The sequence below is a fragment of the Thamnophis elegans genome, chromosome 5 (genome assembly GCF_009769535.1).
Source record: "Thamnophis elegans isolate rThaEle1 chromosome 5, rThaEle1.pri, whole genome shotgun sequence".
Lineage (NCBI taxonomy): Eukaryota > Metazoa > Chordata > Lepidosauria > Squamata > Colubridae > Thamnophis > Thamnophis elegans.
The window spans coordinates 16191772-16263860 of record NC_045545.1 but is presented as its reverse complement, the minus strand read 5'-3'; the positions used below and the strand labels follow the sequence as shown (position 1 = coordinate 16263860).

Below are 72089 nucleotides of genomic sequence, written 5' to 3'. Positions count from 1 at the left end.
CCTATACTCGAGTATATACGGTATTTTTATTCCTGCAATAGGCCCTTGTGTTCTACTTCTGCAAAACCTACGGAAGTGGATTTGTGAGCTGTTGACCTTTATTTCTGCAGTAGGCATTCTGAGTTCCACTTCTCCAAACCAATGTAAATGGCTGAGTTTCTTTGGGCCTATTTACCACGAGAAAGTCACTTTTATTCTTCCCGGAGAGAGGGAGCTGAGTTTGTCTTTACGAGAGAAACAGGTAGAGTCATGTTTTGCACTGCAATGTGGATGACAGGCGTTCTCAGCAACCTTGGCCAGTTCCCCAAGAACAGGTGAGTTGTACTTTTGAAATAAGCACAACATGTGGCTTTGTGATGTTGAACCTAATACAGAAAGGGAATTTTTATTCATGCAATAGGCATTTGTGTGTCTACTTCTGCAATACCCATGACAGTGGCTGAGTGAATTTGGATTGATCACCCCGAGAAAGCTGCTTTTTACTCCTGCAAGAGAGAAGAGAGGCCACTGAGTGATTTTAGCTGGAATACTAGGAAAAGGTAAGTTTTCCTCTTGCAATATTGATGACAGGTGTCTGAATGACCTTGGCACTTCTCCAGGAAAAGATTAATTCTACTCCTGCAGTATAAAGGGCAACCTGCCCATGGATATGCACCAATAATCAATACACGGTAACTTCTCTTTAATAGACTTCCTGTGGTCTATTCCTGCAGTCCCTATGATGTACCGATGAATTACTTTGGGAAGATAACCTGGAAAAGGTGAGTTTTCTTCCTGCGGTATGAAGGACAGGAAGCTTAGTGAGATTGGACCATTAAACAAGATACAGTAATTTCTATTCCTGCTCTAGGCATCATGAGATCTATTCCTGCAATTCTACGACAGGCTGCTGACTTGGTGTTGATCCTCTGGAAAAGGCGAATTCTCTTGCTGCAGTAGCGATGACGAGCTACTGAGTGACGTTGGTTAGACTACCAGGAAATCGTAAGTTCTACTCCACATGGCCTAATGACAGTGTACGAAAAACAAATGTGATTGTAACTTCCAGTTTTTCAATAGGCATGTTGAGTTTTACTTCTGCAATTCCTATTACAGGTATCTCTATCTGAGTGATGTCGAGAAGATCAGCTAGAAATGGTGAGTTCATCTCCTACAATACACGTAACGGGTGGCTTAGTGACATTGGGTGAGTAACTGAGATATGGTAACTTCTATTCCTGCAATAGGCATGGTCAGGTCTACTTCTGCAATACCCATGACAAGCGGCTCAAGTGATATTGGATAGATCATCAAGAAATGGTTAGTTTTACTCCTGCAATAAATATGACAAATGGCTTAGTGACATTGGACCAATAATCAATAGAGGGCAACTTTTATTCCTGTGGGAGGCATGTTGAGTTCTACTCTTGCAATTCCTATTATAGTCCCATTTGTGACTTTGGGAAGATTAGCTAGAAAGAGTTTTTCTCCTACAATACAGATGACAGGCGGCCTATTGACACTGTACTAATAACCAAGTGATGGTAACCTCAATTCCTGCTGTAGGCACGAATAGTTCTACTTCTGCAAAACATATTGCAGCTGTCACAGTGATTTTGAGGAAATTACAAGGTGAGTTGTAATCCTGCAATATGCACGACAGGCGATTGGGTGACTTTGGGCTAGTTACCAAGAGATGGTAACTTCTTTTCCTGCTATAGGAATGGTGAGTTCTACTCTGGCAATAACCATGGTAGGCGGTTGAGTGATTCGGACATAAAACTGGAAAACTAGGTAAAAGCTGGAACATGACCACCAAAGTAAAAACAAAGACAGAGAAAGCTTGAACAGCATCCTTCAAAATGAAAAAGGTCTTCTGCTGTCACAACATAAGCCTAAGATTGAAAATCAAACTTGTCAGATGCTACCTCTTTCCTATCCTGCTCTATGGAGTGGAGAGTTGGTCTCTGGACAGAAAGCCACTTGAAGAGACTAGAAGCATTTGAAATGTGGATTTACAGGCGGCGGTTACATATACGATAAGTTAGGTTGACAAAATCAGAAATGAGGAGGTGATAAGCCACCTGGGAAAGCCAAGGGAAATCATCAAAATCATAAAAAAGCAAAAGTTAGAATATTTTGGAACACCTGCAAGCAACACCTTGAAAAATATGGCATCCTCCACTTAATCCTCCAAGGAAAGATTGAAGGCAAAGTCCAGGCAGAAGAAGAACATCATGGCTTTAAAATCTAAGGAACTGGTTTGGTGAAAACTCAACAGCATTTTTGTGCGGCTGTCAATAAAAATAGGATCGCCAATGTCCAATGACGGATATGGCACAAGAAGAAGACTAGGTAAAAGTGAATTTTACTTCTGTAATATGCATGAGAGACGGATTAATTATTACTTTGTGCCAATGATTAGAAGATCCTACAATAATTATGACAGGAATCTGAATGACTTTGGGCAGATCACCAGTAGACAGTGTGTTTTACTCCTACAATACGTACAGTGGCTGGTTTAGTGACTTTGGGTCAATCACCAGGAGATGGTGAGTTCTAATCCTCCAATAGACATCGTGGGTTCTACTTCTGTAATACACACAGCAGGCGGCTGAATGAGTTTGGCCAGATCAATAGGAATAGGTCAGTTTATGCCAATCACCTGGAGACAATGACTTCTATTCCATCAAAAGGCATGCTGCGTTCCAGTCCTCCAATACCCATGTTTGGTGGTTAAGTGAGATTTGGTCAATCAACAGGAGACGGTGGGTTCATCTCTTACAATATGCACGACAGGTGGCCGAATGACTTTGAGCAAATCACAAGAAGACGGTGAGTTCTACTCCTTCAATTTGGATGGCAGCCAGCTGAGTGTATTTGGGCCAATCACTAGGAGATGGTGAGTTCAAATCCTGAAATATGTATGACAGGCGGCTTTTTGACTTTGGGCAGATCAGCAGTTGAGGTTGAGTTCTACTCCTGCAATACGCACAACAGTCTGCTGAGTGATTGGACCAATAACCAGGGAAGGGTGAGTTCTAATTCTCCATTATGCATCAAAGCCTGCCATCCTTCCTTCCTTCCTTCCTTCCTTCCTCCCTCCCTCCCTCCCTCCCTCCCTCCCTCCCTCCCTCCCTCCTCCCTCCTTCCTCCTTCCTTCCTTCCTTTTTCCCTTCCCTCCTTCCTTCATTTATTTCTCTCTTCATCTTTCTCCTTTCTTCCTCCCTCTGGCAGTTCAGTGATTTTAGTCCAATCTTTTTTTCAGCCCTCAGAAGGAGGCAATGGCAAATCACTTCTCAAAATCCTTGCCAAGAAACATGCACAGATTAGTTCAGACAGTCTCTGAGAATTGGACCCGATGGAACAGAATGGATGATGAAGACAGAAGAGACGCTCCTCAGCACATCGTGTCTTTGCTAAGACCAGAAGGAGACTCGGCAGAAGCTCTGTTGTCCCCCACGCAGACCAACATCCCCTTGTTGCATGATCTGAAGTCATTGACTGAAATGGGATCTAGGCCATTTCCCTGGACGATGGCTGAATGAGCCAGAACATTAATTAACCAACAAGTGTAGAGTCCTCACAAGCCATAAATTCAAACCAAATTAATCTGGGCAAACTGGCTGGGAATTTTGGGAGTTGAAGTCCCCACATCTCAAAGTTGCCAAGTTTGAGAAACACTGATTTAGAGTCTCCCCCAACTCCAGCTGGCTGCAGGCAGCTGATTTTCCCCAACGGAGCCTGATTTTCCCCAACGGAATAATGAAAATGAAAAAAAAAAAAAAAAACTGACTGTGAGCATCCAGGAGATCCTCAGAACACATAGTAATCTGTGAGGTCTTCTCCGCCAGCCTGCCCCAACACCTGGCACTGCACCCAGCTTTGCAACGATGTGACCAGCACACAGAAGAAATCCACCTGGACCTGTCTCCATTTGATTCATAATTTATTCTTAATAAATGTTGCAAGACAAGTCATGGTACCCAGTTACTCCCAAACCCCTTTGTTTCAGTTGTCAGCCATTCCACTTAGCACACCTCAAAGTCCTTTCTGTATTCAAGTTTCTGCTTGTGTCCTCTGCCCAGGCTGGGTCCAGCTGCTCGTTGTGAGCAATTTAATAATTGGTGATGCACAGTTTGTCCGAGGCCCACTTCTTCAAATTAAGGGGATTCCTCTCCTTTCCTGCCTTGGCCCTCGGGGTGCCCTGTTGATTGTGCACCTTGCTCAGTAAGTGCTTCATGCATACTAGCTGATGGGCATCTGAATGGAGGGCAGGGTTGGTGCCCAGTAGGCTGGACCCAAACTTGAGTTGGGCCAAGATGAGGACCTGAGGTTCGTAGCCAGATGATTAGTCCCCGTCTTCTTCTGAATAGGATGTCTGGGCCTCCTGTACCAATGAAGGAGAATCAGCAGAGTCCTGTCTTAATTAATTAACAGTTGTAATTTCTCAATTAATTAATGACCACTCTTAATTTATTCATTAATTAGTGATTGGTCATAGTTTCATTAATTAGTTACCAGTCATAATTAGTTCATTAATTAATCAATGACCAATTGTATTTACCACATTAATCAATGACCACTCATAATGTCTTAATTAATGATCAGTTATAGTTTCTTCATTGATATATTAAGAATTAGCCATCGTTGTTTCTTTAATTAATTAATGGCCATTTATGGATTCTTCTCTAATTAATGACCACTCATAAGTTCTTATTCGCATTCTGATTTATGGTATCCCCTTTCTGTTTACTTTTGTTCATGAATGGACCTCAAATTGCCAAAAAAGGCATTTGCACCCTATTAGAAACCCCCCCAAAAGCCCACCCCTCTTAGCTCACATGAACCAATTTTATTTATTAAATTTTGATGGTGGCCATCTCATTGATACAACGACTTTGGGCGGGTTACCATTAAATAAAAGGTTTTTTAAAAAGGTAATAATACAAAGGCAACTAAATGAAGATGGTGTCAGGTTCCAGGATATAAAAACACAACGCCAATGCTGGATTTAATCCTTGTTTATGTAACCGGTACTCACTGACCACCCACTGGGATTACAATGGAAAAAAATGTTGGAGCTAAAACTCTGTGCTCTCCACCACCTTATTAACATTTCCCCTGGCCCCACCCAGGCTCCTCGTATTAAACTCCTCCCCTAGCACCCAATTAGTATTCCACTCAATTACTAAACCGCAGGCCTTCTAATGTCCCTAGCAAACTCCCCCACCCCCTTAGTTCCTCCTTTACAGCCCTTACAACTAACTGTTGATAATTGCTTAGCAGAATCAGCTGGTGGGGGTCATAGGGGCTCCATCCCAGGTCCCTTGAAGGGAAACGTTGCTCAGTAAAGTCAGCCAGAGTGGTGTAATCAGGGACATCAGGTTTCAGAATGTTAGACACTGCAATCCTAATCTTCTCCCTCTCTTCAGCGTTAAACGGGGTGGCCATTAGCTGCTGAATATCCAGCCAAGTAGGATGGTGGGTGTCCACAATAGTTTTAACCAGATCTGCCACCTTGTTTGGCTTAGTACTATAGGGTCCATAGTGAAGTTTCCAGTTTAGCAGATCAGAGGTGGTAAAAGGGACATATTGAAACAGGGAGGCTGTGGAGTGTTGGGAGGGGTCGCTTGGATCCACCAGAAACTGATCCATTCTCCGAAGTGGGGCTATCAAAAAGGAGCAGTTTTGGCTCTGGTTCTAGCTGCCACCGGCTGGTCCTCACTTGGTTCTGGCTCTCCTCCCACAGCCCACAGCAACTGCTCTATCTCCTCTTCCTCCTTCTCCCAGTATTCTGGCCCCCGTGTCACAGCATCCAGTCCTCGCTCCATCCACCCCACAGACGATCGGCTTGTTGATGCCCTCGAGTCTCCTGAGCTACTAGGTGTGGCTCCCCTTAGGTATGGTCAGGGTGAGGGTCGTGGTGCTGATCCTCTTCCTCTTACTGCCACCCCTGGTGGGGGCATGTAGGGCGGTGATTGGGGCAACTCTTCTGGGGCACTAGCTAGGATTGGTGGTCTCTGCTTGGGACATTTGGGGCACGTAACCCGAACAGCCATAAGCATACACTGTTTGTCCTTGCATTTTTTCTAGCCAAGCTGGGGTCTCCTCAACAAATTGTACTACACATCAATATACGGGGCCTGATCTGGATGTCCTACATCGGGATCAAACACTAACCTATGGACATTTAAAGCTATGTTGGGATCAAAAGTGCCTTTGTCGGGCCACCCAAAACCAAAGGTGGGCCATTCAGATTCACAAAACTTTTTAAGCTCATGCCTGCTCCACTCAATGCCATAACCCTTCTTTAAAGTGATTTAACATACATTGTAAGGGGTCAGGGCAACACTGCTGCCACCACCCATGGTCCACCCAGGGTACCAGACAACAAAGATTTAGCAGTCACCCCACACAGGCTCTGACCCAGGGTACCGGATCGACACGGCCACCGTAGGGAAATGCAGTAGCCCCCCTCAATCACACAAACAACATACTCTAAACAATCCTCCCAAAACCTTCCACCTAGCAAGGGAGATCGGGCCTCGCCTCCGGCTCAACAAGGGGTCCGGGCCTAATGGAGTCCCCACAGTACTTGCCTCCTGTACTTGGCTTCCCTCCTGCGATGCTGGCCAGCCTTCAGGTGCCTGGTCTCTGGTCCTTCTCTGGTGGTTCTTGGAATCGCCAACCACTGCTGCCGGAGCCCTCTGTCGCTGGTCCCTCAGATCAAGGGTCCATTGGCGCCAGGGAGGTTCCCCTTGACAGGACGAGCCCCGACACCGGGGTGGATGCTCCAGAGGGTCCCAAGACCCCTCGACTCCTGCCTGGCTCGCCAGAAATGTAGCAGCAGATTGAGGTTTTGTTTAGCAATCTACTTACGAAAGACCAGGACTCGAGACCACGAAGGTACAAGAGAACAGCTTTAATGATGCATCGAGTTCAGCGTGTTGACACACCAAAATCTGAACTGCCTGGGCTCTGCCCAGGATGCTACTTTTATGCCGTGTTCCACACTGTGCATTCTCAAAGCGTTCCATACCCAAGACAAACATGACATTTCGAAAAGGAGAAGTTCATTTTGGAATGTTACGAACAGAGAAGTACATAGGAAAAATACAAAAAGAAAAGTTCTTATAATGTCTTAAGCTATCGGCCGTTTCACCTCTGTTCTATCTTACACCCACGCCTGGCTTACTGTGCCCCTCCTTCACAGCGTCTTGCCACACTGTTCCAGCAATATTTGTAAGACTTATGAGGAAGTCAGAAGTAAAAGTTAGAACTCAAGGGCACTAGAGTGAAATGTCAAGCTAATATAAATTTATAAGGTCCATTCTATTAAGGCCACCTAACCTGGCCAGCCACTGGTGGGTTTACCTGTGCACCCCCTCCTGCCTCACTTTTACTTCTCTTGTTATTCTTCCCAAAGCTGTTTACTACTCACCTCCCTTTTTAAACCTTTCTTTGGTCCCATATGCATAAGGTGTATGGGTCTACCTACAAATTGATCTGATAATTGTTACTGTATTAATGTGGAACCAGCTTCTCAATTATGCACACTGGCTGAAAAATACCAGTCCTGAGAGTGTCACATCAGTTATCTATGAACTATGAATTTAAAGTATTGCTATGAGCCTTCAAAACCACATGATGTACGGCCTACCTACTTAAGTGATTGTTTCTCCAATACAATACACTTTCTACATGAAGATTAACTGGTCTCCTAGAGCATTCGTGGTGGATTTGGCTCTCAATATAGAGGCCAAGAGTAAGGAATTCTTGGTGTCATCAGCCTAATAAGAACTTTCTCTCCCAAATGATGACCCCTAAACTATTTTTCTTGTTGGAAATGCTTGTTCAATTGGGAATTTATAGGCTTAAAAATGGCTCTAGGACCAGATAACTATCCTTTAGCTGAACCTGTTTTTTATTTTGCTTTTCTGCTTTGAAGATTTTGGCATGTGGCTATCCATGGCCAACTAAAGTAGGACGTAAAGTGAGATTTGGACATTAAGTGTGAAACCTACTGGGTCAGGCTGGACAGCCTCTCAGGGCCCCTTTACTTCTATACTAAAAAGCCACATAGGCAGAGTTGCAGCTTGCAAAAGAACAGGAAGCAAGTGCCTAACCACCAGATGTTCTAGCCAACGTCCCTATGTCAAAACCTATGTCAAAAGTCCAAACCACAAAGTTCAATTAAAGTTCGTTAATGACACGTCGTCCATACCTGTAACAAAAGGAGAAGTAAGACCCCATCTCCTTATAAGGCTTTCTCTCAAGGTAACCTCTAAGAAATGGGTTAAGTGTTTCCATGTTACGCTGCCTTTGAGAATGTATAAGAACGTGTGCTTCGATAATGAAGGTTGTTCAGAACTTGCGATGCTAAGCCATGGGCTAGCTTTCTGAACCTGGCTGCCAAATAAACTTTTCCTATATCCTGAGAAGTCTAAAGCCTGTCATTTTCTGCAACACCTAGAAATTAACCAGCATGATGATTAAATTAAGAAGCATCTAACCTAACCTGAGGCATAGTAACACTGTAATCTGTGCTTCTGATTGGGGGATTCTGGAGTTGAAGTCCTCACATCTTAAAGTGGCTGAGGCTGAGAAACAACGTTTTATAGTAACCTTGGTTGAGTTCACTCAGCACACAAAACCTGGTTGCTGAATTTATCCGTTTTCGATGGAACCAGAGATGGCTGAATTCCCCAAGCTCACAAAACACCAAACAACTGACTATGGTCCTGAATTGAATCAAATTGATTAAGACACACAAGGGATTTGTCTCCAGTGCAGAAGCGCTCAGTGTACATGGAAAGCAACAGAATAAAGATAATCATAATCATACCAATAAGAGGGGATTTGTTCAGAATATCCCACGTGTTTTTCTCCAAATTCATCGGTGGTTCTTTCACAACCAAGATGATGTCAATCCATACTACAAGACGTTTCTTATACAATTAAACCTATACCTGAGTGCAGATAAAACCCACAAAAATACAGAGACCCAGATGAAATATGAAGTGGAAGAGACAGGACAGGGTCTTTGCTTCACCAAAACAAATTTGAGAGAGAAACTGGCTATGAGGAGGGCTTTCTCCTCAAGCCTTTACTGTAGAAGTAACCACTATTTGTGTTGCTGATAAATGTCCACTCTTACAGAACTCTAAATAATCCCAGCTGTTTTGGAGTCAATGCTAATTTTTATGATGGGAACCTAGTACTAATCATCCAATCAGTATATGAATTAGCAAATCTCTTTGAGTGACTGTCCATTAATGAACACACTGTAAAATTGTTAGGAGGAAGGTTTTATTTTTGTTTCGCACTCTAATGTCGTGCCAGGCTTGAGTTCAACTCAGCAACTGAGGCTGAAGACCCTGACTCATTGAAAATCCAGGCCTTTTCAATTAACATCAGTTTACAAAAAGACCATTTGTTTTCATTTTCTTTCTATGCTGTTTCTTAAAACAGCCTTCTCTAACAGCCTCCTCCATGTGTAGTCCTAATACAATTCTCCCAAGTCTGCAGGAAAATGCTATACATCTCGGAAATACAGAAAATGTTTTGAGGCCTGGCATTTAGAATCAGATGGAGATTCTTCTATACCATATTATTCTTTATTTCCTGGGACCATATTAGAATGTCATTCTGCTGCCAGGTTTAGTCATGGTGAAAGCTGCAACGACCTCAGATGACTTTATATTCTACTCATAAAAACATCGCTATTCCTTAGGAGTATCAAAATAAACTTTACAATTAAATAATCTCAGAGCAGGGTAAGATTGATCTGAGATACTTTCATTTTAGCTGTTGTATACATAATAGAAAGTCAGAAATATGCAGAAATTGAAGTCCACGATTTATAAATCAAAACACGAATGTCAATTTATTACTCTACCCTCTAAAACAGTGGTTCTCAACCTGTGGGTCAGGACCCTTTGGAGATGAAATGACTCTTTCACAGGGGTCGCCTAAGACCATCGGAAAACACATATTTTCAAAAAAATATGGAAAACATAAAATAATTTTATGGTTGGGGGTCACCACAACATGAGGAAGTGTATTAAAGGGTCGCGACATTAGGAAGGTTGAGATCCATTGCTCTAAAAGAACCACCAAGTGATAGATAACAGAAGGGGGATATTCATATGGATACCAGTTATACTTGTGAAAATCTAGAATCTGCATTGAACTTCAAATCCAGAGAACAATTTCTCTGCCAAATCCTGGAAGTTGTAGAACACAACTTGCCTATTACTGTTTATGCCAACAAATGTCTTTCCAGTTACTATGATGGAGAAGCTGAGAAACCCTTGGTGATTGCCAAGAATTGTTCAGCATTCCATATATAATGAAATTACCTCTGAGACAATAAGTTAACATTTAAAAACAGAGAGATGTCAGATGTACACTGCTGGATCAGCTGAATGTATGAATACAGGCCTCATGGTGAAATGTTTTGTTTAATTTTTAATCTAGATACTTTAAAAAAGTCTGCAAAAAGCAAAAGATAGGTTGGGATGTACAGCAATTGAGAGGTTTGATTCTTGATTTGGAAGGGATCAGCAAATTAGTTATACTAGAGAAATTAGTTACCCTAACATGACTTCAATACAGTAGTATTTTGTTTGGGGGGGGGGGGAGTCAAATCAGTTCAGATGCTCCAGACAAGTAGTCTTAACACAGAATGCCTTCGCTCCCATAATTTGTTTTATTGTGTTTATAAAGAGTAAGTAATGCATTGTATTATATTTTTTTGAATTAAAAAAAAATTAATTGAACAAAAACAAACACAAAAAAAAATCATCCTTCATTACATCTTGCAGAAAGCGTGTCGATTGGTTACAGACAGGGATGTGCAGGCAGGGGAGGCAGGGGAGGCAGAGCCTCACCACTGTCATCATGAAAAGAAAAAAAATGTAAAAGAAAAAAGGCTGAGGTAGTTGCTGCCAGAGTCACAGTGGATGCCTGCTTAGTGCTTAACTGTTTAAAAAAGCCTTTAAAAAAGTGCCCTCTACAGGAGGAGGCAGGAGAACCACGTGCCTCATTTAGTCTGGTGTTTTAGGATCACTCGAGCAAAGTTAAGCAAGGGTTAAAAGCCAAAAAATTCCTGACGTAGATGAGGCACTTCGTCTTCTTTTTATCTCCTTTGTAAGGTTTTTATTGGCTTCTCTCCACACTTTGTTGCTTGAAGGGTCTCTCAGATAATCTCCTTGCCCACCAGTTGCTACTAAGTTAACTTGTCTTTGTTTGTAAATCTTGCTTCTGAAAAAATTTCTCTTCTTATGTCTATCATCATTAGTGTTTTTTCTCTTCTGTGTCCTGGAATCTGGGGTAGAGCTTCAATTCGTCGAATTCCTTTTCCACATTCCCTTTCCATTTTCACCCACATTTGCTCCATTAATAAATTCATCTATTGTCTTATCTTTATATTCTATATCTTCATTCTCCCCTTTAATTTGGGGGGCTCCACCCCCATCTTTTGCTGTGAGAAAGACTAGTCTTTCCAGCTTCTTCTCAATTCTCCCATATCCTTCCAATAGATTTTGAATTCCAGCCAAGGTATTTTGGAATTTTAAGGTTTGACCCATGTTTCCAAAACAGAAGAGAGAAAGAAAAAGAAAAGATAATAATAATGACTGCCAGTCTAGTCTTCCAGGCCTCTCTTAACTTTTTTTTAAGTTGGTTTAAATACAAGTTCTTTTATGCTCTTCAAAGGGGAAGGGTTCTGTTCCCTCCCCCTTTCTTTCTTTCTCTGCCAAAATAATTCTCAGAGGCACCTGAGAAAACAGTTCATGCTCTTGGTTTTTTATCAGTTTTTAAACAAGTTGCAAACCCTTCAGCTGCAAAGTTAGTGAAGTCAAATAAAGAAAGAGATACGTTGTTTCAAAAAACTCCGACTGGCAGTTAAATTTCACCTTCTTTAGGAAACAAAGTTCTTTAGATTGCTTTTAGTGTGATTTAATAACAAGTAGTAGGAAGAATTGTTAAAATAAAAAGGAAGGTTTTAATCCAGAAGTCAAAAAATAAAGCACAAGAAGCAGAAGGAAAAAAAATCAATCGGTTCACTTTAAGAGAATAAATGGAGAACGTGACAATTTCAATCCACAAAAAATAGTTACAATGACAAAGGGAAAGAAAAACTTTCCACAGTGATCCCATTGGGATTATTTTCACTGCTTAGTTCTTTTGTTTAAGGATCAATTTGGCTTTAAAGAAACATTTCTTTGGGCAGTCTTTAGCAAAATAGAAAAAATACCTCACCAGATGGACTCACTTTCTCTTTTCACTTCCTTCCTTCCAGAGCGTCCCGACTTCATCAGCCTAAGGGCTGCCTGTTCACCGCGGGCTTGAAGCACTTCTCTTGGGTCTATCAGGGATTTTGCAATATCCCTGTGACCAGCAAAGTTTTGTCTTCCTGATTACCCTCTCTACGGGTCTCAATGGACCCACCCCCCGGCAAAAGTGTCAAAGGCAGTCTCAGAGTATCGAGACCGCACGTTGTAACGTCGCTACATGGCTCCTCTTCATGCATTGTATTATTCGATTACAGTGGTATTTACCTAGTGTTGACCAATTTTGACATTCTGATTTTTGTTGTTGTGAGGGACACATAACTAGCAGAATACCAGCATCTAGTTTGAATTTGCAAAGATGAAGTCAGGAAAGCTAAGGCTCAGAATGAACTCTTGCAACAAATTTCAAAAATAGAAATAAAAAGTTTCTTTTAGCATGTAAAAAACAAGAAAAAAAGTCAAGGAAATGGTTAGGAGAACTACTTGATCCATTCTTTGTATTTCATTTCATACAAAAAGGAGAAAAATAGCCTGACCTATCAAAACAATATCATAAAAGAGATTAGGAATATAAATCAAAATAGTCAAGAAAATGGTAGGGCAAGATCTATCCACTCTAGACAAATGCAAATCACCAGGACCAGATGGATTACATCCCAGATGTTCTGAAGGAGCTGGCAGATGTGATCTCAGAGCAACTGAACCATATATTTCAAAGATCATGGACAACTGGGGAACTACTGAGGATTGGGAAAGAGCTGATGTGGTTCCCATCTTCAAAAAGAGTGGGGGGAAGAATCCTGGAAACTACAGAGCAATCAGCCTGACATCAATATCTTGGAAGATCCTGGAAAAGATAATCAGGCAACAGATCTGCAGACATTTAGAAATAACCAAAGTTCTTTCTAAAAGCCAACATGGATTTGTCAAAAACAGATGGCAGACAAACTTTATTGCATTCTTTGACAAAGTGACTAGATTAGTGGACCAGCAAAATGTTGTGGACATAGTATATTTGGGTTTCAGTAAGGCATTTGACAAACTAGATCACAACCTACTTCTTGATAAGAAAGAAAAATGTGAGACAGACAGAATCACTACCAGGTGGAATCATAAGTAGCTGACCAACAGGACGCAATGTGTACCGTAGTCCTCAATACAACAATGTATCTACATAGAGAGAAGCATGCAGTGGGGGCTCCAAGATTTTGTCTTAGTCCCAGTACTCTTCAACATCTTCATAAATTATTTAGATAAGAGGATAGAAGGGGAACTCATCAAATTTACAGACAACCAAGTTGGCGGCAACACTTTAGAAGGTACAGAAAGATCTTGACAAATTGAACAGTGGATCCTAGCCAACAAAATGCAAAAAAGCCAATGCAATCCTAGATTGCATCAACAGAGGGATAGTATCAAGATCAACAGAAGGATAGTATCAAGATTATGTGAAGGGTTAGTATCACTATATACTGCTTTGGTAAGACCACACTTGGAATACTTTGTCTAGTTTTTGTCTCCACAATTAAAAAAGATGTTGATATTCTAGAAAGAGTGAAGAAAAGAGCAACAAAGTTGATTAGGGAGCTGGAGACTAAAATAACAGTTGCAGGAATTGGGTATGTCTAGACAAATGAAGGAAAGGACAAGGGCAACATGATAGCAGTCTTGCAAATTTTGAGGAGCTATCACAGAGAAGAGGGGGTCAATCTATCTTCAAATGCACCTGAGGACAGGACAAGAAGTAATGGAGATTATCAAGGAGAGATGCAATCTAAAACTAGGAAGAAATTTCCTGACAGTGAGAACACGTAATCAGTGGGATGGCTTGGCTCCAGAAATTGTGGGTGCTCCAATACTGGAAGTTTTTAAGGAGAGATTGGATAGCCATTTGATTGGAGTGGTATAGGGTCTCCTGCGTGAGCAGGGGTTGAACTAGAAGACCTCCAAGGTCCCTTCCAACTCTGTTATTGTAGGTGTTGATCTGTAGCAAATAATTGGTGGTTTTCAAGATAACAGTGAAGAATAAGTAGATCTCCCATGTCTTAAGTAAGTCTAATTCAATTATATTCATCTCGTCTGTGTATATTAAAAAGGAGAGGATGGTTCACAGCTTAAAAACTGCAATTTACTGGTATTCATATTAATTCAGAAATCAAATTCATATTTGAAAATAAGGAAATAAACTCATTTGCCCCAAGTAAATAATTCTTCTTTTATTGTTTTCTTCATTAATATCTCAATATACTAAATTTGCTTTTAGGCAGTACCATCTCAGTCATTTAAACTCATCCTTTCTCCCCCATTAAACTGCATATCCTGACATATGTTGCTTAAAAGCAATGCAAATGCAAACCACTTTGCTTTCAGCAAAAATTGGTCTTAGATAATTAACTTTTCTAATGGACACTTCAAATAAGCAAATAATGATAGATTGCCCTGAGTCATCTCTATGGGGCGTGACATTTCTTGCTGAATTTGTTTTTTTTTTAATCATCATTTTTTAAACATATATGTCAAGTGAATGCATATTCTACTTTTCTCTAGAAGCTCCAGGCAAAATATAGTATTCTGTGTGCAATGACCCTGTGAGATAGACAGGGCTAAGCAATAGCAGTAAAGTTCTTTAGAGAGCATCTAATGGCCAAATATAGTTTTAGGAGCCTTAATGCGGAATTTACCCATTACATAATACTGTTTTATTATTTCCTTTTTACATTTACTTGTTTCCACTGGTGCTTCTAAATTTGCATCGCACTTGAGAAATCGGATGAAAATATAAAAGCACTGGAAACTGAGAAAGATGGTAACCTTGACTATTAAATAATTGGAAATGCCGTATTGAGTGGCATGCTGTATATGTAACAAAAGAGGGACAAATGAGAGTAGAAATGTATTAGAGGTGAGAATTCACCGTCGAGTAATACCATTAGACCACAACGTTGGAAAAACTTGAAAAGCTGATAGGAAATCCGTTATAACTACCTGCATGGAATTAGCAACCTAGTCTTATACTAGGTAAGGCGAGATGAGCTATGGGAGATGAAAATATGTAAAGAGCTTTATCTATTTTTGTATCTTGTATTTTGTAAATCTTGCCTTTTTTTATATAACTTTCAAATAAGGAAAAAAAAGGGAACCAGGTCATCCCCTGAAAAGGAGAATATGTAAACACAACAACGGATAGAGTGGATGGAGGGAGGAGTAGAAGGAAAGATAGGAAGGAGAGGAGAGGAATAGGAAAGGGAAAGGCAGAGGAAGAATGGGAGGGAATGTAAGAGTAGGAAAGAGGGGAGGAATGGGAAGAAGAGGGGAAGGGTAAAGGGGAGGAAGGGGAAGGAGAGAAGGGAAAGGAGAGGAGGAAGGAAGGAAGGAGAGAAGAAAGAGAAGAAAGGGGAGTAGGAAGGAGGGAGGGAAGGAGGGAGGGAAGCAAGGAGGGAAGGAAGGAGGGAAGGAAGGAGAGAAGGAGAGAAGAAAGGGGGAAGGAAGGAGAGAGAGAAGGAAGGGGGAAGGAAGGAGGAAAGGAAGGGGGAAAGGAAGGAGAGAAGAAAGGAGGGAAGGAAGGAAGGAAGGAGGGAAAGAGAAGGAGGGAAGGGGGAAGGAGGGAGGGAAGGAAGGAGGGAAGGAAGGAGAGCAGGAGAGAAGAAACGAGGGAAGGAAAGAGGGAGGGAGGGAAGAAGAAGTAGGACCGTTGTAAGATAAGATGGATCTATGGGATGGTAAGAAAGCAATCTTCAAGTATATTGTCAACTGTAGGGAAAAAATTGTTATAAATACATATTATTAATAACAGTTATGAGATCATATAATTGTGAATGTATATATGAAAGATAAAATAAAAATTTGTAAAGCTAAAAAAAAAAGTTGTTATAATTGTTTCCATGGTTATGAAAACATCAAGAGTCATTTATTGGCATATTATACATACAATAAATAACATGATTTGTTTGTTTTTAAATTGGCTGGAAGCATCCAACGTGCCAGGGTTATACGTTTCTCAGTGTTACTGGTCTCTCCTCCCAATTCACAAAGGAGCGAAATTACTCCCACAATACAGATTTTAAATCTGTTGTTGGTATCACATGACATTTCATAAAACACTGAATTCTCAGCAGAAACCCAGGAGCCACTTTTCATACATGCAAAATGCTAAAGTTTTAAATCAATAAAATAATGTCTGATTAAAGATTGGAGAACAAAGTGGAAAATACTACAGAGTGCAACCACTTGACAATATTAGTTGGACTGTCTGTAAAACAGACTGAAAGGCTGATATCTTTGGGGGATAAATGCAACAGTGGAAGCAATCAAGCAAAATACTACAGTTTTCTATTGCTATGAAAATGCAAGATAAATGATCAGCTATATCACACATGATCAATAATATATTATTGGAACCAAGAAATTGAAATTCCTATATCTAGAGATTTAACTGGTAAAACTCTTTTGGTTAATGTCTTGGAACTGAAGTTTTTCTTTCTTTCTTTGTCATTAGGTTAATCCAGCTCATTCATTATCTGCTTTCTGCATTTAATAAAATGCTTTTTAATAAAAACAGATGACTACTAAGGAGGAAAATATGAAAACATGGGACAGAACAGCTTACTACTGTACTTTATTAGGCCCCCACATTTTATATAGTCAATTCATTAGATTTAACATGAATGTGATGTAGCATGGCTTTAATTATCCAAAACCATGGGAATGACATCATCAGAATAATACAGTAACTTATCTTTTACAGCATATGTATAGTTTTAGGCTCCTTAAAACTTGGGACATATACAGTAAATTCTTGAATTATATTCTATGCCAAAGGTCTAATTTAAGAAAAGAGTCAGAAATATGTCCCAAAATTTGTTTATGTTCCACAATATTTAGAGCATGAGACTTGATTTTATTCTATGAATGCTGTCAGAAACAAGAACTGTATATTTCCGCAGATGTGGGAACTGTAGTTACCAGCTTATTATTATTTTTTCTAAATGAAATAGGTTCTGTTCCATCATATGTCTTTCTAAAGAATGGCCTAGGTATCTGCAACAAAATGTTACTGAACACTCTTAATATCAACTTATTAGCTGTACGCCAGCCAGAACATAGAAAAACTCAAAATAAATAGTTCAAGATTGGAAGATGTGGAGATATCTGGCCCATAGTCACCAAGAGTTGAGTCCAACTTGACTGAACTGATAACATCATTATCATTACTAGCTGTATCTGTGGGAGTTTTAGTTTTGGCAGCCTGTCCACAGAATCATAAAATTGTGGACTTGGAAAGCGTTAAAAGGATCATCTAGTCCAAGCTTTTGCAATGCCGGGAAACTAAACTATCCTCACAAGACAGCTCTCCAGCCCCTTCTTAAAAACCTTCAGAGACAACTGCAGGTAAAACACCTTTTCAGTAAGAATGTCATATGGAACCCCAAAAGTTTTGCTGAAATCAGAGTGAGATTATTTCCATAGCATTCCCCTCGTCCATTAAGATAGTTACCTATTTGTTTGAATATATACATTGTATTTGCTATAACAATTTTCCTTGGAATCATTTTCCTTGGAGTTAAGAGTTCATTCTTAGAGCTATCTCTAGTTGGACTGGGCGAATCCTTCATCCAGAGAAATTTGCTATGAAAGAATTTATTTACCTGTATTTAAGAAAGAATGATTAAATAGTCATAGCCAGTCGGATGCCCCTAGAGCAGGGCTGTCAAACTCCTGGCCCACCGGATCTGTATGCGTCACATCCTGGCCATGCCCACGCCTGATTTAGCGAAGGGGAAGACAGTCTCGATACGTCACATGATGCCACCGTGACAACATGAGTTTGACACCCCTGCCCTAGACTGCTTTGAAATTCAATTCCACAAGCCCATGCTGACTAGGGAGCACAGGATTTGAAGTTTTACACCAGTTGTTTTTAAATACCAATTATTTTTCAGTATTTGCTACAAATTTCTCTAGCAAATAGAGAAATATATATTATATAAATATTTAGGACCGAATAGAGTACATTTTATAACTTCAGATTTGTGTGTCTAGATGGCAAGCCCATTGTCTTTAGAGGTCTACAGTTTTAAATCCTAACATTTGATCTGCTCAGAATCTGTCTTGCAAATTTATATTTACATTTTACTCATTCAAATCAGTGTCACATGAGAGATTCAGTTCTAAGCTACAGTAATGTTTACAAGCATGAACAATCACAATAAACAAGCATGTAGAGTTCCACCTTAATTTTCATTTGGAAAATTAAACTTTTGTTTTTGTTTTGTTTCAGGCAAATTACACATCTTCCAGGTACAGCTGTAAGTTGATCTTCTCATCCGTTATGGATGGAAAACATTTGCTACCAAGCTGGTAGCAAACAATCTCAGCTGCTACATACAAGGAAAGCAAGTGTTTATATACCCATAGCACAAACTTTTTAATGCATGTAACACAGCATCCATGGTTCAGGGTTGTATCCAAAACAGTATAAGTGGTTTTTACACTTTGTTAAAGGCATTTTGGATATCATTTATTAACACTGGCAGTTTAACAAGAATCTGCTTTCTTTCTTTTTCTCCAACCAAACTTGCTCTTGTAAATGTTTAGCATGCTATTAATCTCTGTTGTGCAACCATTCCAAATATCCTCATGATATTGTCTATAAACAGAGTAATCCTCAAATACAGTCTTACCAGATGTTGGACTAATTTTTTAACAAACTTTTTTAAAGAAAGATTTTATGGAGGCTTCATTTTGTTTTTCCTCCGTATTATTAATTTAAAACTTAAAATATTCATTAAGTGGAATAAAACAGCTCCACTGTTTGCTTAAAACTGCAATCCCATACATTCTAACCAAGGAGGAAGTTTACCTGATCTGTTATTTCTTTCCAGGTAAACAACTATGGATTCATACTAGAACTGTGGTATGTGTCAATCTTCTCATCTCCGACACACTTCTGCCAAGTTTTCTTAGGGATTCTAATATGAAAAAGAAAATCCATTGAACAGTATGAATTACCTATATTATGTAACACACTCAAGGACTTTGTCAGTCAGTCAGTCAATCAATCAGTTCACCCAAGGGCTACTTTGTCTTTTCTATTATATCAATGACCCTTGAATCTTCTCTCCAAACTCAATTTAAGATACAATTTAAGTTACAGTTTTAAGATAAACTGTAGCACTGTAGGATTTTATTTATTAGATTTCTTGAGTGAGCATATCTTAAATTCCTTCCTCCTACTTTTTCCACAATAACCTTGTGAAGTGAGTTGGATTGAGAAGAATTGGCCCAAAGTCACCCAGCTGACTTGCGTGTCTAAAAGTGGGATTCAAATTCAGTCTCCTTGTTTTTAGGTTGGTGCTTTAATCAGTAGGCCAAATTGGCTCTTTTATTCAATAATGCAACACATTCTCAGCACTCATAACATTTTCTTTGTATATAATGAAGTGCAGATTAGAGTTTAAGGGAGACTGCTCACTGCTGACATAAAAAAATATAGTAGTAGGATTGAAGAGATTTTATGTTTCCCTGTCATCAAGTTTCCTTATTAATACATAAATCCCATATCTTAAAATGAACCAAATAATAGAACATAGCATTTCTACTATTCATTGGCTTGGAAATTTGAAGGTAATAGGGAGGAAAGAAGAATTTGAATTGTTAGTACAGGGAATTAAGGTTATTGAATGGTTCTGGTGACCATGTGGGAATATGAGAAAATGTCCCCAAATCATCCATAACAAATCATCAATGTAAATTAATACAAATTGAAAGTCTATGGGTGATGGTTTTCCTGAAGAACTGTCTTATAGGAATTAAGATCATACAATGTGTTCTTCTGTATTAGGTCAAAGGCTGTGTTAGTCAGATCAGTATAAACAAAGAATAGAGGACAATAAAGTCGGAGCTGATTTCAAAGCCATGCTTTGTGAATGCTATGAAGAAGGAATTGGTACTTGCTAGAACATGAATCAAATAAATTGTGGTAGCTCTGAACTAAAAAAAACCCCTCAACTCCTACGCTTAAAACAATCCTATAGAGCACTGCACAACAAAACAACTAGACTCAAGAAAAGTTTTTTCCTGAATGCCAGCACTCTGCTAAACAAATAATTCCCTCAACACTGTCGAACTATTCACTAAGGCTGCATTACTATTACTATTAATCTTCTCATCGTTCCTACCACCCATCTCCCCCCACTTATGACTCTATGACTGTAACTTTGTTGCTTGTATCCTTACGATTTATATTGATTGTTTCCTAATATGATTTGATTGCTTATTTGCACCCTATGACTATCATTATATGTTGTCCCTTATGACTGCATCTTTTCTTTTATGTACACTGAGAACATATGCACCAAAGACAAGTTCCTTGTGTGTCCAATCACACTTGGCCAAGAATTCTATTGTGTTCTAAAAATAAAAATCTTGGTGACATGGATTGAGTCAACGATTGCCTTAAGAGACCAAAAGCCTTGATCTAACCAAACATTGTCAAAAAAAAACCACATTAGATGTTTTCTTTTTCCTTCTTTTCTCCCCTTTCAAGGCAGTGATGCACAACAATAACAACAGAAGTAGGCACACAAATTCACGAAAAGGAGAATGATAAAGCAGATTCTTTGATCTAAAGAAGAAAAAACAGGTACTTGCAACTTCTCATAATGAAAATAAAAAATAATTCTATCTTTGGCAATAGCACACTCCCATCAAACCATGAAGGAAAGTAGGTATTAGATTGCATAAAAACTAACAGATAAAATGTTCAAAATTTACACTGATCTTCTTTAAATAGATTTAGAGTAACTGTTCTGATATTAACTTTGTCAAACAGTTCCACTGGAATGTAGATGCAAGTAATTTAAGCTGTTTTAAAATGTGGCATTACTCTGATATAAGCTCTGATGACAAGGAGTATGCATGAACTGACAATAAGACATTTTAATATTGTAAAATAAATGTTTTTAATATTGTAACATAAAAAGAATAGCAAGGATATCAGGTGAAAAGTATAGAAACTAGGTAACCAAGTAAGATGATTTTGGTGCTAAGAATAAAGCATTTGATAGGCAAATGTATTATTTGGTTACTTTAAAAGTCCAAAAAGCTTTGTTTGCTTAATACTGTACTGTATTGTTCATAATCCAATGTAGAAACAACAAAAGCAATTTGGAGATTTAATCTGAAGCATAGGGATCTACCAATTCATGAGACATCATACCTATGTTATTAAGAAACACAGAGCTAACTATAGAAATGCTGGAAAAAAGGCTTTTTTCTGAAAACTATGGGGATGTGTTGATTTCTTCTAACTCCAAGTACTTCCCCTGAGTTTCTCTCTGAAAAACCACAATTTCCTTAGCTGATATTAAATCATTTCCTCTGAAGACGGTCCTTTCTTAATTCCCCAGAAATTTCTCTACAATTTGATGTTGAGCCTAAAAGTAGCTGATTTTCCATTGAAATAATAAATATTTTACTTTAGGTTGAATACTTTAAAAAGTTAGGCATGTTGACATTGAGAATGTAGCAATGGTTAGAATTATATAAATGACCACACAAACTTGTGTGTGTATGTATATTTGTATAAAGAATTAAGGCCTTTGAAGTATGGTGCTGGAGAAAACTCCTGTGAGTCCCTTGGATTGCAGGGCAATCAAACCGGTCATTCCTAGAGGAGATCAACCCTGACTGCTCTTTGGGCGGCCAGATTCTGAAGATGAAACTTAAAATACTTTGGCCACCTAATGAGAAGGAAGGACTCACTGGAGAAGAGCCTAATGCTGGGAAAGATTGAAGGCAAAAGAAGGGGGCGACAGAGGTGGCTAGATGGAGTCACGGAAGCAGTAGGCGTGATCTTAAATGGACTCCAGAGGATGGTAGAGGCCTGGAGGAATGTTGTCCATGAGGTTGCGATGGGTTGGACATGACTTTGCAACTAACAAAAACATATATCTTTGTGTATGGAATTAATATACCTTTGACCACTCATTCTTTGATTTAGCTTCCGATATACCATTTAACATGATTTAATCACTTTAGTTATTATTAGAAGTCTATTCTTCATTAGAGATGCCTTTACATATTTTTATTGTTTTCTGGTGACTTATCTCCAATTTGTTTCTTATTCCAACACATTTTAAATTGTATCTAAAAGTCAATCGTGATTCATTGATCCCTCCACTTTTGCTCATGGAAACAGCAAAAGGTGATAAAATAAAGCAGCTTTCAGACTCATCTACTTAGGCACTTCAAGAGGCTTTTAAGAATGGACAGGAAATCAATAGCGTAACCTTCTTCCATCTCCGTAGTTCTGTGGCATTGATAGGCTGCTTGATATTCAGGAAGTAGCCTATAGTCATCAGACCATTAGCCATTAAATCTGGTTTTTCATTACTTTGTCTAACTCATCAAAATATATGACCATCACCACAATAGAGGACAGGAATTCCATAATTTCAATATGCACTGAATCCACCATTACAGATGAATACTGCCTGTATACAACCACATTTCCTGGAGCGGAAAAGTATTTAGAATTTTGTAAGTGTTCTTTAGTGTTAGCGAGCTTCAGTAAATGTCAGTGGAAATTCTGTGTACAATCTTGGCCACTTTCCTGATTTACAAACTGTTGTTGTGTTATTCATCTATATAAACTGCAGCTGCACAGAAAGCACCAGCTATTGATAGCATATGTTGACAACTGTCTTTTCAAAGTCTATGAAAAACCAGTAATAGTAATAGTAGTAGGTGATAGGTACCCTATTGGAAGATCTGAAGGACCAGTTTAGGGGAAAATCTTTATGGAGAAAATTTATCTACATCATTGTTGATAATCAACACCATCTTAGTGGTACGTAATGAATCAATTGGTAGTAGAGGTCACAACAACAGCTCAATATTAATATTACATGATGAGAGAGTCTCATTAGAAAACTTCTGGTCTCTTCTCCAATCCACCATATTCCTTCTATCCCTAAAATTTTCTTCCCTTGGGGTTGCTTTGACAAATACAGGAAAAGAGAAGCAAGTAAAAGAAAACATCCATAACAAAGAAGATATAATCTTCCTTTTCTCCCCACAAAGATCTGGCCAACTTCATTCACTGACTGGGATTTCTGATAATGGCATTATAATGGCAATTTCTTTTCTGCTATAAAAAACAGATATCCATTTCACCAATTATGTTGCAGGCATACATATTGGCCAGGCACAATTCTCATTTGGCCATGAATATGTAGTAGATGACGACAGTTAGCTCAAATTCTTTGATTGGTACTTCAACATGAACCATGACTAGTTAGGCTTCTCAAATAAACCTTCTTATCATATTGTCATAATTTGTGGAATAAGCTGTAGCTGTTATCAAATCCTATGCATTAGCATTTTATGCTTCAGTTTCCCTAGCACAAGAACGTCAAACTTTCATTGTCACAGCGGCGTCATGTGACATATCGCAACTCCCCCCCTTTGTTAATCTGGGTGTGGGTGTGGCCAGTGTGTGACATCTGGCCCGCAGGCTGCAGGTTTGACAGCCCTGCTTCAGCAGTTTGGCCAGCTGTTTACTCAAGAGCAAAGTTTCAGAAGCTCCTTTGAGTTTAAAGGCACACAGAACTGCAGGAAGTTACCGGGGCAAGCATGGAATGGAGACCCGAGAACCTTCTACTAAGCATTAAACCAGAAAACATGAGCAATTCAATATGGCATTTGAGCCTACATATAATTGTGGCCGCAAGAATAACTTATGCACAATTTTGGAAATCCACTACCATACCGTCGGAAGATGCTATAATTAAAAAGATCTATGAATGTGCAGAAATGGACAGAATGACGGGTTGGCTGAGGGACAAAGGAGAAACGGAACATTACCTTAGCTGGAACTTATGGTATATGTGGGTGACAAGGAGAACAGCAGGGACTTAAAATGGGGAAAGTTAAAAGTGAACATGGGTATTGTAATAGATCCCTGAATTTTGTAATGAGAAGATGTGGCTTAGAGACCTAACAATGAGGAAGGAAAGAAAAAAGTTGGGCTGTGAATGACTGTCACCGCGGGGGGTGGTGGTGGTTTGTATGTTTAAAATTGTATTTGTATTTGTATGTTTTACTCTTAAAAAATGTATAACTAATAAAGATTACTTAAAAAAAAAGAACTGCAGGATCAGATTTCAATGGCTAATGAAGGGAATTATGGGCATTCAAAACAAATAGAAACAGCACTGACTAATACTGAAGCTTTAGGAAGAAAAATGCTTGCATAATCAAATCAGCATTCAACATCTGGTAATTTTAAGTCAGCTTAATGGACCCCAAACTAGAACAATATATATAAACTGAGGGCTGCAGTTCTGAACAAATGAATTACGTTCTGAGAAAAAGCTCACAATACTCCATTGTAAATTTCTAACAGGCCAAAAAAGAACTACAACCAGAGCTATAACCACCAACAATTACAATATTGTATTCAAGAAACAGGTCTCATTTAAATATTTTAATATAAAAATATTTAGAAAGCAAGTTACAATTGAAAAGTGTGTAATCACTTTTCCTCTTTAAGATCAGCTATTGCAATCAAAACTGTTCATCCAACACTTTTATTACAAATTTTGAGCTTCCCACTGTTGATGGCAGAAAAACTGCTACTTCTTTTTCCTTAAGTTTTCCTTAAGTGGAAAAGGCTTGCACACACAGTGTTTCCAATAAATTCAAGATGGCCAGCTTTCCAGCAGTTTGTTGACAATTTGGGCCATGCCAACTATCTTTAATTAATAAGTAAAAAGTTATCATCACTTTTTCGCCTGTAGAAAGAAGAAATAGTTCATTATTTTAGATCAGCAAAGGAATAAAAAAATGTTGGAAGGAGGTATGAATGGACCAATCAAATATTAGCATTAGTGATTTCTAATTTCCATCCCTCTGCAAAATAATAACTGGCCTTTATATGCCCTTCCTTGCCAGCTTTATCCTCTTCTCGGCTGCATATTTCCAATGGTTGCCATTCTGTGCCTTAAAAATGTAATTTGAGAAGAAAAGCCCAAACTTTGTGATTTTATCTAAATTATTTAGAGAATAGAGCAGATAATGAAAGGCCTCTCCTAGGCCTTCAGTTGAAATAGCAGATATTCCATAATTTGCTTATCTTCACAGTAGATCATATCTATTCAAAATTAGGAGCCACTAACAAAATCACGGCTTAAGACTTTGGTCACAACACATCTGCCCAACTTTGACCTAAAAATAGTTGGCTAATTCAGATGCTATTTACCGTATTTATCGGCGTATAACACGCACCGGCGTATAACACGCCCCCCATTTTAACACAAAAATTTGAGTAAAAATTTTTTACAATACAAGTAATTAAATGAAGACTAAAATAAGTGTTTTGGCATATTGAGCTTTTTATTTCTTTCTAATATTTCTTCCTTAGTTGAGAACTTCCTCCTCAGCTTACTTACGCATTAACTGTTTGTTGCTTTTATGGTTTATTCATTCACTGCTCCATCTTCAGTTTTTTTCACAGGGGGAGGGCTTCCTTCCTTCCTTCCCTCCCTCCCTCCACTCCTTTGGGCACCAATTTTGATCCAATTCTCTCTCTCTCTCTCTCTCACACACACACACACACGTTCTTTGGGGGGGGTTGAATTACTCCGCTTCACTGCGCAAGTCGGCTCAGCATGTGTTCGGCCCACACTTACGCCGAATCAAATCCGCGGCCGGCGGGACCAAGGCAGGGGTTGCATTTCAAAGCCGCCTCAAAAGCACGGCAGAGGAGGAAGGGGGAGGGATAACGCGGGAGCCAGCTCAGGTGCTCCGCGTGGAGGGAGAGACGCCAAAGCCATGGGCCGGGAAGCCAGCGGGAGCTTTGCTGGTGAAGGAGAAGAAGCAAGAGGACGGGCGGCTCATCAAAACAAGTCTGGGGAGGTCCTTTGCGGGCGGCCAGTTCTAGCCGCCTGCAAAGGACTTCCCCACGTTTGCTTTGGTAGAAATCTCTGCGCGGCAGTTAGAAACCTCTGCGCGGGGATTTCTTTTTATGTGCGCGGCCGCGCAGGCGCGGAACAGTGATCATGGGCGCCGGTGAATCAGCTGGAGCAGGCGTATAACACGCAGTATCGGCGTATAACACGCAGGCAGGGTTTAAGCTTGCAATTTAGTTTTAAAACTGCGTGTTATACGCCGATAAATACGGTATTTATTTTATTTATTTATTTATTTGTCTTGTATGCCGCCCACTCCCGGAGGACTCCGGGTGGCTCACAAAAGACAAGGGAAAGGGGGGAACGAAACAAAGACAACATATAAAAACAAAACCAACATTCACAAAACTTGCTAAAACTTACATAAATTGAAATGATAAATATTATTGAATAGGAAACAGTTACTGACAAAAACTTTACAGGAATGTGGGGAGAGCGATCTGCCCTAGTTGTTTTAATGCTCCTAAGATCAGAATTCTTCCTCAAGAAAAATACTTATGATCCCTCATTTCCTAAATTTCAAGTCATTTGTCAATGATAAATACAAAAAGGGAAAGAGGGCTTAAAAGTTCTATTCATATTCTAGCTGTGTTTCATCAGAGAATCCATAACAAGGAAACTTAAGTATATAGGTACAGGAAAAATACATAATGAAATCAGTGGAACAAAATACTGACCTCATACAGCAACAGAGGTTCGTGGATGTCCGCTGTCCTAGACCATAATTTTCACTGTTAGATTCTTTTAAAAATTTATGAAGATCTGTAAGTGGCATCCCAGTTTGTTGGTATTTCTGAAATACGAGTGTACAAAATAATCTCTTAGGAAACAGTTTTACTCAAACCTACACTCTCTGGACTTCCCATTTCTTAATCTATTGTGAGAAGGAGGAATGATTTGTGAGAAGAGTTATTAATTGAGCAGAGATCTGCAGCCTCACATGTATTTGAAGGTTGAAAAATGTTATTTATGCTGCTCACTAAGAGAGAAAGTGATTTTTGATACTTCATCTTACCTAATTCTGTTAAGAGTACTTCATCTATTACTTAATGAAACCACAAATCCTTTCACTTTTGATAAGTATCGTTGAATTTGCTTTCTGAGTTAGATTATTGATCCTGAAAGTGGCATTACAGTGATACAGTTAACTTTCGTTGTATACGGATGACTACTTCTGCTTTTCCCAACGTCTTCCAGTTTACTCTTCTACCCACTCCAGAGAAGCTACTATAGATTTGGTAATAACTTCAAGATTAAAAAATAAGAAACTCTAAGAAAAGGTTTCTAGCTTTCTAGAATTTGATTAACAGGCACATACTGTATACGCTACTAAAACACCCTTTAAAACAGGGATCCTCGATTCCTAGTCCACAGCCGTGGCCAGTTGGGACCTGGCCTGCATTCAGTGGTGGATGAGCATGCATACAAAGCTACATTTTTGCCGTGACCCGTCAAAACCGCGGTCCACTAAAGCGCACCCGATTAAAGCGCGTACGTGACGTCATCAGCAGCGCGACAAATAAAATTAAAAATAAATTAAATTAAAATTAAAATTAAATTAAAGCAAGCCGATTCACATAAAGGTAAGGTTAGGTTTAGGTTTAGGGTTAGGTTAAGGGTTAGGGTTAGGTTTAGGGTTACGTTAAGCGTTAGGGTTATGGTTAGGGTTAGGTTAAGGGTTAGCGTTAGGTTTAGCGTTAGGTTAAGGGTTAGGTTTAGGGTTAGGTTAAGGGTTAGGCTTAGGCTTAGGGTTAGGGTTAGGTTTGTGGGGGTTAGGTTTAGATTTACGCGTTAATTTTTAATTTACCGCTCACAGCGTGCTGTTTTCGTCGCGCTGTGATGACGTCACGTACGCACTTTCGTCGAGCACGCTTTAGTCTACCGCGGTTTTGTGGTGGAACCCATTTTTGCAAGTGGTGCACATATGAAACAATGCCCTCTTCCTCCTATCAATGCTTGTCCACAGAGCCAGAAAGGTTGGAGACCGCTGCTTTAAAAAGCTACTGTATCCAACGAGTTTCTATGAATTTTCAAGCTTACACATAACATTTTGTCTGAATGTTTCTGTAAGTGAGCTCCAGACCACCTTCAAGAAATAGTACTTAGCCCAGTATATTTTACCTTGATGGTGTCATAGGCATCTGTAATGAGGGCAATAAAGAGACTGAGTATCATATATATGAAGAGGCTAATGAAGGAATACAGAATAATCGACTGAATAACCAGACTGTGGTACTCTTCTGCTGGATCTGAGCAAACGTAGCAAACATGTCATCGCCATTGACTAAAGAAAAGAGACATTCTGCTACCTTGTTCATATCTTCAAACTAGAAATAGAGAGCAGAGAACATAACCGACATCAGAAACAGGTATTGTGGCATTTCAGAGAAGTTTTAGTCCAATCTTCTTAAAACAAACAGGTTACAGCTCAAAACTCAACACATTACTAAACCTGGATTGAACAAAGACAACAAAATTTCTGCAGGGAAAAAATGTACTTTTTTTGTACATTTGAATGCAGGATTAACATCTGACATACAGCATGTTGTTCCAAATTGTGTAAATGTGCTACAGTGTTCTGCATAGGTTTATTTTAGCAAATTACAGACAAATCATAATTCTAAAAGCTGATTTCCATGCTAAGTGTCAATACAGTATATATTAATACTCTTTAGGTAATAGATTTCACTAAAAGCACCATTAAGGATTTTCAACCTTTTGGTGGATAGAGGTTCCATATGATATGCGAAGGAAATGAAGTTTGGGGCATAAAGTAAAATGGATAGGGCTGTCTTGTACTCAGTGAATAGCATATTCCAGTGTGTGCTAAAAGTTGTGAATTTGTTATACTGAATTTTCAATATTTCTGCCTAAATATGACATAAAATATGCTCTGTTCTTCAGAAGTCCAAAAGCTAAAACAAAAACAAAAACCCGATCAGCAGTCAAAATATTATTATTTTCATTTATTTATTGAGGAAATGAGCCAAAGATACAGATTTATGTGTGGCAAAAGTATCTGAACCTGTAGGTTTATTAAATGTTTATAGAGATTCTCAATAATCCAGGTCATGATTTCTCACTTAACAACATATATTTGGGGCTCAATTGTGGTCGTACGTTGAGGACTACTTGTACTTCAGGATTTACCCTGCCAATTTGTTTGCAAGTTCAATTGAATTTTTTTCTAGGGCCTTGAACTAGAAAGACAGGAACTAAGATCTTTAATATATTTTATTAGTTTAGGGAAGAAGCGATGTCTCTTTTAAGCTAACTAACATTAGACAATGCTGCCCTCTAGCAATAAAGTTGTGCAAGAGAAATCACAATGAATACATTTACCAACTTTCAAAAACCCACAAATAAAGTCAATAGTTGCTTTTAATTCCTTCACTAATGAAGACTGGAGTACCATACACAATCTTTCAGACAAAAGATCCTTTAGCAATTAGAACTATGAGTTGAACTATGAATAATTCAACTAATGTTTGCAGAGGGCCTCTAAATTTACGTTTGTGTGCAAGTCTTTCATAATATTCCTCAATGCTCATAAAGAATAAATTCCAGATCACCTACATACCTTGTCATGATATGGTCCTAGAACAATCCATCCACAGAAAGTGTACCCAAGGTATATCATCCCAGCACAACAACAGAATCTGAGGACTTTGGGTAAAGATGCTTGCATTGTTAAAATGAGTACCTAGGAAATTGTGAGAAAGTCCATCAGATACCATGTGTGTGTGTGGGTGGGGGGACCCACTTGGTTTCTGGCACGTTATTTGAGCTTACATTGTAGGTTTGGAAGTAGCCCAAATATCGAATGACTCCAACCCAAACAAATAGAGTGGACGTCCCAAGAAAAATGCTGCAGACATCATAGCTTGTAAGATTCTGAAAAAAGAAGAAAAAAGTTAACCACTGTAAGAGGAAGAGCTGATTCCTCTTCGAATCTCAACCAAGGTTTTAGAGCAGTGTTCTCAACCTTGGCCACTTGAAGATGTCCGGACTTCAACTCCCAGAATTCTGGGAGTTGAAGTCCGGACATCTTCAAGTGGCCAAGGTTGAGAAACACTGTTTTAGAGGTTAGAATTCTTTCAGCTATCACAACCCAAAGTAACTGAAACTTTAAGGATTACCTTTGCTTTTATTTCCATCTTCATTATAGAGCCAACGATAGTCATTATGTCACTGATAATCACCAGAACATACCATCCATTTATAAACTCTAAACGATCTGCACTGCATACATGACGTTTATACTTCTCCAGGAAAAAATTCACAAATCTCTGGTTTAAAGATTAACATAAGAAGAAAAAACTGCTTCAGAACAAGAATGATTTACTAATTAACATCACACCATTGCTATGTTAATGCCACCATGTGATCATTATAGGAACTGCATTAAGATAAGGAACCTGTATTTTATCTATTGCTGAACTACAATCCCAGTATCACTTACCACTGAATATCTTACAAGAACTATATTTTAGAAACTACTTCACCCATCTCTAGTGTATACAGACACTATAGAAGAGAGTTATGACCAACTTTTAAGATCTCGTTCTTTTTAAAATTTTGCTTATTCCTGCTATCGTGACCCGACAAAAGGGCGAACGACAAAACCGCGCCCGACTAAACCACGTCGCTGACGTCATCAACACGGCGACAACAGCCAGCGGGAGAAAGAAGGGTGCTTTAAATAGCGCTTCGAAAGAAAGCCGATTTAACTTAAGGTAAGGGTTAGGTTTAGGGTTAGCGTTAGGGTTAGCTTTAGGGTTAGGTTAAGGGTTAGGGTTAGGTTAAGGGCTAGGTTTAGGGTTAGGTTAAGGGTTAGGTTTAGGGTTAGGTTTAGGGTGGGTTAAGGGTAGGTTTAGGGTTAGGTTTAGGGTTAGGTTTAGGGTTGGGTTAAGTTTAGGGTTAGGGTTTACAGCGTGCTTCTTTCTCCGCGCTGTTGTCGCCCTGTTGATGACGTCAGCGACGCAGTTTAGTCGGGCGCGGTTTTGTCATTCGCCCTTTTGGTCGTTGAACCTCCTGCTATGCATTGCCAACATTCAGTCTCTGGGGAGAAATTAAGCTATTTTATACCATTCATTTCTGTGTTCAATAATTTACACAGTTTGCCTCATTCCAAATGTGAAATTTTAATTACAGTTTGTTGAACCAGCGATGGTTTATAAATATCTCTCAACCATTAATGGCTGGTATGCATCATACAATCAAAATAATCATATTTGTCCAGTTTTCTTAATCCATTGAGTAGGATCACACAGTGTAGAGAGAAAAAAAGACCAATATTTAAAAATCCCAAAATGTAATGCTATATCAACATGAGATTTCTAATTAATTAATAATACTTAATTATCCATTAGGCCATACCAAACTATAAAAATACGTTACAAATAGCATAAAAGACAAGAATAAAAGAAAATGAGAATTATATTATGTGTCAAGCCTATAATTTACCCCTTTCAGATTCACATATGCAATTCTCAATCCTACTGTGTTCAGATGGCTATATTATATATAATTTGGATTTTGATGCATGGAATTTACTATTTTAATTTAAAGAATTTTGTCTAATTTGTTTTGGCAACATTTGTCTAATGTGCCAAGATATGTCGGTTTCTTATGCAGTTGAAAATTAAATATGTTCTATGTCCTCTATCTCTGGGATTCTACCTTGTGATTAATTAAACTGACTTAAATCACACAAATGAAAATAACATGCCTGAATATAGTTGGAAGCTCTAATAATCAGTAACTGTTAATTGCAAGCAATTTAGAATATGAATTTCCCATCTTCAAAAACATATCCCACTATTACAGTTTCACTCTTAAATAGGACTTCTGATCAAATTATATGACATATATATTAAGAACAATTCCTACTTTCTGTTATCTTGGAAAATGAAATGCATGCATAGAAATGAGGCATACTTACCTTTTGCAATTTTAGAGCAAGATAATAGATCGTGTGCAGAGAATTAGAGAAGCAAAACAGCTCACTATAACAAGCCCATCAAAACCAAGATATACTGTGTATTCTTCTGAACTACTAAAAGGGATAGGAAAACAAATAACTTAAAGACTTTAAAAATGTAGATATTTCCAAGTCAATCACTACAGAGGTGATAAATTACCCGTATTTTTCAGAGTATAAATCGCACCAAGATTTTGAAGAGGTAAATGTAAAAAAAAAGTTTTTATACTCTGCAGACCTCCCAAACCCTATGCACGTGTATTTTTTGTGAAAAAACAGGGCATGCAGAGAGTTTGAGAGGCCTGCAAAGTGCTCCTGGGGGCTGGGGAGGGACAAAAATGAGCAAAAAACAGCCCCCCTTTTTTTTTTGCAAAAACGGCCTTTGTTTTTGCCAAAAAAAGGGCATGCATAGCCTTTAGGAGGCTTGTAAAGTGTTTCTGGGGGAGGGGCAAAACGAGCAAAAAAATGGCCTGTTTTTTGCTTGTTGTTGCCCTGTCCAGCTCCCAGGAGCACTTTGCAGGCCTCCCAAACTCTCTGCGTCCATTTTTGTGAAGGGGGCAGGGTTTCGGGAATGCTTATTCAGTGTATAAGACGCACCCCGATTTTCACCCTCTTTTTTTGGGGGGAGGTGTGTCTTATACTCCAAAAAATACGGTAATTGCAGTAGGTCCTTTAAGTGTAGTACATCTGAACTGAAGCATGAAGAAACAGAAGAAAAAACCCCATTGATCTACAGACTCTTTCAAAACGTAATTCTCTAGCCACAGTACTTGTAAAGAATGATTACACAATAATTGCCCATGTATACATTTTCCATGTTAAATTGCAATATTAGCTTAGCTGAGTTGTTATTGTTTGAGCTTCTTTGTTCAGTATTTTATTACATCTTAATGTGAAAGGAAAATCTTGATGGTTATTTTCAACATCCATTTCTCTTAGCTGAATTTTTTTAAAAAAAATTAAATCCAAGGTAGTTTTCCATTTCAGAATAATGACATGAAAAGTAAATACAGCTCCTCCACAAACTATATATAAGTGTATACCTATTTGCTCAAGAAATATGACCCAGTCAAATTATCTGCATTGTTGACAATGTTTAAGCATCAATGACACAGTCTCTAGACCAGTGTTTCTCAACCTTGGCCAACTTGAAGTCCTGTGGACTTCAACTCCCAGAATCCCCCAGCCAGAATTCTGGGAGTTGAAGTCCACCAGACTTCAAGTTGGCCAAGGTGAGAAACACTGCTCTAGACAAAATGGTGCTATACATTAAAAAGGAGGCTTCCATTTCTTATTCACATATCATGTTACTTACAAGAGCCGGATATATTCCAGTCTTTACATTCCTGAATGTCAGCATCAGTATCAAATATATTTTTATTTTACCACTGGAGCCATATTGTTAAAAGTAATCTGTCAAGAAAAAAAGTTTTTTTAAAATATCTATATATATATATATATATAATAATTATATTATATATATATACATACATACATACACACACACACCACCACAACACACAACACACACACACACCCTAGAATGGATATGTAATTTAGATCATATGGAACACTTTTTGGGTGTGCATGCTTTTTGAGTCATTTTTGACTCCTGGTAATTGCCTGGAGAATTCCAGTTTTTTGAATGATTATCTTGGCGACATTTCAAAATTGGGTTGGAATGGTGCTATACTTCCCAGGGTTGAGACAGTGATTGAATCAAGATCACTCACCGGCTTTGTGCCTAAGACAGGACTAGAACATAGTTTCCCAGCTTCTAGGGTGCCTTAACCACTACACCAAACTGGCTTTGTATAACATCCTATATAAGTTTTTTTTAAAGCTCCAAATCTCTAAATGTATTCATTGGTATCAAAGCAGATTTCTCCAGAAAGTAACTTGACAATGTAGTTTATGCATTTTGTTAATTTCACTAAAAGATAGCAATTTACCAAGATTGCCTCAACCATTTAATTTATTTCAATTTCACCCAAAGACTAAACATCCAGCAGCTTACTTGTTTCAATCCACTGAAGAACAAAGCTGTGTGTGCCTTATAGAGAATTGAACAACCTAGTATTGGAAGTTGTTTAAACAATAATCACTGCTAATTTTCCTATTAAAAATATCTAGAAATATTACACACAGATTGCATTATATATATAAAAAAACTTTGGCTGGTAAACTAAGTTTCTTCATAGGTCAGTGTATTGCCCACTACAGTATATTACGCTAATGTACAAGAGATACATGGTAAGGTAGTCCTCAAGTTACGACGGTAATGGAGTCTGTCCATCGGTTATAATTCATGATGGTTGTAAAAAGATCAGTCATGATTCACCTGATTTTATGAACTTTTTTACGGTGGTTGGTGAGCAAAAAAAATGGTTGGCCATGGGTGTGGTTTTGCCAAAAACTGAAAGTAAATGCCCATTTTCAGCAAAAATGTCATAAAATGCAGTCATGGGTCACGGGGTGCTTCAAATGGCTGTAAATGCAGCCCCATTGCAGAGAACCTAAAGTTCAATCGTGTGACTGTGGAAGGGGGGCTGACTATCAGAACTTTGAATCTAGATTTTAAGTACCCCCACCCGCGATAGATACATTGAAACTTCAAACAATGATTGTTACCAGTCATAAATCTAGGACAACCTGCATTAAACTAATGATAAGAATTGCCAACATAAAAGAGGTTGAAGAGTAAAAGATATTTTCTATGGGTGAATAATAAAAAATTGCTCACAGTATTTTCAATTCGTAACAGTCCGCAGCTCACGAGTATGAATAGACTGCAGATCAATGCCTTTTAGTTTAAAATAAATTTCAACCTGTATGCCTGGAAAAAAAGAAGCCATTACAACATTTTCTTTTTTCTAAGGAAACAGAAACTGCGCTTTAAAAACTGCATGTTACCTATAGAACTCAAGGTTGAAAAATGTTGAATTTTTTAAATCACTTATTTCCTTAGTGGACAGATCCTGAGGTTTCCAATGAATGCATTCTGGAAGAAGGAAGCAAAAGATATACTTAAATACCTGCAAATATATAACATGGGCTTCAGAAATAGAAAGTTGCAATAACTGTAACAACGTGGTTTCAAAGTAAGTATAGATTATGCAAATCATTATTATCACCATCTTTGTTTTATACAAGAAGCACGATTCCAAGTTATAATTTATATTCTGTAAATCCAGTTTGGTATAAGCAATATCTAATAATAAACCAAGTGAAGCAGATAGATGAATGAATAGGTCATGCAGCTTATGTGAAACCTACACAAATAAGCTATCTGGGTACTTATCCTAAATCCCTCTACCAATCAATCCACTGACTATATAGGTAGTCCTTGTTTTACCAACCACAATTGAGATTAATAACTTACAGGTTGCTTAGTGAAACTGCAACGTGCTTACGATCTTACTTCAGCTATGGGAAATGTAAGCTCCCATTTTATCAAAATTTGGACACTAAATTATCAATTCTGGAACAAGGAAAGACCCCAAACAGAAATAGTCAATGTACATGCCACAAGTAGACTCCTATGTCTGCAACTGATCTGGCAAATAGTTAAATCACAGAGCTGCAATTTCCTGATTTTCAATAAAAAACTAATCCAAACATGTGAGATGCATTATATCACCAATCTTCTCCACACTGAAGAAAAGAATAATATAAAATGTGTCCTCTGATTGCCTAAAGATTGCTCAATTTTACTTTTAAGCAAGCTTGAACACTGAATTTAACTGTGGTTAAATTTCCTGTTCAGTTCTCAAACAAATTATCCTAGTTCCTCAATTCAGGTAGACAGGAATTGGGGGTTAATTTATATTTCCGTATTTCACCAAGGCACAGTGTACCAGGAGGGAAAATACTGGCAAAACAGCTTGGCTCACATCCAGTTTGTTAAGTTAAAAAACAACTGTCCAATGGCACAAATCAAACTAACCAATCTTTAATGAAAAAGCTAGAGTCAGACTTTCAGATCAGCAATTCAATCATGGCTTGGAAAGTTAATGTCTGGTTTATCACCTACCCACACACATTTTTTTTTAACATAGAGTGCCTTGTATCTTTTAATTAGAGACTTTGGTGAGGACCAAAATTAACCAGGAACTATATAAAATCATCACCAGGCCATTAGAAACCTAAGAAAAATGCTTTATTTCAAAGTGTATTATAGTTTCCTAAAGCAAACCATGGCATAGACCTAAGGTACACAGCATGTCATATCAAAATATGAACTATGTTATAACTTGTAATGTGATAACCTAGTTTTGTGGCATCCTGAGAGTAAAGCTCTTGCTTTATTTACAGACAAGGGCCTTTGGGCTGCCAAGGCAAATGATTATATCCTTTGTAACATTCTACTACAAAAGAGAGAGGAGAGCTTTAGTGTATGCTATGGGCAAACCTGAAATCAGAGACTAACTATAAGTTTTGCCCCCAAGTTTTGAAAACCATACAAATATCAAATGGACAGCTACAGTTATAGTGCTGATTCCAAAGTACCTGTTTCAATAGTACTGTTTATGAGCAATGTATCATTAGAAGAAAGCTTTGTGCCTTTCTTATATTGTTGCTTACATATGTGTAAGCCAGCCATGTCATCTTCATCTTGCTCATAACCGAGTGTGCCCAGTGATATATTCTCCAGCTGCTGATACTAGATGGAAACAAAAGAAGAAATACTTTTTTTTTGTAGCCTCAACTAGGATTATAAGACATCCAAAAACACAGATTTAAACAAGAAGCTTGAAATTAGCTTTGAAAACATTTCATTTATTGTCAAACTAAACTTGCAGAACCTGTTAATATAAAGTTATTGTATTAATTGTTTGGTATTCATTAACTCTTTTGCCCAGTTACACATTTACTTAGAAGCAAATCTGTGAATTTTAAAAACTTCCTTTTGGAAAAGGCTACCATGAAGAGTAACAAAAGAATGCCACGTTTTTAAAGAATTCAATTGTTATTTCCCTGTGGCAAAAGTGTTGGATATATGTAGCTACAGCCTCCGCAAGGATGGCCAATATCTAGCATATTCTTTGGGCAAGCACATGGCACATGAATTTACAATTTTCACTTCTAAAGAAGTAGTGTTGTGTTAAATTATTAGGACATACAAAAGGCATAATCCCAGAGATTTTATATCTCTGCATTGAATCTCAGATTCACGTTGGGCTTCAATAGAAACATGAAGTTGGACAGCCTTTAAATCAAATGAATACCACATTCTCAATTCTCACATTCAGTTGTCCATTCAATTGACCATATTAGCATTTCCATTTCTAGTCAAATGCGTGCACGTTTTTCACTCATATACCCATACCAAAGGTAGACACTTACCTGGCTAATTGCAAAAAGATACTATCATAGACGTCTTGCTGTGTGTACACACTGCAACTGTAGTCATCTTCATCAACCCCAGAGTAGTTTTCAGAAACAGGTGCTTAAAAGCTATAGTATTCTCCTCTTTAAAAGAAACCACCAACTGGTTACTCAAACCAAAAAGTATAAGCTTTAAGAGAAGAAAAGAAAGCAAGAGATAAATTATTTTATGTAATACATCCTAAATCAGGTGCCACGGCAGGTACTTTTTGATATAAGCATCCTAGCTTGCTAAATCATGATTTAATACAGGCAACGTGAAGCCCCCAACATTTGTGTGTTTCAAAGAACTTTCCAGAAAAGGAAAGTTCTACACTGAAAATTTTGAACCTTGTTGTTGTTGTTGTTGTTGTTAAGTTACAGGTGTCCAAAATCTAAATATTTAAGTGGCAAACTTTCCATTTTTCTTTATGCATTCTGCTTTACCCATTTCCAAAATCCATCCAAAAAAGTTTGAACATTCCATCTTACAGAATTATGTTACTGGCTACATCCTCATGGATTCCCCTCAAGAAGAAGAAGAAACACAGAATGCGCCCCTCTCAGAGTTTGCCAACCCCTAATTTAGCAGGTGGAAAGATACAAATTACTCCTTCATCACTTCAATCCTCATCTCTTTACATATGATTTGTTTCCAATGCATTATTCTGGTTAGGGAAATCACTTTAAACCAGGTTTTGAAATGGAATTTAATAAAGAGCTATAGTTGCTTAAACATGAAATACTTAGAGTCAACATGCAAAGCATATGTAGTATGCCACTGAATAAAAACACCCATTTAATCTTAATCTCCTAAATAAACTGAAGGACACCCATTAATTTACATTATATGGAAGAGGCATTTCTTTTTCTCATCTTCAGATCCCTTCCAAGTTTTTATAAATGAAAGCAAAATGGTTGAGCAGCCTCTGTCTTCACACTCAAGGAATATCAGAAATAGACATTTAGGCTAGCAGGTAGATAGTACAGGGGTTGTCCAATACACAGAACAAACCCTTGCCTTTACACTTTTAACCTAGAAACTGTTTGAGTTCCCAGTGTGACTATGCAAGTTTAAAGTACTATCTCTGGCATCTCCAATATTGTTTGCAAAGTGTAAAGATGTAATGTAAATGTAAAGAGATGGTGCTTTTGCAAACATTTGACAATGAATCTGTTCAATATCATAGGTAGTCTTCGGCCTATGACTAGAATTGAGCCCCAAATTTCCGTTGCTGAGTGATAGAGTTACTTTTGCCCCATTTTACAACTTTACTTTATTAAGTGAATCAGTGTAGCTGTCAGCTTTTGCGACTTTGCCTGTCAGAAGGTTGCAAAAGCTGATCATATGAACCCCGGGATACTGCAACTGTCATAGCAATAGCATTTAGACTTATATACCGCTTCACAGTGCTTTACAGGCCTCTCTAAGTGGTTTACAGAGTCAATATATTACCTCCAACAATCTGAGTCCTCATTTTACCGTCCTCGAAGGATGGAAGCCAGTCAACCTTGAGCCGATGAGACTCGAACTGCTGGCAGTTGGCAGTCAGCAGAAGTAGCCTGCGATATTGCATTCTAACCACTGTGCCCCCACAGCTCTTAACTGGTAAATATGAACCAGTTATCAAGTGTCCAAATTTTGATCATGTGACCATTGACAACAGTGTAAAGTGAAGAACTGTCATAAATAAGTTTTTTCAGTGCTGTTGTAACTTTGGACGGTCATTAAATAAACTGTTGTAAGTCGAAGGCTATCTGTATTCAAGGTCTTTTCAAGATGGGGCACTACTGAACTTCTCCCCCATGAGAGACAGAGAAAGAGAAAAGTGGGGAAAGAGTGAAATATGAGTTCGGTCAGTTAAAGATTATATTCCATATTTCATCAGTGTTCGGAAGTTAACTGATGTACAAAGATATAATAACTACATTAATAACAAGTCAGCCCTATTAATTTTTTCCAGTGGGCCTTGATTCAAAAATCATTTCCTGAATGAATGGTTAATTTTGTAATTCTTGTGACGCAAGTTAACAATACACATGACGGGTCAGGTGGTACAAGGCTTCAAAGTATGACAATTCATTTATTTTTCTACCCACAATTGATCTAGTTATCTGTATTTAAGCTGAATAAAACAAGAAACAACAAATCTACTAGGCATTCATTCATTTGCCATTTCATATATGTGAATCCCCAATAAAGTAACACGAGCATCTTTTAAAATGTTACCTGGGTAGTAACCATAACTATCTTCAGAATCTGAAGCCCCAATTTCCATGGTATCTGACGTCTAGCTCTGTATTTTTCACACGGATTCATAAAGTAGAACTTTAAATCCTTCTTTAGTGATTCCTCTTCCACGAAATCTGAATCTGATTGAGCCATCATATTCCTGCCATTCAAAACAAACAAACAAACAAAAACCCCACAGGTTATCTTTTTTTAAAAAGCTAAACATTTTGCACACATATCACCTGCTTTCATTTCTAAAGTTAGCAGATGAAACTATCAGATTAAAGGAAGGGAAATTACTGTTTCTTTCAACAAAAAAGGTTTCTTGAATCACCCAGCCATAGCCTGTTTCACATGGTATTTTAAGCAGCATGGTTTCCTGAACGGGCTAACAAATGTTAAACATAAAATAAACAAAACTGAATTAAGTAAGAGTGTTCAATTAACTTAGATCTGTTTGGAAAAGAATGTCCAGTTCTTAAGGGATTTTCAAGGGTCTTTGCTGTAACTTCAAGGCAATGTAAACATGACATTATGAGAAGATAGCCTATTGCACTCACTGCCCTTAAACTCTCTCACACGCACACTTCTGCAGGATTCAAAGTCCTGGGCCGTGTATTTGGGAATGAATAGCAGGAAAAATAATTTCTCTCCTCCCCGCCACCTCTTAAAGTGAAAAATGCAGAAAGGGGTTTTTTTTTAGGATTATCCTACTTACAATTCTGTAACAAGTAACTTGGCCCCAACGCGAGGAGAATTCTCACATAATCTTCCAACATGTCAGCATGGAACCTAATCTTTGTTTCCTTTAACCTTTTTGCTATTTGGCCTAGTAACACTGAACAAACAGTAGAGCTGTAAAACATGCCTCGGTTGAAGCAGCGATTGGAGGCAAAGGTCTCTCTGTGTATATCAGCCGCCTATCTCCTGACTAAATGTATTACACTGCAACACTCACTACACTCTTCCAGGAAGCCCAAAACAAATAATTCTGTCTGAATTGCAAATGCCTCAAATGCATCTTGCAGAAAAAAACAACATGACCTGGGTGCTCAAATGAGCTAGATTTACAGAGAATGGACAGCTTCCAAATAGGATGCATTGGCCACAAGCTAACTGCATCATTGGAGGCACAATGTAAAACCATTTTTAAATTTGGCCCTTGGATTTATAGACTGTATACAACGTTAAGAAATCTTTTCACATTGTGTATTGGCTTTGGATTGGGTGCTTGTGTGCATAAAACAGCTACGAAGCCTTGAAAACCAGAGTCGATGTTAGCAGCTGGCAATTTACAACATAGAACATAAATATTTGAATTCTGATAGAACTTTATGCTCTATGTCCTTTTCTACAGGGCCATGTTCTCTCTTCAGCTACAGTGAAATTGGTTCCCTGTCCAGGCCATGTTTGAAGATGTTGGTCAGCTGAAAGCAAAGTGGATATGTTAAATCTATCAGACACTGAATAGAGAATGTTTTAGTCTTTTTTAAGAAATAGAAAAACAGAAAATTAGCTGATTTACAGTTGAATGTTGACAGATAATCTTAAGAAACTCTGTGGAGCCCATAAAAATTGGGCAGAGTCTGAATGCAGCCTATGCAATGGTGAATTCTTGCTTGTGGCTGAATATGATCTATGAGCGCACCAAATTGTGGCTTAGCCATCAAAACCTGGTTAAATAATCCATGACTAAGCATGCCAGCAAATTACTGTGTATTCCTTTTGGAAAATACAAGTAAGAAACTGTTTCAGAATTTTCCACTCAATAGCAATAGCAATAGCAGTTAGACTTATATACCGCTTCATAGGGCTTTCAGCCCTCTCTAAGCGGTTTACAGAAATCTTTTCACATTGTGTATTGGCTTCGGATTGGGTACTTGTGTTGCATAAAACAGCTACGAAGCCTTGAAAACCAGAGTCGATGTTAGCAGCTGGCAACTTACAACATAGAACATAAATATTTGAATTCTGATAGAACTTTATGTTCTATGTCCTTTTCTACAGGGCCATGTTCTCTCTTCAGCTACAGTGAAATTGGTTCCCTGTCCAGGCCATGTTTGAAGATGTTGGTCAGCTGAAAGCAAAGTGGATATGTTAAATCTATCAGACACTGAATAGAGAATGTTTTAGTCTTTTTTAAGAAATAGAAAAACAGAAAATTAGCTGATTTACAGTTGAATGTTGACAGATAATCTTAAGAAACTCTGTGGAGCCCAAAATTGGGCAGAGTCTGAATGCAGCCTATGCAATGGTGAATTCTTGCTTGTGGCTGAATATGATCTATGAGCGCACCAATTGTGGCTTAGCCATCAAAACCTGGTTAAATAATCCATGACTAAGCATGCCAGCAAATTACTGTGTATTCCTTATTTGGAAAATACAAGTAAGAAACTGTTTCAGAATTTTCCACTCAATAGCAATAGCAATAGCAGTTAGACTTATATACCGCTTCATAGGGCTTTCAGCCCTCTCTAAGCGGTTTACAGAGTCAGCATATTGCCCCCAACAACAATCCGGGTCCTCATTTTACCCACCTCGGAAGGATGGAAGGCTGAGTCAACCCTGAGCCGGTGAGATTTGAACAGCTGAACTGCAGTCAGCTGAGTAGTCTGCAGTGCTGCATTTAACCACTGCGCCACCTCGGCACTCAAAATGTTTTAGTGTGGTGAACAGATCTGAGTTTAACCTTAGCTATGATACAGATTTTGCAGTGGCTTTCACCAGTTTTCCTGTAGCATTTATTTACATAAACCACTTGGCACTCAGGGATTAGAAGTTAAAAAACAGAACATGGTATGCAAAATAAAGAAACCCAAGTACTGGTTAAAAATCGCAATGATAATAAAATGACATACTTCCGGGTTCTAAAAACATTTTTATTTTCAATCAATAAATACCAAAAACAAATAAATCCATTGGCAGGACTGGTTTAACCTTCTTGCCCAAATACCTGAGGTAACATCCAGGTCTTTTAAGTTTTAAGAAGAATGAGGAAGGTCAGAGCCATCAGCACCTCTGGTTGATATTGTTCCATAGGGCAAACATTGCATCAGAGACCCAACCTGTAGTTCCCACACAGTGACATTTCCTAACGGAAGGGATATGGAGCATGCCAACTCTGTTGGTTCTGATGTGGCAAGCCTGTTTTTGCAACATATTTAGCCTCCTTCTCACACACTGGCTTGCATTAATGCACTATTTTGCAGACCACAGAACAGGAATAAGAAATAGTAATAGAAGTTGAAAGGTATGTGATGACAAAAGTAATTGAAGCATAGCTAAAACTATGTTTATTTTACATGTATCTGGCACAAAGTATAACCATAATTAAACCTGCAATTATGGTCATATAAGTCACTCAAGTCATTAAGGGTCATCACATGATTGTATCTGGTTTTACTGCCTTTTTTGCAGCAGTTGTTAAACAAATGCCACAGTCATAAAGTGAACCCCTTGTTTGCCCTGGCAAACGGCCATACATGCATGCCAATTGCCAAGCACCCAAAATGCAGTGACATGACCATTAGGGGGGTGGCTATCAGAACTTTAAATCCAGGCTGTAAGTATCTTATGGGATGTCCATCGTAACTACAAATAGTCACTAAGCGACCAGTCGTAAGTTGAAGACTACCTGCACCACACTTATCTAAACCATTCTGAGTTTGCCAACCACCCTGACCTTTTCTGCATCTACTTCACAGATGGGTTTTGTTCTTTAACCTTCTCGCTCCCTCTTTTTCACAATCTGATCAACTTCATCCCAGCCACAACTTTCTCAGTCTTTCTTTACCTTTCAACCCACTTAATTGTTCTTTCATATGTCAGATTTTGCAATCCAATCCTCATTTTTCTACCTGGTCAAAGGAAAATATATAAGGATAACCTTGGTAATTTCACCTTGATTCTGTCTGGTCTAAAATGTAGCAAAGGGAAATACTAGCAGTTGTTTAAAGATTCTATGGTTATACCAGTGATGGGATTCAAATAATTTAACAACCGGTTCTCTGCCCTAATGACCATCTGGGTAAGTGGGGCTCGGTGGTCATGTGACTGGGTGGGCGTGGCCAACTCAAGGTCACTCAGGTCGAAGGGCGCTTCGCCTTAGCTGTTACAATGTACTAAGGGTTAACCGAGAGGCAGTTTCTGTAAGCAGGTCAATAAAGATTAGGCTAGAAACAACACCAGAATGTTTCCTTCCTGCCTTCCTTACAGGATTAGCCTTGTAAAGTGGAAAAAAACAAAAGGAGATTTCTTCCCACAACCGGGTCTCTGAACTACTTAGAAAATTACCAACCGGTTCTCCCGAATAGGTGCGAACTGGCTGAATCCCACCACTGGGTTATTATACCTTCCAACAACTATCCTTGCAATGTCCGTTTCCTGACCCATCCTGTCCTGAAGGATTGATGTCATATTACCTCAACATACTTTCATATGGGTCACTTTCTTTCATATTCAAAATGCATTCATACAGCAAGTCTTTATCTTAGTTCTTCTTGTTTTACTATACAGCTTTTTGATGTACCCCACTCTCAATGACTTCAACTTATTTCTATGTTTCTGACATATCCAACTCTGACTTCTACTTGGACAAAAGCACATTATTATGCATACTTATTTCTCTTTTGACATTCATTCTTCATCACACACCACATAATACCTCCTATCTAACAGCATTTGCAGATCTTACCTGTTCTCCATTGATCGTTTCATCCTTAGTAAACACTTTACCAAAGTACAGAAATTCATCTACATGTTCAGTTTTTTTTACTGGTTACTCATATCCTACATCTATTTATTCCATTTTTGCTGTCAAACACAAGTACTCTGGACTTTAATGCATTAGTCCACAGTTCCATGTAACCTTACAATCTAACATTTGCTGCAAACCATTTGGGCTCTTCAACCAACAACATGGCATCATCTGCATTCAACAATTCACATCCATTCATGTTGCCAACCAAACACTTTTAACATGAGAAACATTTGTTATTAAGCATTTAAGGGGATATGACCTTATTCAACTCAATGTTGAAAAAATTGCTAGCCTTTTCATTTATTATCATGCTTACTTCCATCCTATACTGTTCTTATTGAACTCTGCAGCCAAGCCTCTGCCTCTAAAGGCAATCCTCATTTAATGGCCACTTGTTTAGTAATAGTTTGAGATTATAGTGGTGCTGAATGAGAGGATTTATGATTGGTCCTTGACGTTTCAGCAATTGCAATGTTCTTGCAGTCAAATTGCGTTTGGATGCTTGGTGACTGGCACACAATTATGACAGATACAGCATCCTGCAATCATGTAAATCACCTTTTGTGACTTTCACTCCCAGCTTCAACAAGCAACATCAACGGGTGATGTTGTGACTCGCTGTCACATGTCATTTGGTTTAACAATTGTGGGTGATTTGCTTAATAATGCCATTTTAAGTCAATGCGGTCGTGATTTTCTGCTTTATAATTATGTAACAGCCCAATCATCATCGCTAAGTGAGAACTACCTGTCCTTGCTCAAAACATTCCATCATTTTGTTATACATTTTCATTAAATCAACAAAGTACTTTTGTTTCTCAAATTCATTTCCTCAATGACTTGTTAATTATACTCTGGAATATTTCTTCATACTATGTTACATAAAATGCCATATGAATGCTCTACTGAAAACAGGGAAGTCTCTACTTTGCCTTTGGCTATTTCCATAAATCTGACAAGCCAAAAGGCATCAAAGAAATTTGAATCCTTTTTTGGAAAATGTCTTGTGGAAGCAACTCCACTTTCCCCTGCATACATAAACAGAATTGTGTTTCGAGTGCTTTTTCTTTTCTAACAATAGTGATAGAGGAACTTCATTCCAGTATATAAGTCAGAGTGAAAATGTTGTCTCTGGCAAATCTGAAAAGCAAGAAGCAACAACAGTCTTGAATCTTATGCGCTACACAGGTAATGCCAGGTAGAGTGAAAAAAGCTCCAGTACCACTTAGATACCTGTATTTCAGGGACTGTACCTGCCCAGCTTGCTCCCAGAACTCTGTCCCTTTCCTATGCTCTTATGTTACTTTTAACCTGAACAAAAGGTATGTTTCCAAATAAAAATAATCAGCTGCAATTATGATTTCCTATACTCCAAATAATACAACAACAGAGATGGAAAGGTCCTTAGAGGTCTTCTAGTCCAACAAGCGGAAAACACAAAACTAATCATTCACATTTAGGAAAATGAATTAGATTGCAAAACCTAAGTGAACTAAATAGGATTTACTTCTGAATAAGCATTAAAAAAATGTTACTGGGTTGGGAAAAACCGGATAAATTTTAAAGACCTACACGTCACACACAGTTTAGTCAAATGTAAGCCCTACTGCAGAGGATCCCCACTGATATCACTAGGCATTGTTCCTGAGTTGAAGACTTCAAACTAACCTATTTACTTTAATAAAAAATTAAACCAGTTAGGAGCCATTTATCAATGGAATTCACAGAAAGACTCTGATGTTGAAGCCTGGCTTAAAGATTGCAAAGCAACCTTTCTCGCCTGCTGAGAAATAGCATAATCTATGCCTGGATTTCTGATAACCAGCCAGTCTTAGTCATCTGAAGCAGCATTCTGCCATTTTTTCTCAGAATAAATCCTCAAATACTGTGTCATTTTGGGAGCCCTTTTGTTTTGTTTCCAATGGACCAAAATTGCTGTCAAGTTAAATATTGACAAAGTCATGTTCCCACACTGGCGGTTGGGTCTTAAAGTACAGGCAGTCCTCAACTTACAATAGTTCATTTAGTGACCGTTCAAAGTTGCAACAGCACTGAAAAAAGTAGTTTTTCACACTTACAACTGTTACAGGCTCCCCTTGGTCACGTGATCAAAATTCGGCCGCTTGAAAACTGACTCACGTTTATAACAGTTGCAATGTCCCAGCACCCTGTGATCCCCTTTTGCGACCTTCTGACCAGCAAAATCAATGGGAAAGCCAAACTCGCTTAACCACCATGTTAGTAATTTAACCACTGCAGTGGTTCACTTAACACAGTGTTTCTCGACCTTAGCGACTTGAAGTCCACAGGACTTAAAGTCGCCAAGGTTGAGAAACACTGACTTAACAACTGTGGCAAGAAAGGTCGTAAAAACGGGGCACCACTCACTTAACCAATGTCTTGCTTAGCAACCTAAATATTGGCCTCCATTGCGGCCGTAAGTCGAGGACTGGTGAATTGTACATCCCTCTCCTGAAAAAAAAAAAAAGTGCCCATTTATTAGAACCTTACCACTGACCTCTGAAAAGCAAGATTGTTTTTAAAGAGGACAGTGGTGAGATTTGGCTTCCGATAAATGGGTACGACCCACGTGAAACTGACAAAAACTGCATTTGCTGACCAGATGTGTGCTTGTTGCTCCCTTTTCTTCTTTCAACTTGCACCCACGCACCTAGTCACCCAAGAATTTCCCATATGCCGGGACCGCAGGGCCCCGAGGCGTGGAAGCCGACCTTGGCCTCCTCCTCCTCTGGGCGCTTCTATATACTCTAAGAGGGACACATGAGGAGGAAGAGATGAAAGGAAGCAGAGCAGAAGCCCCACCGGCGCTCTCCCCACGTGGAACAGGAGCGGACACAGCCGCCGCCGCCGCCAAGCGGAAACCCGCCACGGGGCCCCGCGGTTTGTTTCTGCGGGGGCTCCTCCAGCAGAGGGAAAATTCAAGATTTTGTCATTTACCTTTTGTCAAGGTGCTAGTTGTCACCTACAAAGCCCTTCATGGTATTGGATCTGGGTACTTGAGAGACCACCTACTGCCAATTACCTCCACTAGGCCAATAAGATCCCATAGATTAGGCCTCCTCCGAATTCCATCAGCCGGTCAATGTCGACTGGCAACTACCCGGAGGAGAGCCTTCTCGGTGGCTGCTCCGACCCTATGGAACGAACTCCCGTGGAGATTCGTACCCTCACCACCCTTCAGACCTTAAAACCTGGCTGTCCCGACAGGCCTGGGGCTAAAGACTTCAACCCCACCCGAATAGTATGACTGTTTGTGCTTTATGGAGCCGAGGTGGCGTGGTGGTTAAATGCAGCACTGCAGGCTACTTCAGCTGACTGCTAGATCAGCAGTTCAGCGGTTCAAATCTCACCAGTTCAGGGTTGACTCAGCTTCCATCCTTCCGAGGTGGGTAAAATGAGGACCCGGATTGTTGTTGGGGGCAATATGCTGACTCTGTAAACCGCTTAGAGAGGGCTGAAAGCCCCATGAAGCGGTATATAAGTCTACTGCTATTGCTATTGCTATTTAATGATGTATTGTCTTCATGTGTATAACTTGTTTTGTCTTTCCCTCCCCCTGAATTGTGAGCCGCCCTGAGTCCCCCCAGGGAAAAGGGCGGCATACAAATAAAGTTAAATCAAATCAAATCAAATTTACCCACCCGGCCCGCCGCCGCCGTTCTGCTGCAATCTTTCCAAAGGCAGCCGGGCTTACATACACAGCCCTGCTTTTCAAAAGGGACAAAGCCATACCTGCGCAGGCAGTCGCGGTCCAAGAAGCGAGCAAGGCTTTAGGGTTTGGGACACCGCTTCTCCCCCGCCCTCCCCGATCCGAAGCGGGACCAATTGTTGCTGCAAGCGGCACGCCGCGAAGATAACTTTTTGCAGCTGCAGGGTGACTAGTAGTGACCCTCTGGCCGGGGGCTCCGGCTTCCTCCGCCTCTTAAGGATCCTTCCCATTTCTAGGAACCATGGACTTTGGGACCGATTCCAACCCCCCCCCCCCCCGCTTTCCAAACCCATCAAGCGGAGCGACTCCCTCCCCCTTTGCTATCAAATCAATTTAGATCAGAAGGCGAAAAAAAGGAGAGAATGGAACTTTGCCGGATCGCTGTGCTTTTTTGCGCTTTATTATTGGTCAGCCGAGAAGCGGGAGGGAGAAGGCAGTCCAATAAGAGGCTGGGGGGGGGGCATCTTCTATTGGGATAAAGCTTTAGAGCACTGTTTCTCAACCTTGGCAACTTGAAGTCCCCAGGACGTCAAGTTGTCAAGGTTGAGAAACACTGCTCTAGAGGAGTTTTTCTATTTCAGCTGACACAAGTTCTTGGCTGGTTGACCTCGCATTGGTGGGAGGTCAGTTACTCCCCCGCTCTGAGACAACGCAGTGTTTTTTGAGTGACCCTGAACGCAGATAAGATAGCCGATCTTCAATGCGGAGGAGCAGTCTTATCTTATAAACTGAGATTTCCCTCAAGCAAGCAGGCACGTCTAACGTGTTCACCTAAATTTCCTCCTGACATCTGGAAGGAAGAAGTACGGGCAATGCTGGATTTGATCGTAATTGTGAATCTTGGGGTTCTATTTGGCACTAAACTGAGGAGATGCACACACATCTGTTCCACTGTCCTTTTTTCATAGTGAGGCTTCTCAGGGGCTTCTCAGCTTAGGATAGTTTATCTTCCAGTATTACTTGCAGCAAAAACATTTTTTACTCCCAAGGCTAAGCCTACCATATTTGGGCGGCAAAAACTTAAAATGGTCACTAGATGGCAGCAAAGAGACCTTTTAGTATCTTGCCTATTTTGTGGGCCTATTAAAAATCCATTTATTGAACGATCAGGAGAACATTTAAGAAAAAGTTGTTGGGGTCTTGATGTCTAACTTTATTATTTTTATTTAATACTTTAAAGAGACTAGAGTTGGGTAAGGATTGTTTGCCTCTGCGTCTGCAACAAGAGGCAGCAAAGCTAAGATTACTGAACTCTAATCGACTGCAGAAATCTAAATTGACTACTAGATGATAGCAGAGAAATGTGGAAAGACTTTTGTACTGCCATGTGGATGTTTGCAGACCAGCTTGCCTAATCTTAAAGTAATTACTTTAAGATTAGGCTCTTTGCTGATTAAGAGTTTTTGGTAACTAGAGTGAGAAAAATTGTGATTTTGAAACTGGTTCATGGGATTTGGACAGTGACAGTAGTGAATGTGAAGAATCCAGAAGTAAAGGCTGCCCTGAAGATCACAAACCCCTCTCTTGCTGTGCCTTCAAAAGATTGGATTACATGGATCTATTGGCTGCAAAAATCCAGATCACCACAAGGTATCACAAGAGTTATAGAAAACCCAAGCTATTTGCCACTGCCAAATAGTCCTCTGGATTTTTGCAGCCTAAATATGGTTGTTGAAGTACAGGATGTCCTTTTGAGCCAAAGTGGAAGAGTGGAGCAAAAGGAAGAAGTCCCATCACAAAGACATTTGATGCTGTCTGCTCAAAAGCTCCGGAATCTGTCCTTGCCCTTATCTTCTCAAACTTGGAAAGCTTCTTACACAATGGAAAAAGGGGGATTATCAGGCTTGTTTTTATTTCTCCTAATTTTTAAAGACATTTCATATCCTGGAACTTCTCCTCCATTCATAGCTTTATCTACAAGTGGGAACCAGTGCATAGAGATCATCTGCCTACAAATCTATCTCATCATTTCCTTTTGTAAATGTCATCTGAATCTCTTCAGTTGTATCCACAATTTGTCAGGCAATAAATCTCCATGCAACTTTAGGACAGGAAAGGGCAAGAGACAGGTTGAATAGCAGAACCATTGACGACCAGGCCAGTGTGGTTAATGAAGACAATTCATAGGCTGTGAGATCCAGTATAATTCAACTCTATTTGGAATGGACAGATAATGGTGGTGGTAGATCTACAGCCATAACAATATCCATAGACAAATCCAATGTGAGGTAAACATAGCAATGGTGTTTAATAGACTGAAGAAATATGTTCAGATTGAATTATGCACTTTAGTCTTGCATAAAGTCTTTTACTAAAGACTAAAAAGCAACAAAAATAAATTAATTCGAGATGGATATAACCTAACATGCCTGAATAATAACAACTGAAGATAGTTGTTTCTGGCTCAGAAATGTTAATTCTAGCCTTGCCTGTTACCAACTTTATTAGGTAAACTTTTTAGGGGAGGCTACTTTTAAGGTTTAGAGTTTTGAGCTTCAATCTTCCCTGGTTGGATTTGACAAGACTTTCACTCAGCCCAATTTGAACTGGGAAAAATACACCTCAATTTTATTTGTATTACTCTTTTATAATACATCAGACGATGTGGCATATCTATACACTACTGCTGATTATTTAAGGTAGGATATAGATAATTGATAAAAAGGCTCTAAGTAAAGCAGAACAAAATATTGTTTCATTTTTAAATTACACAAAGACATAACTGGATAAAGAAATATTTATTTGTAGTGTTAATATTATGTACCATTCAATATATTCAGATGTACATTCAAAATAATATATCATTTTCTACAGTATCGTTTTACAAAATGAGAACAGCCAACATGTTTTATACTTTCAAAAGTTTGTACATAGTACATTATAATATCTTGTTTTGTCTTTTGTCAACAGTTTGTGTTGTCATTATTGCTTTTGCATCTGAAAATTTGAGTAAAAATAGATTTTCTTCATTTTTCAGATTTGCTTTCCAATATAACATGACAAATTAGACATCCATAAAAGTCAAGATTTTTATACAATTATTTAACAGTTCTAAGACAGGATAAAGTTAAGACTATAATAAGCATATTTCATGTTATGCCATTTTTGCTCTACTGCAAGCAGATAGCATTTACTTAATATAAAGATTTGAGAAACACATTGCACTGATGATACATTTATTATGTACTGTAATAAAATATTCAGTTCTCTATTACTGAATGATCTCTTTTTATCTAAGAATAGACCAAAGAATTCAAATGTGTCAATCCAATTATTTCAATCTACTTTAATTGGAAGAGCATCAAATAAAGTCAGTACTGAACTTTAATGACTGAGGCGGTAGGAAACCTGCGTATCACAGGTGGTCTCCACGTCCCCGTCCCCCCCGCCCAAGCCCTGAAGCCCTCTAAGATTACTATGCTAAATCAAGTAGTAAACCTCACTGAATGACAGCCATGAAAGTTTCCAGGGGAGGCATAATAATTAAAAGAGATACGTTTGTCTTCAATAGTTTGATGTATCATTTTTATTTTTTTGGAAAAAAAAAACTTGAGAAAGCTCTTTGAAGGGATGAAAATCCCAGCTTCGTCTTTCCTGTAACAGCTTCTCCTGTGGCCTTTGCCAAAACTAGGATAGCATATTAAAGATAAGGCAATAGCCATTAAAATTGCCTGTAACTGGATTGAAATTATTTACTCACATTTAAATAATTGGTTGTCTATTTTGTTTCTGAAACTTTGCTCAAATATGTCTTCAATTCCTAAGGAAACTGTTGAGCTCACCTACCTATAAAGATAGACACCCAGTCATTTCCTGCTTTGTTGCCTGTGGTCTGCAGATCATCTACCAGCCACAGCACAATGTTAGGAAATCTGTGGTCTAGAGCACAGCCATTAAATGCCAAAGCCCAACAAATACTTGTGAAAGTCTACTAGTGAAACTGTTTCTTTGGAGCAAACACTGCAAGTTTCCTATAATTAATTTTAAGCAGATATTAAACCAGTACAAAGCTTAAGTTTTAACCCTATGATCTAGGGCAAGATATCAAACGTGCGGCCCACGGCCAGATGCGTCACACGCTGGCCACGCCCACCCCTGGTTTAGCGAAGGGGAGAAAAGTTGAGATACGCCATGTGATGATGTGTCGTCGCACATTTGACGCCCCTGGTCTAGGGGATTTGGAACTATAGGATTTCCCCTCTAAGGAGAAAAATCTGGCCTTGATGTGACTCAGACTCAGTCAGATTCTGATGTTAATGAACCCTGACTTCAGAAAGAACCAGAAGGAGGCAGGCTCAGAGAAGGGCCATGGATTCAATGCTGCGTTGATTCTCTAACATTTTCTTAAAGCTTGTAACATATCCTATACAGATAGTCCTCAACTTCCAACAGTTCACTTAGTGAAACACTTAGCAAAAAGGACTTATTTTCACACGGCCATTGCTCATGTGATTTACATTCAGATGCTTGACAACTGGCTCACTTTGATGACGGTTGCAGTGTCCCAGGATCACGTGATCCCCTTTTGCGACCTTCTGACAAGCAAAGTCAACAGGAAACCAGATTCACTTAACAAGCGTGTTACTAATTTAACGGCTGCAGAGATTCACTTAACAAATGGGGCAAGAAAAGTTGTAAAATGGGACAAAACTCACTTAACAAATGTTGGGCTCAATTGTGGCCGTAAGTTGAGGACCACGTATACTGGCTTGGAACGGACATACATTCTCTCCCATTCTTCCGAGCAGGACAGTAATCTTTTGTAAATATCTCTGTTCCCCCACTTTCAATCTACAGCTGTGTTGACAGGACAATTTTAGAAATGTCTAAGCCTCCAATGTTAGAGAATGTTGACTAAGATTGCCCTGGCCAGTGACTTCTAGTTACTCTTTTGCCGATATATTCTCATTCATCCCAGTGTTTCAGATGAAATCCTTGGAAGGCCAATGTGGGTCTTAAATGATGTTGAACAATAAAGGTAAGATTTTGCATAAAGGAAAATAACTTTCTCTGATGCGAGGTATGATCTTTCCCTTTTTAAGGTCAGTTTGCTAACTTATTTAAAACAAGTCTGTGCATTTCATTTAAAACAGTAAAATATTAAGTTAAGAACTTTTTTCTGGTACAGAGTACCCAATGCATTAACAGTGGTTAAGGTACCAGGCTGGAAACCAGGAACCTGTGAATCCTAGCCCTGCTTTTGACATGAAAGCGATAGATAAGAGCCTGTTTAAGTCCCAAATAAGGAGTTATTTCATAGAATAATTAGAATAATAACGAGACCAACCATCTTTATGTTGGCTGAAGAATTAACAGATTCACAAATTCAACACATTTGACAAACAATTAAACTTGAAAACTCTAAATCTAAAAGTTATCAAGTTGTGAAACACCTTAAAAAAAGGTAATTCGATGGGGAACCAAAATCCAGCCTTGGTTCTCAACTATCAATCTTCTTCAGTTCAGTAGTATGCAAGGAAAGGGGATATGAATCATTTTTATAGTTTCATTTTCCATGGTATTTTATAAACAATTGGAAGTCAAAAGTCCTTTAGTGACCTGTGTCAAATCACACACGGCAGATACTGAGACTATCTTACTTTTCAGATAATCCACAGATACCTCTAGAAAACTGAGAAAATATTGTGATTAATTCATGTAGACAGTTATTCATACATTGTGCCTGTAACATAACCACAGTGAGAGTTAGTACATCCCAATATAATTTCAGTTTTCCATTATTTTTCATAACAAGTTTTAAGCTGTCCATTTTATGGTAATTAGGACTCAATTTATAAATCAGAATTAACATGATTACCAGCACATATTCCAAAACATTTATAACAATTTTGTGCCTCTTACATTTGAATTTCCTCTTTGATTATTTCTCAGTGAACCTGTGATGATTGTCCAGCTCCAGAATCTCCAACTAATTTCAGCAATTACTACCAATATTTTGATTAAGACCTAAAGAAGGGGAAAAGGGGCAGAGATATTTATCCAGTTACACAAAACATACAAGAGAAAGAAATCAAAATGGTCCTATTTTATAAAACTAACAAGATCTATTAATCCAAAGGAAATAATTTTAATAAAGCAAGTCACCCTGAATAAGAAGGGCAAGGTTATAAATCTTAATGTTAAAAAAATAAAACATTAGTGGGAATAATCACATTTTCTCACTTTACAACAATATAACTAGGATCTAAGTTATTTTACACCCATTATTTAAAAGGTCCACTGGTATCTTTATTCCTTCAGAAACACTTTAAAATAAATCAATAATTGCTTCTGACAATTTGCAATGGTGAAAAAAATCTATCTATCTATCTATCTATCTATCTATCTATCTATCTATCTATATATCTATCTATCTATCTATCTATATCTATCTATCTATCTATCTATCTATCTATCTATCTATCTATCTATCTATCTATCTATCTTTCTATCCTTCTCCAAGAAAAGAAAGTCCCATCACCCTTGTTACACTAAAAAGGGAAAGATGAAAACAACTAGTATTCTAGCAAAACTATTCAAGCCACCAGATCCAGAGCTGAAAAGAAAGGACCTAGGAAAAAAAATCCTATTTGATTGAACTCCTGCTCCATTCCTCTAGGCCAGGGTGTCAAACTCAAGGCCCGTGATGTAGTTGGATCCAGCTCAGAGCCTGTCCTGGAAAATGTAAGGGGTCATCCTATGTCGCTTCCTGGGTCAGTTTTTATGGACATGAGGATCTTTTTTTTCTCCTGGTTGGCCCACATCAAAGGAGTTCCACTTTGGACTTTGTAAGCTAAGTAACCTGGTTCGACTCACAATCAGGATGCTGTGAGTTTGATCCTAGGTGGAGACAGATATTTCTCTTTCTGGGCACAATGAGAATGTATTTGCCAAACAAAACTCTGCATTGGCGACAGGAAGGGCATCTGGCCAGTAAATACTCAGCTCCACTCAGTTGCCCAGACTCCCTCCACAAGGGATTATGGGAACATTAAAAGAAGAAGAAGATGAATCTAAGTAACCTGATGAGCCCAAGGTGACTCTCCTTTCATCCCGTTTCTAGGCCACCAATGCTCTGTGTTTCCTTCTGCCCCTCCCTAACGCTGTTGAGCTTCTCCAAAACAAATTCCTCACTTCAGTCCAGTACCCAATGCAAAGAGGAAACATGCCAGCAGTTTAGGAAGTGGCATGGGCTGGCCATGCCTATCCAGTCAGCCACACCATTCAATTGGCTGCACCCACCTGGCCGTCCGAGGTCAGCCACAGTCCTGATGCGGCCCTCTGTGAAATTGAGTTTGACACCCCTGCTCCTGAAGGAGTTGCAGAGCTGGCATGTCAGCATTTCCTCTATTTGCTCAAAGGTCAGAAGAATAGCAATAGCAGTTAGACTCATATACCACTTCATAGGGCTTTCAGCCCTCTCTAAGCAGTTTACAGAGTCAGCATATTGCCCCACAGTCTGGGTCCTCATTTTACCCACCTCGGAAGGATGGAAGGCTGACTCAGCCTTGAGCCGGTGAGATTTGAACCGCCGAACTGCAACTTAGCAGTCAGCTGAAACTTCTCCAATAGGGAAATGAAAAGCAGAATGTTTTGGAAAAAAAATCTCTTCCATTTACCAAAGCTGCAAATAAAGTAACTCAGCTTTCTAACATGGCTTGACCCTGAGGGATCATAGGAATCCGGAGCAGCTTTCAAACCAGTGCAGGATCACTAGCCTTATGTGGAAGTGCCTATAGTTACACTGGATTCAAGACTGATGCTCCTGTTAACCTGCTTTCTGTTCTCACAGCAGCCAACTTCAGCTTTGTACCCAGGATGGAATATGGCATTGAAGAAAAAGGGAGAAAAAAACACACAAGCTACCAGATTATGCAGTTGTGACCCAGTCCTTTAGTCACTAACCTTTTACAACAGCAGAAGATATTTATAGGACTCTCCTCTTCTAATCTGTATCTTCCGGAGTTTGGCAGATCTTTGCACTGGGCTATGAATGCATGAAGTTCTGTCTCTGGAAAGCCTTCACGCTGGTAATGCTAAAAAAAAAGGTTGTTATGTAGAACAATTCCAGTGGATATTAAATGGCTATGAAAAACACAATTTTTAAAGAGGCCTTGGGCGAGGAAAAATAGGGAAGGTCAGACAGGGTTTCTCCTGGTGAGTTAGAAGCCATTAAAAGTAAGTAGAAAAGTGAGGTTCTTGCGCCCTGCTTCTCATCCGCCTTCCCCCAAGAATCCACATGAGGTTGGAGATTAGGGTGGCCTTGTAAACTGCACTGGTAGAAACGACAGGGGAACACAACTTGGGGCCCCAGGATTCCAGGCAGACTCTAATTGCCTTGGGAGAAATACAGATCTCCACCAAATGATGCTACCAAATTATACTTTTTCATATGAGAGAGAGGAAAATTCCGACATCCAAAAGCAAAGCCATTTCCAACTCCTTGTGATTTACATGGATACATCCATTCAGTTTTATTGCCCAGGAATGGTGAGAAAGTGATGTGGTTCTACCATCTTCCAGGATGGTTTTTGAACCTCCCACAGCACTTTCCTATGAGTGGCCATTCACCATCCACCTGTGGCTTTACTCCCAAGTTGACCCTGACTTCTGAGTTTTTCTTTTCTTCTGGCAGCTCTGCGCATGCGCACACTGGAAACAGGCTCCAGCTGTTCCTCTGTCTCACTGCTGTATAGCTCCGAAGGCAGCTGAGAACTGCCAGAGGGCCTAGGCTTCAACTCTGCCTCCAACGCTAACTCCAAAGTTAGCTACCAGTAGGTGCTGATGGCTGCTAAGGCAGTTATTAAAATAGAGAGGGAGTAATGATAGGAGTTGTGTTGAATTAAATGTCCTTATAATTCAATTTAAACATAACATTAACTTAAATTTTGCCTTGCTCCTGGGGTCTTCTCATGTCGGTATTGCAAGAAGGGTGCTTGATGGATTTTCATTTTTTTGTATCCAGTTAGGGCTACAGAGGATTAGGAAGTTGGAGCACCAAACTTATCATCTGAAGAGATTCCCTCTTATTAGACAATGGCGAAAGAAAAAAAAGAAAGAAAAAAAAAAAAAAAAGAAAAAAAAAAAAAAAAAACGATTTATCATAGTACATGTCCTCTTGCCCAAGGGAAATTAAACAATAGCAGCTCAGATTAAAGTAGAGTGGGAAATAAAGCAATAGGTTACAGCCTTAAACCTCAGTCTTGGTCGTTCTTTAGAACCAGTTCTACCATGCTAAGAAAGAAAATGTAAAATCCAAAACTTGTTAACACTACAGGTATGGAATGTATCAGGGGTGTCAAACTGGCGGCCTGTGGGTTGGATGCATCATGCACAGGCCACGCCCACCCAGCTCCGCAAAGGGAAAAACGTCACGATACATCATGTGACGGCAACGTGACACCGTGAGTTTGACCCCCATGGAATAAATGACGACACTGCATCATGATGTCGTCATGCAAATGGTCCTCTCTTGCTTACTTGCAAATATGAACTTAATCAGAGCTCTGTGTCATTTATATGGTGATGTCATGAGGCTGAATACTTGCAAAGGTGTAGAGTATCTGTGTATGCACAGAAGACTAATGAAATAAACAAAATCATTTAACATTCAAAAAACTATTTCAGAACTTTTGGAAATTCACATTTAAAAAATTAAAGGTAAACATCCTATAGTAAATGTCTATGTACCTTCACTGTTTCATACGTGTCTGTAATTAGGGCAATGAAGAGACTCAGGACCATGTAGATGAAGAGGCTAATGAAAGAGTAGAGATAGATCCGACTGAACAGCCATACCAGGTAGCTTTTCTGTTGCATTTTTGCAAAAGTAGCAAACATGTCATCTCCATTTATCAAAGAGAAAAGACATTCAGAAACCATATTCAAGGTATGGAACTAGAAGAGAACAAAGAGACAAAAGAAAAGAAAATTATTTCCATTTTTGCTCGAGTTGTTTAAAAAATACCAGTCAAATACAGTAAAATGCAAATAAATGTTACCTGTTTTACTCAATACCAGCCCTTGAAAAACTCTGGCTATTACAATTATATGAATATTTGCATTAATGCCTCAGAAAATAGAGAATATAACATACACATGACAGCTCCTATTCTGTTGAGAGTGTATGGTTACATAATTGAAGAGATAAACTGGCCCTTTCAGCTATCTTGGCAGCATACTCATTTTGTTAATCTTTGCGCAAGACACTTCAGATATAAATCTAGACGACAAACATCCAAATCACAGTACCTTAGCATGATATGGGCCCAGCACAATCCAGCCACAGAAGCAATAACCCAGAGAAATCATAGCCGCACAGCAGCAAAATCGAATGACATTGGGCAACGCTACACGGAGAGTCAAAATAAGCAGCTGAAAACAAGATCCAAACAAAAACCCAGAGATGCTCATTAGACTTTCCAAAGGCATTCAGTACCACTAGGTAATAACATAAATAAATACCAAGAGCGTGAAGGTCCCAGAGATCCTTACATTATATTTCTGGAAGAAGCTGAGGTAGCGGATCACTCCAAGCCCACAAGCATGGTAGAAGTCCCTAAGAGGATACTGCAGACGTCATAGCTTGTCAGACTCTACATGAGGAATAAGACGATATTCCATAAGTTACACTGACTGCATTTCAGGTGAGGTGCCCAGAAAAAATCATTTTAACACTAGGAAACACCGTATTTTCTTTTTCAAGAGTCACTTGACACTGAGATGGGTGGCATATACATTTATAAATAAATTAATATTTTTGCTGGATTAGCCAATAGACAAGACCACCCCTGGAAGGTGAAAATCCTACAACAGTGATGGCTAAACTTTTTGTCCTCACGTGCCAAAATTGTGCGTGCCAATACCCATAATGCAATGCACTGCGTCCCCCCTGCAAATGCGCGCACAACCCCTCGTGCGTCTCCACCCCCGTGCATGCACGTGACCCCCTGAACTCCTCCTACAAATGCACACAAACCCCCCCCCCCCCCGCACACAATCCCCCTGCCCCGTTTGGGCCTAGCAGGCCTCCATTAAGCTTCCTGGGACAAAAAGGGGGGGGGGGACTCCACACACTGCATGCCTTGTTTTGGCCTAGCAGGCCTCCCTGAAGTCTCCTGAAACCACATATGTGGGCGCCCCTCACATATGCGCACACGAACCCCCCGTGTGCATCTCCTGCATTCGCAGCAGACACCCGAAAATCAGCTGACCAGCAGGAGGTGCACAGGCATGCGCAATAGAACTGAGCTTGGTGACCGCTTGCGTGCCCGTAGAGAAGGTTCCACCTGCCACCTGTGGCATATGTGCCATAAGTTTGTCATCATGGCATTATGACATTTAAAAAATGGGGTAAAATATTATAGAGGGCTGTTTCCTGGTGGACAGAAAACACAAGTCAACTACACAACAAATTAATTGACTTTTGATTATGTGCAGAGATACTGCTCATTCCTAATTATAATGCTATTACCATGGATAGATAAAATACAGCTAGAAAGTCCCTTCTCTGGAGCAGCAGTCTTCGCAATCTGACCATTTCCCCCAGTTGAAGATTCAACTGAACTATGAAAATAAGAAATTCAGGTTGGCCAATAAGATTTCAATTGAGACTTCCAAAACTGGAACATTTAATCAGCATGCAAGTTACTTACTTTAGCTTGTATCTCCATCTTTAATGTAGAACCAAGTATGGTAAGAAGGTCACTAACAATGATCATGATATACCAGCCATTGACAAATTCCATCAGATCAGAGAAAGATACTCTTTCTTATAGTGATGTTGGAAAAAAGTCACAAATTCCTAGGATATGTGAGTGGGCAAAAAGAGAAATTGCTTGAGAAGCTGCAATTACATTTATTAAGAGTTACTGACAAACATAAGCTTACCCTTTGTAGATAAATCCCTTACAGATCGTGTGCAGAGAATCAGTGATGCAAGACATGTCAGTATGACAAAACCATCAAAGATCATCATGTAGTGGGTATTCTTCTGTACTGGGAAAAAAGATTGATTTACTTATCTATGAGTAATTGTTAACTTGATCCTCTTATAGGACATACGCATTTGTGACTGGAGGGGAATTTTCTTCGTGAAATTGCCTTGAGAGAGTGCTAATAACAAGAGCGGCCTCCACCTTACTTAATCTTTCAATACATGTCATTGAAAAAGGAAGAGATGGATAATTAAAGGGTTCAGAGCCATCAAAAGAATGAATGCTTCACACCTTTTGGTAGTTTAAAGAGAACCCTCCTCTCTCAAGTTAGTTATTTGCATTTGGGGCAAATTCCCCATTGTGGGGGAATAGACCCTTCTAATATACTGTAGATTTCCAGTTGCAATGTACGGCTGTGAAAGTTGGACCATAAGAAAGGCTGAGTGCCAAAGAATTGAGGCCGTTGAACTATGGTACTGGAGAAGACTCCTGCGAGTCCCTTGGACTGCAAGGCGATCAAACCGGTCAGTCCTAGAGAAGATCAACTCTGACTGTTCTTCAAAGGCCAGATCCTGAAGATGAAAGTCAAATACTTTGGCCACCTAAAGAATAGGAAGGACTCACTGGAGAAGAGCCTAATGGTGGGTAAGATTGAGGGCAAGAGAAAGGGACGACAGAGAATGAGGTGGCTGATGGAGTCACTGAAGCAGTAGGTCTGCGCTTAAATGGAGTCCAGAGGATGATAGAAGACAGGAAGGCCTGGAGGAACGTTGTCAGTGAGGTTGTGATGGGTCAGACCGACTTCACAACTAACAACAATACTGTAAATATTAACCATATAGAAAGAGATATTTTTAAGGACTATAGCAAAGGATGAAATGATGTATACACACTCATAGTCATGACACACACACTTAATTGCAGATTATAGCAAATACTGTATTTAACTTCATGCATCACTAGGCCTTCAATAAAACCTCTAAGCGCTAAATAAGTAATAACAAAACTATTATTTTTTTAAAAAAACTTACTTGATCCAGAAACATGCCAGTCTTTGCATTCCTTGATGGCAATATCATTGTCTAGGCTTATTTTAATTCTTCCACTATGAGCTTTGTTATCAAAGACTATCTGTAGATATTACAGAAAAGATATTATTATTATTTCTAAACACGTCTATCACTCACTAATTCAGATAGACTGAATTTGAGATTTATCCATCTAGCAAATAAAAAAAAATTCTGAACAGTTTATGCACATGCTTGGGTAATAAAGCAAAAGCAAAATCAATCCATCCATCCCATCCATCCACCATCCATCCATCCATCCATCCATCCATCTCTATATCTATCTATCTATCTATCTATCTATTTATCCATCCTTCTTCTCAAAGAAGCCATAAAGATAGTTAGCTTGAAGTATAACGTTGAAGCAGTGGTGGCATATAAAAAGTATGTCTTGTAGAAAACAGAAAATGCTTAGGGTTCTCCCCCTCCCCATGCATTTAGTTCTATCAGTGTACCATTCTTCCCAAAATATAAGCAGTTTAAAAATAAGATGGAGAAATAAAATGAAGGAAGACTATATTTGAATAACTCTGGAATATAGTTACATGCATAAGCAAAAGTATTAATATTCTTAACACAATTCAAAAATCTAATACTATCCAGAAATATGTTTTGAACTTACTAAAAGGAGAAAAGGTGAATTACTGAATAAGTATTTGCAGCTATGGGCACACAACATTCTGGTAGCAATAAATGCCTCTTGATGTAGATTCAGCTTCGTAATTTTACTTCATTCTCTACTTCTCCTAAGTTGCTAATATATATCCTGCAACAATCCACTTTAAGAAGAAGTTGACACAATCTAGGCCTATTTCTCCCATCCAAACCTACTCTTCAGAAAAAGACTAATTACAAGTCTTCATCAGGAGTTCAACCTTTTTTTTACTTGCTTTTCTGTTCATGATGCTACCTAGTTTACCTGCAAATAAACAAGCAGGCTCAGAAAGTTTCAAGGACTCCATATTTTTACTTACTGTTAGTGTGAAATCATAGCAGTCTGGGAGTTCATGTTGTCGAATGGTCTGGAGATTAATGGCCTTCAGTTTGAACGTGAGTGTCAGAGTCAAGTCTAGAATAGAGACTGGAGCTTTATTTCACCATTACCAAAAACATTCAAGAATATCAGCAACTTTTATTTCTCCTCACCTATGGAAGTCTAAAGTTAAATTGAGAGGAGTTTTCCTCAGTGTCCCATTTTCCAGAGGCAGTATTGGCTCCACATAGAGACACTCTGTGGGAGGACAGATGGTTTATATATAGAAAATACTCAATATTTCATAAGCTGAAGACAATGGAAAATCAGTAATAAGGAAATGAAATTCAGTCTGGTCATTGGTAGTCTTATCTAAATAATATGAGAAGTAAAATCTTTCTTCGTACTTTCAAGAAAAAAGCAACTATGGTTTTTTTATTGATTTAATGTATACATTTATTGAATTTCTGCCTTTTGGGAATGCTTATTTGATCATTAATCTCTGGAAATAGCTTCTACTTAAAAATAAATTCAAAAAGGAAATTTTATATTTGACCCACAGATCAGTACCCTAATACTAAATAAGTGTAGAATTACAATATTATTTTTACAGTTACAAACTCTTCTATTTATGACTGTAGAATGGTATTTCAGTAAACTTTTTTCTAAATAAAATGAAGAAACAGTAATTTAAGAAGTCCTTATAATTATAATGTAATTACTTTTATATGTTACATATTGGTCCATGTAATTGCATACACATATATCAAGAAAAAAAAAACCTCAATCTTTCAACAGTCCTTTAATATCTTTCAAAGACAATAAGTCTGAGCTGAGATGTCTTTATAGAATTCAGCCTTCAGTATTTTTCAGAAATTTGTGCAAATATTTACTACACTAGTTCACTAATAACAGAGATCATTATTTATGTCAATATTTCCAAATCCAAAAGGAAGTCACAATGTTTCTGGACTACCATGTAACAGCCGCTACCAATAATTCTGTATGTTCAGCATTCATTAATGTTGAACAGGTAAGGTTGACCACTCAAGTTTATTCACAAAGTTTCAGAGGTCCACCTGAAAGGGCTGATTCAGCCAAGATATTTCGGCATTTGCCTAAATCACATGAACAAAAGAATGGCATCCTGCCCAGGTCAGGTACATAAGCTAACTGGATTTGTAAGTTCATCGTAAGGTGATGTTTTCTTCAATACTTCAGGGCAACAGAGTAAGAGAGCAAAATAATCCACACAGCAAACATTTATGTCATCCAACAGGTTACTAATGCTTTCTATCACATGTCTGCGATCTGAGGCAGCTGTCTCAGGGTAAATCTCATCCTGAACCTGAATTACCAATCAATACTGAGATTACACAACTGATGTCTGCAATGTTGAGTTGGCAAGACACTTTTGGGGAAGAGGGATGGCAATCTGTTTCAGTTTTGATTATACTACAGTCTTGCAAGTAAATGCACCCTTAACTCTGTTCAATAATTACCGGTATGAAGAACCTGCTTCAGATACAATTAGAGTCATCACACTGGCCTACGAGTCACCAATTTTTATCAGCAGGGTATCAGGCCACTGGAAACTAAACCACATACACCCCAAAAGTGCTTTTTCAAGAGGCAACTGGACTTTCTGGTTTTTCTTTGAAGACGTTTTGTTTCTCATCCAAGAAGCTTCTTCAGCTCAGAGTTCAAGAAGCTTCTTGGATGAGAAGCAAAAACCATCTTCAAAGAAAAACCAGAAAGTCCAGTTGCCTCTTGAAAAAGCAGCTTTGGGACAATCATGACCTGGATGACTGAGAATCTCCATAGACATAAACCATGTACAGTTGTATGGAACATATTAGGTCTGACTGAAGCTGACATTGTTTGAGTGCCATGGGGCAAGGAATTAAGTGAAGCACTCACATCACTACTGCAGTATTCATAATGACTTAAACAAGACTCTAATGTACAGGTAGCCCTCACTTACCAACCACAGTTGCTAAGTGATATAGTCATGAAGTGAAACATCACGTGACAGTGCCACACTCAGGATGTCAGTTCCACTGCAGTCATTAACCAAATCACCTCAGGTTGTTAAGCGAAATGCCAGTGATCATGACTTGTGACTTCCTGCCATCTTCCACAATGATTTACTTGTTGGACGTCAGATGTGAAGGTCACAAATGGCAACCACATGATCATAGGACACTGCATCTATTAGAAATACATGCCAATTGCAAAGCAATTGGTCTTAAACCTACCTTTTCACTGTTGTCATAACTCTGAACTGTTACTGAATGAAACAATTGGTAAGTGAGGACTATCTGAAGTACTTGAGTTTCTTCCGTACAGTGGTACCTAATAAAATATCTGAAGTGTCTATCCATTATACTGTTGTTACTGGAAATTACCATTTATTAGTATTTGCTTTTAAACACTATGACTTTTCCTCAAGTTCTCTCATTCTCTCTCGTTCTCATTCTCCCACTCTCTCTCTCTCTCTCCTTCCCTCCCCTCTCTTTCACCCTCTTTCTCATTCCTCTCTCTCTCTCACACACAGAAACAATCTATCTGATTTGAGTAGTTCAGTATATCACCAGTTTCAATTTCTGGGTCAATATCGAAAGTGTCATTTCCAGGGCTGATAATTCCTCTCTTGTAGAAGTACTGACATATTGCCATGGGCATCTCTTCAGATCCTCTCTTTTCATAGGCATGATTTCCAACAGAAATAGTACGCAGCTGTAAGAACTAAGCGACAAGGGACAACCAGTTAATGGATCTGCCTGTTAATTAAAACTGAGCTAATTAGAGAGGCAAGAGGATGTCTGCGATGGAACATTCGCTTTTCAGATTTATTGACCTCATGAATGGAATTGCAAAGACTAAGGTTCAAACAAAACTCAATGAAATTGATTCAATTACAGAAAACCTCAGTTTTATGGGCCAATTGGCCATGTTACATTTACCTCATGAGGCTATCATGAAATTAAAAGGTCTTCATCTCTTGATTCATTAGAGCCAATGTAAGCTATAAGTTACAGGAAACCAATCTGATATTTCTTCTGTTCACATATTGACGGCTTTTTTTCCCCAAGTTTAGTTCAAATTCAGTATACAATTTTACTTTTATACAATATAAGGATGCTTTTTATATTTAAAAAAATTACCTGGTTTATTGCGAAGGAGATCTGGTCATAGACCTCGGTTTGCGTGTACACTGCATAGGTGTCATCCATGCTGTCCATATAACCTTTCAGGAATAGATGCTTAAAGGATATCGTGTTTCTTCTTTAAATGCAACCACCATTTGATTGCTTAACCCAAAAACTACAAGCTGGAAATATCCCCCCCCCAAAGTTAAATATTAGCAATCTATAATGTAAACTTTTATCCACAAATACTGGTCATGCATTGATAATTACAGTCCACGTCATTAAATGTGGAACTCATGTAGTATGAACTTAGTATCAGTATTATCAGAAAGGGAATCCTTCAGCTAAAATACTCAATAAGTTCATTCTGACCAGAAGTACATTAGTTTTTATAGCTCTTGAAGCATTCTTAGGTGGTTCTATCCCTTCCACCATTCCCTACGCCTTCCTTCGGTAGATTCATCTTACTCTGGGAGTATGAAAGGTATCTTGTAAATAAATCAGGAACTGAGCATCTAGAAAAGGAGAGCTGGGTAGCATCCCTCCTATTTTACAAATGTTATTTTCATTCAGTGGTCAAGCCTTCTCCTAAATTTATGCAATTATATTCTTGTTACCTTTATAATTTAGCCCTGTTCATAATATTACAACTGTGTTATTCTTTTTGATCTTGGATATGGTTTGCTGAATAAAAACATTGGATAATATTAGTATAGTTCATATTGGACATTTTCATACATATTCTGAACACACAGAGACAATAGTTGGTGAGCAATGAGCTACTAGAAGGTTGAAGATTGACATATAATAATGAAATGAAATGAAACTGCAGCTGTAATCTTGATGTTGTTCATTGTCTCCACTTGACTAATGGCCTATTCTGTCCATTACCCCAATTCAGCACCCATCAGATATTTGGACTAAAAATCCTTTAATTCCTAAATGAGATAGCTGACACTCATGAAAGTTCTTATACAACACAGATGAAGAACATATGATGAGGATACATATAATATTATTAAACTTGTCAATACTAAATACCTGACAAAAATATTTTCCTCCAAAATATTCAGGATGCAAGAACACTGAGGTCATTTCAATATTTACAGATGGTCCTCGGCTTACGAGGTGCGCAGCCGAGGTGGCGCAATGGTTAGGGTGCAGTACTGCAGGCCACTTCAGGTGACTGTTATCTGCAGTTCAGCGGTTCTAATCTCACCGGCTCAAGGTTGACTCAGCCTTCCATCCTTCCGAGGTGGGTGAAATGAGGACCCAGACTGTGGGGGCGATATGCTGACTCTGCAAACCGCTTAGAGAGGGCTGAAAGCCCTATGAAGCGGTATATAAGTCTAACTGCTATTGCTATTGCTACAATCACAACTGTGACCAGAATTTCTGTCGCAATGAGTTGTAACTGATTTTATAATCTTTTTTGGGGAGGGGGACATGGTTTTTAAATGAATCGCTGTAGTTATTAATTGAATTATGTGGTTGCTAAACAAATCCTGCTTTCTCCATTGACTTTGCTTGTTGGAAGCCAGCTGGGAAGATAGCAAATGTTGATCACATGTCCCTAGGATGCGGCAACCATCATTAATATAAGCTGGTTGCCAAGCGCCCAAATTCTAATCACATGACTGTGCCATCGTAACTTCAGACAGTTGCTAAACAAATGGTCATAAGTCAAGGACTACCTGTATTAAGGTCTGAAAGTTTCAAATACCATACAGATGGTTCTGAAAACACAATTCTCAAAGCGTCAGTAAATCAGGGGTTGCCACTTAACTGGTTATAACTTCTTGAATTTGTATTGTACTAACCAAAAATGCATGAGTTAAAAAAATAATAATTGCACTGCAGCTGTGTACCTCACCTGGATAGTAACCATGGCTATTTTCAGAATTTGTATCCCAAGCTTCCACGGTTTCCTTCCTCGGGCCCAGAATTTTTCACAGGGATTCATAAAGAAAAATTTAAGTTTCCTTCTCAACTGATCTTCCAAAAGTTGGCACATTGACGAATTATGTTTTACATTGTATAAGTTTTCATCATCCTGAGAACTGCAGCTACCTACAAGCACTTCAGGATTTTCCATTGCTGGAACAGAAGAAACATTAGCAATATTGGAATGATGAACCAAAAATGCTATACATGTGTTTGTGAGCATATCTAAAACTCAAGGTATAATTGTCTCCTTTAACAATGATCAACCCTGAACTACAAGTATTACAGCACCTTCCATGCCAAGTTATAGCCAGCCGATATTATTTCAACAGCTAATCATAGCAGTGTAAAAGATATTAACAGTGAAGAAAAATAAGTTCTCCCACAGTTCTCATGTTCCTATCATAGAAAGCACTATTTTTGGAACCAAACATAAGGACGTTTTTTCCATAAACACATTATTTTGTATATCAGTTTTCCTGTTTAGATTTTACAGTTGGATATTGTTTCAAGAGTTATTTCTAAAAAAAAAATCTTTAAATCCCCCCTCTCCTCTCTCTTATGTACACATTCATCCTTGGCTCTTGCTTGATTTCTGCAACATCATGAAATGGCTGAGAATCACGATTTCTGAATGGTTTAGAAGTCCAATAAATGAATAATTGTGTGTTCTTTAGGACATGTGTATTATATGGAACTCCATATAATTACTCTCATACAGAAAAGCCAGAGGACAAACCAATTTTTAAATCCAACTTCTTGAAATGCTGTGAGCCAAGAAATTTTAGCACATTGGGAGACTTCTATAAACAACTTCCTGGGCTTTTTAGTATTAGGAACCCTAGAAATTACAATATATTCTGTTTTCTCTTAGAATACAAATGTCATAGACTCTGCTTGAACTTCCTTCTAGTTCTATTGACCCCCTTCTTCACAGAAGGCATGTGAATTATTTAGTGCTGTATTTGCAACATTGCCTTAATATATCACAAGTTTTTGGGTAGAGGACAAACATTAAAAGCAGGTGCAGCTCCATTCCTAAGTAAGTGTGTTCAGAGTTAGGTCCCTCATCTAAAAAATGGTGCTGTCTCCCATTCATGTCTGGGTAGAATGACAAGGAAGTAGATCCTCTGTGAGAATGATGACAAGGTGTCATCAGCATCTTCAATACTGAAGATACCAGAAAATCAGGTTAACTAAATTCAATGAATTTACTCTTGAGATTGTATGTGCTCAAGAAATAAATGCACTATTGGTATTGCTATGAAAAACATATCCATGTCATAAATCTTTATATCAATTCTATAGAATAGAATAGAATAGAATAGAATAGAATAGAATAGAATAGAATATTTTATTGGCCAAGTGTGAGTGGACAAACAAGGAATTTGTCTTCGGTGCATAAGCTCTCATTGTACATAAAAGCTATAAGTGATAAATCATGATCATAGTCATCATAAAATTAATTCATCATACGATACAACACTTTGGCATAGTCATTGGATACTAAATAAGCAATCAACATAAATGTTGATATATGGAGATAAATGAAAGGAAAATGTTATCTCATTTGACACTGGCATTTAAACGAGAACTGATTTTCTGCTCATTCTAAAGCAGTAAAATATTTTCAGATATTAAATTAGTTTGTGGGACATCATATTTGTGCAGGGTGACTGCCTATTCCTATAGGCTTATTAATATCATATCAATCCTGTAACACTGCCAACCCAATAGGGATTCTTACAATCTCACAAGGTACAGTAAAACCCATGCAAAACTGGGCCTGACCCTAATAAATATATATATATATATATATATATATATATATATATATATGTATGTATGTATGTAGTAGTATGTATGTATGTATGTATGTATATATATGTGTGTGTGTGTGTGTGTGTGTTTTATTTGTGCTGATAAATAAATAAAGGGAGACTAGTATAGATCTATTTCAAGCTGTTTAGCTCTCATCAGCTAGCCATACCCTTCTGGGATTCGAACCTGTGCTGGTTGCATCTTAGGCCCTACTCCACTGTTCAAATTAGACAAGGTGCTATCACTTGTTGAAACTTGATTTAATTGGCCAGATTTTTCAATTAAATACAATTAGTATATTTTAAATGTATTTATTAGGTTTGAGGTTTGAGGTTTTATTCGACTTGTATGCCGCCCTATTCCCGAGAGACTCAGGGCGGCTAACAAAACCAAGGGAGGGGGGGGAGGACAATACAAAAAGGAAAACCACAAAAAACAAACAACAGTACAAAACAGTCTAAAAGGTCTCAACACGCATACCCATTCGAGTAGGGGATGGGACTCAGCAGCCCCAGGCCTGCTGGAACAGCCAGGTCTTAAGGGCTTTACGGAAAGTCTGAAGGGTGATGAGGGTCCGAATCTCCACGGGGAGATCGTTCCAAAGGGCCGGAGCAGCCACAGAGAAGGCCCTCCTCCGGGTGGTTGCCAGCCGACATTGGCCGGCCGATGGAATTCGGAGGAGGCCTAATCTGTGGGATCTAATGGGTCTTTGGGAGGTAATCGGCAGGAGGCGGTCTCTCAAGGTTTGTATTTAGGAAGTTCAGAGCAGCTTTATAAAATAAATTAGCATGGTGGGTTTAGCTGGGCATTCTGTGAGTGTCTCACAGAAGCAGACTCTAAATTTCTGACACTGACTCTCAATTATTCTAGCCACTGATGGATTATATCATACCCTGTAACTAAAATCCAATTCAAGGAACTGAACTGTTCTATAAGCTAAAATTAAAAAGCCAGCTGAATTTGAAAAAGGGGTTATGATTAACCTTGCACCACTCAGTTGAAGTTAAAAACAAAGTTCTAGAAAACTTTTGTTCATTCACTTAGATATTGCAAGCATTTTAGCTTTTTCCACAATGTTGAAAATTATTTATAATCCTTCAAATAAAAAGTAATCTCCAAAAAGATGGGTTTTTTGCCTTTGTAGATATTCAGCAGGATCATGCTTGTGGGAATGATAAATAGCCATGACTCATCAGCATAACCAATAACATAGTGTCATTCATTAAAATGTTTTTAAAGTAAGGACATGTAATGCAACAATAACTCCATAACAATTTTAATCTGAGTTGGAAGGAACATATTTTAGCATCATTCAGAGTTTTTTTTTCTTTAAGAACTCTCCTCTAAGTTGTCCAGTTGAAGAAACTTAACATCAATTACCCAAAAATAAATCTACTGTACAAAGAAAAGGCATATAGATTTAATATTACCTCCACAATAAACATAAGACAGCAATACAAATTTTTCATTTGAATGGGAAGGAAGGTATTTTATCATAATCCACAAGTCTTCCAATTGAAGAAACTTCTTATAATGTCAATTTATTTAAGGACGAATCTAAAACAATGCCCACCTATCTAACAACGTAACCTTAATTAGAATAATGAATATTTCCATTAAGTCAACGTAAGCTTACACTAATGAATTAAATTAGGTTTTAACAGTTAATTGATCACTTCTATACACATTGGTATTTGAGTGAAACTATAATTTTGAAGGAAAAAAGGATGCCAACTTCATGTTTAGATGGCATATGCAAATACTTCAGTATATGCAAGTTTAGAAAAATCATTCCCTTCACGTAACAGCAGAAGAGGATGATGGTAGTAAGTGCAAACTTAAGAGTTTGTCCCAACTAGAAAAGCATCCCTTTGGAAAAAAAACGAACAAATGAGATATTAAATAAATATTAAATAATTATTATTTTAAAAATACTCAAAGAATCCCCCAATTAAGAGGGAGAATAGCTTTTTAGTCCAGTAGAAAGGCTTAGAAAATTAAATTAAATTAAATATGTTGCCCTTCCTCTTTCCAGACACAGCTCAGTCCTGGAATTTTACTGCTTCATCCTTTATAAACCCTTCGTGGAAAGGTTCTCGGGAAAAGCAAATTCGGTCCCGCCAAGGGTCTGTTTTAAAAACACGGCTGGGACCCTCTCCTTGGCCTAGTTCCATAATTCAGATGGGGGATCGGATCCCACCAGAGGCAGCCAATTCCCCCCCCCCTCTCTGCTAGGAGCCGAGGTGGCGCAATGGTTAGGGTGCAGTATTGCAGGCCACTTCAGCTGACTGTTATCTGCAGTTTAGTGGTTCTAATCTCACCGGCTCAAGGTTGACTCAGCCTTCCATCCTTCCGAGGTGGGTGAAATGAGGACCCAGACTGTGGGGGGCAATATGCTGACTTTGTAAACCGCTTAGAGAGGGCTGAAAGCCCTATGAAGCGGTATATAAGTCTAACTGCTATTGCTACTGCTATTGCTCAGGAAGCCTCTTCTTCCCACCGTTCAAAGGAAGGGCATAAGCGCCCGCCGACCCCAGACTCACCTTTCCAAAAGTGGCACCGCTGATGCCAGGACTCCCCTTTGCGTGCCTTGAAACCCCCCCGCTGCCCAGAGCCGGGGAGGTGAGGTGGGGAGTTTGTTTGTTTTTGCCAGTCCTATTTCAGCCCCGGCAGGTGAAGCTGGTTTCTCGAAGCGAGCGAGCGACCGAGCGACGGGGTTGCCTTACATCGCCGCCAGGCACAAAGTCACCTGAGCCTCGCGGCAAAGCAAAGGCGAGGCGACGCAGGACGTGGCGGCTTCGGCCCGACTCCGCTGCCAGAGCCGTGCCTGGGGAGCATCCCCAGAAGCCGGGCGATGAGCGGCAGCCGGAGATCGC

The 72089-nt window shown here is 38.8% G+C and overlaps 2 protein-coding genes across 2 annotated transcripts; both read right to left on the bottom strand.

Annotated features, from left to right (window-relative positions):
- Nucleotides 1–24750: 24750 nt before the first annotated feature.
- MCOLN2 (mucolipin 2) lies at nt 24751–39990 on the bottom strand. The gene is given in 18 exon segments (XM_032218831.1): nt 24751–25072; nt 26926–27041; nt 28370–28455; nt 28458–28575; nt 29829–29951; nt 30041–30142; nt 30388–30537; nt 32193–32212; nt 32215–32277; nt 32280–32303; nt 33547–33600; nt 33603–33659; nt 34987–35059; nt 35135–35232; nt 36741–36894; nt 37574–37665; nt 37668–37749; nt 39829–39990. Coding segments are annotated over 18 exon segments (1608 nt in total). The 5' UTR covers nt 39988–39990; the 3' UTR covers nt 24751–25035.
- Nucleotides 39991–56182: 16192 nt separating this feature from the next.
- MCOLN3 (mucolipin 3) lies at nt 56183–71838 on the bottom strand. The gene is given in 17 exon segments (XM_032217722.1): nt 56183–56356; nt 58011–58217; nt 58572–58694; nt 58815–58858; nt 58861–58915; nt 59975–60084; nt 60087–60123; nt 60210–60228; nt 60230–60317; nt 61288–61387; nt 62298–62392; nt 62468–62554; nt 64891–65044; nt 65464–65582; nt 65585–65630; nt 67322–67545; nt 71757–71838. Coding segments are annotated over 16 exon segments (1680 nt in total). The 5' UTR covers nt 67544–67545; nt 71757–71838.
- Between the last annotated feature and the right edge of the window lie 251 nt (nt 71839–72089).